Raw genomic sequence first — 72,089 nt, forward strand, 5'->3', positions numbered from 1 at the left:
TAAAACAGACAAATCTTACTGTTCATTTTCTCCAGTTCGGCTTTAGCCAAAATCAAAAAGCTTCTTGGCCAGTGTACTGCCTCATTTGAAAGCTAAGATCTGCAAAACTGAACGTAATATTTTTTTTAACACATCACTGCATTTGTATCCGATTTTTGTGTGCGCAAATTTTTTTTTTGCTTTTGTGGCCTTTTCATTACTTTTTTCCAATGCTTTTGTGACGCTTTTTGTCATGTTTCCTTCAGTTTTATCAACTTTTTGTCACATTTTTTATCTTTTATGTTGCTTTTGCATTACTCTTTCATCGTTTTTTTGTCTTTGGCTTTTTTGTCACTTTTTTGACACATTTTCAATCTTGTTTTTGTCACTATTTTGATGTTTTTTTCCAAGAAGTTTTCAGATTTGGGAAGAAGAAGAAACAGAAGAAGAAGAGGAAGAAAGTGTGCTCGGTTTAGATGGAAATTAAGAGGTTAAAAAGAAACAGAAACCAACTCAAAATTTGCTCTTTGCTCTTCAGTACAGACACAATGAGTGACAGTAACATGACACTAAATATAGTGAGCCTTTTTACTGACAACAAAAATCCGTGTACCTTTCGATCATTAGTTATTCCGTTTCAAAATAAAATCAGAAAAACTAATTATGTGGTTGTTTTATTGTATTTCCATTTTCTAAATTAAATTGGAAAGGCAAAAAATTCTAAATAAAATATTGACCCATTTCTTTGCTCTGTAGTGGAAACAAACTCTGCTAAAACAACTTCCGTTATTTTGTTACTTCTGCTTCGGTTTGATTTGCTACTGGAAATGATGAGTAACTTTTTCTCTGCCTCTCTCTCCCTCGCGCAAGAGGGAAACAAAAACAAACTTAAGCAAAAGAGGTCGAGCTTCAACGCGATCTCCTCTGTAACCGTTGTTTATTATGTCATTAGGACTTTTATTTCTCAAACTCGTTGCTGCTCACTTTGAGCTCCTCGTGGAGCAGCAGCAGCAGGTGAGGTGACCGGGGCGGAGGAGGAGGCAGTGGGCGGTGATGTCGCTTCGGAGGCTGCCAAGAGCGGAGCTGAGCAAACAGGTGCAGATGTGAGTGTCGGGGCTCGTGTATCCGCCTCACTCACGGACTCCACGCGCCTTTTTCTCTCCCATGGCCCGGGAGAGCTGGTGCCGGGAGCGTTCGGGAGCTCTCTCTCTCTGTTTCCCCAGAGCCGCGCTCTAAAGCCCTCTCCCGTCGTGCATTCACAAACTGTCCCTCTGCCACTCCTCTCTCCGTCCCCCACTTCAGCAGTGACTTTTGTTTTGCAAAGTAATCATGCACAACTAAAGTGACGAAGAGGAATACAAATATATATATAATAACGCGCATACCCGTCGCTATGGGCGGGCCAGATGCTTGTGCCCCCCAGACACAGATGTGGTGTCGTCTACGTGATACGCAGGTATACGCCGTATAACCACGAGAAGCCACTACAAACTGGGAAAAGATAGGCTACGTATCACTGTTACTTTTGCGCTTTCTGCCTGATTAGAGACCAGCCCAAACTCCACAACAAGTAACTATTTCCTCCCCTGACACCGAGGCATTTCATCCCTCTCTCTCTTTCTCTGGCACGGTTCCCTCTAAGCTGCGCTCGTGCGCAATTGCGCACGGCTCCCGTATTGTCTGGGCACAAAATAAAATATAGCTGATATGATAGAGGGGCATTAACGATCATCCTCCGCTCTGAGAGTCCACGATGTCGGCCTCTATGCTCATTTCCCGTCCCGGCTCGTGAGAGGCTCTTAAAGGCAGTGACAGGAGCTCGCGTGTGTTTTACTACAAAGCGCTGAAGCCGAAAAGAGCCCGCGTTCGAAGTGTGCGTTTTACACTCAGACACTGGAGCTTTAGTGAAGGCTGAGAGAGACTGAAAAGTGGACGCGGCCACAGCACTGACCGAGCCATATTCATGGTCCAAAACGGTGGCGCGAGTGTGGGGGGAGTGTGGGGGTGCAGGCGCTCGTTCTACAGCCTCAGAGTCCGGTCGTTTTCCACACTCAGAAACGTGTTTTCGTTGCATCGGTGCAGTATTCTGCACAGACGCGAGGCCCAGCTCATTCAGCTGCTTTTGGAAAGGACCTCACTCTCATGAATTCAAGTTTGAGTTGAAGGATGTGTTGATGAGGAGGTTCAACTCGGAGAAACGCACCTGCAACTGTACTGACGTTTCCGCCACGAGGACTCATGTTGCAGCTGTAGTTGGTCTGGTCATATTTGCTGTTGATTATGTTTAATATGATCAGTGTGCGCCAGGGCTACATGAATACCATATAAAAAATATGTATTTAATAGTAAATGTGCCGTGGATTTCATATGCCCCCCTTAAGACTGACGTCTGGCGACGGGACTGATAACGCGTGTGTCCTGTGTCCTCTCCTCCTGGCGCCTGCAGCTGCATTTCCCCGTGTTCGCGCTGCTTTCCGCCGGCTTCAGTGTCGCTGCCACAGGGCCAGGACAGCATGACTCGCAAAAAATATCAAACATGTTTGATAACCTTGCGACCGTGCGATTTTCACTCGTACGTTCGTCGTGAGCAGCTCGTGGCTCGTAGCCCCCTGTGCACTGCATCACAGAGACGCACAGTGTCTGCCCAGCTTTTAAGGTTGTTTCCCAAGCAGAATCTCCTCACGGATATTTCTGAGCAACCCTTCCCTCCGTGGTAATATAAAGCATCTCTGATCTCTGCATGTGTTGCCCAATTTTTGAAAAGTATCTGCATAAAACTTTCCAAACAAGTGTAGGAGCGGCTCTGAGCTGACGTCTCTCCTCACTTCCGGTGTCGCAAACAATAATAAAACGAAATAATAGTAACGTCATAATTTTGGAGGGAATTTAAAACAACTAGAACCAAAACAAACACATTGACATTGACAATCCGTGTACCTTTCGATCATTAGTTATTCCGTTTCAAAATAAAATCAGAAAAACAACATTTCCATTTGTTTTTTTGTTTTTTTCCCTTTCTAAACTTGAATTAGAAAAAGAAATCTTGTATACGTCAATGTCAGTGTGTTTGTTTTGGTTCTAGTTGTTTTTAATTCCCTCCAAAATTATGACGTTACTATTATTTCGTTTTATTATTGTTTTCGACACCGGAAGTGAGGAGAGACCTCAGCTCAGAGCCGCTCCTACACTTGTTTGGAAAGTTTTATGCATATACTTTTTAAAAATTGGGCAAGACATGCAGAGATCAGAGATGCTTTATATTACCACAGAGGGAATGGTTGCTCAGAAATATCCGTGAGGAGATTCTGCTTGGAAAACAACCTTAAAAAGCTGGGCAGACACTGTGCGTCTCTGTCAGTGTACAGCATTGACAGTATATTTAGAATCCACTGTCAATGGTGTACAGGGGCTACGAGCCACGAAGAGCTGCTCACGACGAACGTACGAGTGAAAATCGCACGGTCACAAGGTTTTCAAACATGTTTGATATTTTTTGCGAGTCGTGCGGTCCTGGCCCTGTGGCAGCGACACTGAAGCCGGCGGAAAGCAGCGCGAACACTGGGAAATGCAGCTGCAGGCGCCGGGAGGAGAGGACACACGCGTTATCAACTGCTAACTAATTTTATGTTGATGTTTTTATTGATTCTATTTGTTTTCAACTGTGAAGCACTTTGAATTGCCTTGTGTATGAATTGTGCTCTACAAATAAACTTGCCTTGCCTTGCCTTGCCTTATCAGTCCCGTCGCCAGACGTCAGTCTTAAGGGGGGCATATGAAATCCACGGGGGGGCACATTTACTATTAAATACATATTTTTCATATGGTATTCACGTAGCCCTGGCGCACATTGATCATTACATTAAACATAATCAACAGCAAATATGACCAGACCAACTACAGCCTGTAACATATGAGTCCTCGTGGAGGAAACGTCAGTATGTTGCAGGTGCGTTTCTCCGAGTTGAACCTCATCAACACATCCTTCAACTCAAACTTGAATTCATGAGAGTGAGGTCCTTTTCAAAAGCAGCTGAATGAGCTGGGCTTGCGTCTGTGCTGAATACTGCACCGATGCAACGAAAACACTGTAGAACGAGCGCCTGTACCCCCACACTCCCCCCCACACCTCCACCCCACCGTTTTTGGACCATGAATATGGCTCGGTCAGTGCTGTGGCCGCGTCCACTTTTCAGTCTCTCTCAGCCTTCACTAAAGCTCCAGTGTCTGAGTGTAAAACGCACACTTGGAACGCGGGGTCTTTTCGGCGGACTTCAGCGCTTTGTAGTAAAACACACACGAGCACCTGTCACTGCCTTTGCCTCTCAAGAGCCGGGACGGGAAATGAGCATAAAGAGGCCGACATCGTGGACTCTCAGAGCGGAGGATGATCGTTTATACTCATATCATATCAGCTATATTTTATTTTGTGCCCAGACAATACGGGAGCCGTGCGCAATTACGCACGAGCTCAGCTTAGAGGGAACCGTGCCAGAGAAAGAGAGAGAGAGGGATGAAATGCCTCGGTGTCAGGGGAGGAAATAGTTACTTGTTGTGGAGTTTGGGCTGGTCTAATCAGGCAGAAAGCGCAAAAGTAACACTGCGCAAATGAGTGACACGTAGCCTATCTTTGCCCAATTTGTAGTGGCTTCTCGTGGTTATACGGCGTATACCTGCGTATCACTTAGACGACACCACATCTGTGTCTGGGGGGCACAAGCATCTTGGGGGACGGGCACGGCCCCCTATGGCCCGCCCATAGCGACGCCTATGCGCGTCATTATATATATTTTTTTATTCCTCTTCGTCACTTTAGTTGTGCATGATTACTTTGCAAAACAAAAGTCACTGCTGAAGTGGGGGACGGAGAGAGGAGTGGCAGAGGGACAGTTTGGGAATGCACGACGGGAAAGGGTTTTAGAGCGCGGCTCCGGGGAAACAGAGAGAGAGAGCTCCCGAACGCTCCCAGCACCAGCTCTCCCGGGCCATGGGTTAGACAAAGGCGTGTGGAGTCCGTGTGAGGCGGGTGCAGGAGCCCCGACACTCACATCTTCCACCTGTTCGCTCAGCTCCGCTCTTGGCCGCCTCCGAAGCGACATCACCGCCCACTGCCTCCTCCTCCGCCCCGGTCACCTCACCTGCTGCTGCTGCTCCACGAGGAGCTCAAAGTGAGCAGCAACGAGTTTGAGAAATAAAAGTCCTAATGACATAATAAACAACAGTTACAGAGGAGATCGCGTTGAAGCTCGACCTCTTTTGCTTAAGTTTGTTTTTGTTTCCCTCTTGCGCGAGGGAGAGAGAGGCAGAGAAAAAGTTACTCATCATTTCCAGTAGCAAATCAAACCGAAGCAGTAGTGAACAAAATAACGGAAGTTGTTTTAGCAGAGTTTGTTTCCACTGCAGAGCAAAGAAATGGGTCAATATTTTATTTAGAATTTTTTGCCTTTCCAATTTAATTTAGAAAATGGAAATACAATAAAACAACCACATAATTAGTTTTTCTGATTTTATTTTGAAACGGAATAACTAATGATCGAAAGGTACACGGATTATTGACGTATACAAGATTTCTTTTTCTAGTTCAAGTTTAGACAGGGAAAAAAACAAAAAAACAAATGGAAATGTTGTTTTTCTGATTTTATTTTGAAACGGAATAACTAATGATCGAAAGGTACACGGATTAACAAAGAGCAGAGGCCTCATTGTGCCTCAGTCTGTCACAGACCAACATGTGAAGAAGGAAGTCATGGAGATTCTACATTAGAACTAACTTCGAGTCCATCATTGCTGAACTTGAATGAATGAGCTTGATCACTGAGATCTGCATCATAACAGATGGCGCAGTCAGTACGTCCTATAGATAAAGTCATCAGAAGTCGCGGTCAGTGGCAGTCAGTGTTTGGAGATTGCTTTCAAATATTTAGTCAGAGCATAAATGTCCTTGCCTGGCCTTAGCCATCTGAAAACTCCGGTCAAATATAATTTCCCTACATGTACGTCTGGGTCTGATCTCAGTGGCTGCGTTACATTGGTTGACTTTCCATCTGCCAATTTGCTGGTTGTAGTTTGGCAATGGCGGCGGATACGAATGTAATGTAAGCTCTTCAATCCATTCCGGCTCAGCTCCCAAATATCCAGAAATTAAAACTGAAGCCTTGGAATGTGCAAGGAATGTCCCCAAGAGTTATGATGGAGTCATGATAGAGTTATGATAGAGTTATGATAGAGTTATGATAGAGTTATGATAGAGTTATGATAGAGTCATGATACAGTTATGATAGAGTTGTGATAGAGTCGTGATGGAGTCATGATAGAGTCATGATAGAGTTATGATAGAGTTGTGATAGAGTCATGATAGAGTCATGATAGAGTTATGATAGAGCTATGATAGAGTCATGATACAGTTATGATAGAGTTGTGATAGAGTCGTGATGGAGTCATGATAGAGTCATGATAGAGTTATGATAGAGTTGTGATAGAGTCATGATAGAGTTATGATAGAGTTATGATAGAGTGATGATAGAGTTATGATAGAGTCATGATAGAGTTATGATAGATTCATGATAGAGTTATGATAGAGTCATGATAGAGTTATGATAGATTCATGATAGAGTTATGATAGAGTCATGATAGAGTTATGATAGAGTCATGATAGAGTCATGATAGAGTTATGATAGAGTCATGATAGAGTCATGATAGAGTCATGATAGAGTCATGATAGAGTCATGATAGAGTTATGATAGAGTCATGATAGTCATGATAGAGTTATGATAGAGTCATGATAGAGTTATGATAGAGTCATGATAGAGTTATGATAGAGTCATGATAGAGTTATGATAGAGTCATGATAGAGTTATGATAGAGTCATGATAGAGTTATGATAGAGTCATGATAGTCATGATAGAGTTATGATAGATTCATGATAGAGTTATGATAGATTCATGATAGAGTTATGATAGAGTCATGATAGAGTCATGATAGAGTTATGATAGAGTTATGATAGAGTCATGATAGATTCATGATAGAGTTATGATAGAGTTATGATAGAGTCATGATAGAGTTATGATAGTCATGATAGAGTTATGATAGAGTCATGATAGAGTTATGATAGAGTCATGATAGAGTTATGATAGAGTTATGATAGAGTTATGATAGAGTGATGATAGAGTGATGATAGAGTTATGATAGAGTCATGATAGAGTCATGATAGAGTTATGATAGAGTTATGATAGAGTCATGATAGATTCATGATAGAGTTATGATAGAGTTATGATAGAGTTATGATAGAGTCATGATAGAGTCATGATAGAGTCATGATAGAGTCATGATAGTCATGATAGAGTTATGATAGAGTCATGATAGAGCTATGATAGAGTCATGATAGAGTTATGATAGAGTTATGATAGAGTTGTGATAGAGTCATGATAGAGTTATCATAGAGTTATCATAGAGTGATGATAGAGATTTCAAAGGAGTTCACCTTCCACCTGATAACGGAGCTCAACTGAGGAGAAGGGGATAGCTGCAGACCCGGAGCCGAGACACAAATACCATGAAGCAAATCCCCCGTGATAGTGCACCCTCTCCTGGTAAAGACGGATATACGACGGTATTAGCTCTTGGGAAGATTGATTTTGATCAACTCAACGAACGTGAGACTTTAACCGAGTTATTTCATTTTTTGATTTCTTGTGAACCAATTTTGAAATCGTAGATGCTAGTTGTAAATTAGTAATAAATAAATAATCCCAATTACATGCTTCCCAAAAAATGCAATTGCAGGCTGTAAAGTAAATATAGAATGTATTCATAATCATGTATTACGGGTACCTTTTACTTTCTGTGGCAAATTATTGCATATTTTAATTTTAAAGAATCTTGGCCTGGACACTCTTGAGATTTTTAATCTCAACCAGTTTTATCCTGGATAAATAAAGGACAAATATAATTAAAATTAGTGGCACCTTGTTGCATGTATGTCATTTCAGACTAGTTTTGACCGTAGTATTATTATTATCATCATTAGCCCAGAATTACAACATTTGATTTTTACACATTATTGACATCAGTGTTAATCTTTTGTTTTGTGAAGTTGAGGAATTCAACAGAAAGATGCTGCTGAATTTAGGAAACAGGGAAGGCCCTGAATGTACAAATTGTATTTTTTTTACTTTGTTATTGCATCTGCAAGCTAACATTATTAACCCAATGATTTCTCTCCTTTCTTTACTGATTACACCAATGGCCTGTTACCACAATAAACATTTTATTTTGTTCCAAAATATTGTCTCTGTCCCTTATTGAACAAATGAAGGCACTGTCCTACAAAATACAATGAAATACTGGAGTAAAACATACGGTTATAATTTCATAAAATAACCCAAATAATAGTACATGTAAACTAAATTACATGTCAACACTAAATTACACAAAATAATCCCAACAATACAACCGCAAAACACGAGCTAAATACCGTTGTATATCCGTCTTTACCAGCAGAGGGCGCACTATCACTGGGGATTCGCTTTTCATGGTAGATCTGTCTCGGCTCCGGCTCTGCAGCTTTCCATTATTGCAATTGAGAAGTTCCAGACCCTTGTACAAAACGAAGTAAGTACGAGGGTCTGGTCAAACCAGGCTATAAATGTCCCAATGGCCACTGTCTAAAATTAGGACACTGAGTTCTCGAGTGACGCGGTAAAAGTTGATCAAAAGTAAAGGTCAAACCTTACGTGTTTAGAGGCAGAGATGCGGTGGCTGCTCCCAGATGTGTCTGATGGACTCTGACACGGACTGAAGGGAAAAGAGGAGGGACTCACAGCTGCTGATCTGCCTTAAACAGAAGTGAAACTATTTCTCTTTTCCTGGAGACTGCTGCGGACTGAGGCCTTGACAGTGACAGGACTGAACCAGGACAATGACAAAACCTGAAACACCCAACACCCAAACTATGATTTATACTCTGACATAGAAATACAGTGGGAGGAAAAAGTGAGTACACCCTTTGGAATTTCTTATATTTCTGCCTAAATTGGTCATAATCTTGGTCTGATCTTTATTAGAATCAGAAGAAAGAGTAAACTGTGTCTGCTTAAATTAATCCCACCCAAACAATTACATGTTTTCTTATTTTTACATGAAACCTCTACAGGACAGTGTGGAATAAGTAAGTACACCACCTGGCTGAGGATCCTCCAACAGCTAATAACACACGTTAATGCAGACATTTAGAGTCAGGTTTGAGCCAACCATGACAGATGTGGACAGGACTGTGGTAGATCTACTTTTACTTTGGAGAAACTATAGTAACTCTTGAAGAAATGTGTGTGTGTGTCAACAAGTAGTTTTTGTTTTTTCTCTGGACGCAAAACCCGTATGATGTGTCAGTACAAAAGACACAGCTGTGGCACACCTGCAACCCAAAACATAATCAGTCCGTGAGAAGTCGACCATACGCACACACACACACACACACACACGCACACGCACACGCACACGCACACACACACACACACACACACACACACAGACACACACACACACATTGTTTTTCTCCCCTCCCCTCCATCCTTGCTGCTGCTGCCACTGCTGGTGCCGCCGCCCAGTGAAAAGGCCGCCTGTCCCACACACTCGCATCAGTGGAGTTGACTGTAGGACGAAGATGCTGAGAAACAAAGTTGCTATGTCTCGACAGAGCGACGACCGTTACCACTACCCGGGGTCATCAACGAGACCGCACCACCGGACAACATCACGAGCACCATCACGAGCACCACCAGCAGCAGCGGTGGCGGCCCTTAGATCGTATGCCGCTCCGCCTAGGCGCTCGTGGCATACCGACGGCTCGAGTATGAGATACATTTGTGCCTCCGCTGCTGCTGCCGCCGCCGCTGCCAGAAGGGCGGGGGGGACACAAGGTGGGCGCTTGTCATTCACAATTTGGACGCCAACGTCTCTACGACAGACATACGCGACCTGTTTGTTGCTATTGAGGAATGTCACAGGCCACCGGTGAAGACGCAAACATGTCAATGCACCGGCGGCGAGACACATGCCACACTTTCAATCGAAGACCTGGACACCAAGTTGGACGCCTATAACACCCAATTTCCCTTGCACACCATGTGAAACAACCAAGCACCAACCAACCTCGTTGTTCCTGGACATTTATAATCATGTGGTGGTGTTGCTGCTGTTGTTGTTGCTGCTGTTGTTGTAATAATAAGACATTTTATTCGTACAGTGCTTTTCTACACACTCAAATGCCTTGTACTCGTGTCTCTCTCTCGCCTCATTCCCCCGAAGTCAAATAAAAAACCCCAAAACTCATATTTTCGCCCACGGCTTCCTCGTGTCGCCCCCCGAGTTTGTGTACTGCTTGACAGTGGGTGACGAGGGTGAGTGTTTTCTTTGCTTTTCGGTCAATGGATTGAATAGACAAACAGGCACATGCACATGATCTGACACAATACATTTGATATGTAGACATGATCCAAATTTTACCCTTTTATTTTCAGTGATATGGAAAAACACGCTCGAAGACTCTGGATATTATTGGTGTGTCTTATCAACATTTGACCAAGACAATGGTCTCTCTCAAACTCTCCACTCACGAGGCTCATTGACACTGTTTGTCACAGGTGAATTACTGCATGCATGAATTTGATCCCCCCTAACGAAAACACTGTTTCAATTCATGCTGTGCGTGCTCTGTCAGATCCACTGGACAGTGACAGCTCTACTACATCGGGACAAGATCGCTCTTACAACCAGCCCACATCCACATTTGACCAAAACAGTGATCCAACTCAAACTCTGTACTCACGAGGCTCATTGAAACTGGTAGTTACAGGTGAATTACTGTACACTCTCAGTGCATCTCTTGTTGTTATCTACGGAAGGACTGTTTCAAATCATATTGCATCTGCTCTGACAGATCCACAGGAGGGCGAGAGCTCTACTGCACCAGGACGAATTCGAACTCAAATCCAGCCGACCGAAACCACAAAGTACACCACCGATAACATGGACGATTCTGTAGTCGCTACACCTCTCACAAAAAACCTAACCCTACATAGTCTAGCTGCACTCCAGAGGCTCATGGAACTGATTGCTCCAGGGGAGAAAAAAAAACTCTAAGAATTTTTTTTTTTTTACTTTTACACCCTAAACAAATGATGTTCTCTGTCAGATTAAAAGCAACTGCATGTCGACAACTCTACTACACCAGGACATGCTCAGTCTTACTACTGGCAACTCCTAACTCTGAGGTTCTCACTCAATAACATGGACAAATCTGTGGTTGCTTCACCGTGGATTCAAAAGGTATAAATGTTTGTGTTCACGTTCATTTACTGTAAAGACCATTTACCCATGTATGACAATGTACTGATTGTGTTCTGTTTCAAATATAGACGAAGCATTCTTCTGCCAAGAGTGACACAAGGCGCAACACTGTTCTCCACATGTTTCACGACACGCCCTCGGAGATGGGTAAAGGGGATGCGATGACTGTGGAAATTTTTTAAGAAAGGAACTAGTGTATTAAGAGATGAAACCTCTCCTTACTTCCGCATTGTGATAACTGTGCTGAATAACTGAGTTGAATAAAAAAATACAGGCTTTGAATAAAGTCATGTGTGACATGGTCAGGTGTCATGAAAAAAACAGCTTCAGCTCCGATTTCTGTTGTCCTGTGTGATTATGTAGACCATTGATATTATTTCACTGTCCCATTATGTCATAATATGTAATACAGTGTCATTATCTGTAGTAAGTAAGGGCACATTTGTACACTTACACACCGGTGTTTTACTATTAAGACAGTCTCACTCTGTTAGAGAAGAATTCCTCTTAAACGCGGCCAACTGACCATCAGATCTTAAGAACAAGACATGAACCACTCGGCCATCCTAGCGCATGCTATGGGCCCTTACTGTCGGTTTGGTTGGGAAACAACTACGGGCTCTTTTTCGGGTCCTGGCGACCCAACACTATAACCAGGAAAAACGCCCGGGCTCTTTGTTGGGTCCTGGCGAACCAACGCAATCACCAGGAAACACCTCCGGATCCCCCTTTGGGTCCTGGCGACACAAAGCCAGCGACTGTGTGGTTGGGAAACACGCAATCAAGTAATAGTGAATAGACGTATTACTTGATATATCCTGTGGGTTGTATTCCAGTAAGTCTCGCGATTTTAATGGGGAGGAAGTTGAGGGTTTTTTGGATAGGAATGGATTAATTTGTATGAATGATGGCAGGCCCACAAGGTTTGATGTTAGAACGGGAGGGCTTTCATGTATTGATTTGGCTCTGGCCTCTAGTGAGTTGGCTATTTTAAGAGAGTGGGACAATCTGGATAGTTACTCAATAGGGAGTGATCACTTTCCTATATTACTGAGGTTTGGGAAATCTTTATTAACAGATGAACTGGTCAGGCCTAAAGCTTTAAATCTTAGTTGAGCGAAGTGGAAAGAGTTTGTTGAAGGGTGCACTAGGGATTTGGGTAAGGTTAGGGATGGCTCGCTGGAGTAGTATGGAGGCAGGCGGTAGTGGTGCCAATCCTAAGGCCAGGAAAGGAAGCGAAGAATCCAGGGTCGTATAGGCCGATTGCGTTAACAGCGGTGATATGCAAGATTATGGAGAGGATGGTTACTGATAGGTTGGTGTACAAGTTAGAGAAAGAGGGATGGTTAGCATACAAAATGGAAGAGGCACAATGGATTATGTTCTGTTGTCGGAGTCAGATGTTCAAAAAGCAATAGCTAACAAGGAGGCAGTTGTGGCTGTGTTCCGAGACATAGAAAAGGCCTGTGGAGAGAGGGGCGTATCATTAAATTGTACGATGCGGGGATTCGAGGGCGGATGTTGAATTGGATCAAAGCTTTCTTGCAGAATCGGAAAATTCAGGACAGAGTTGGAGGTGAGTTTTCTGATGTGTTGGGAATTGATAACGGTACGCCGCAAGTCGTGTAATAAGGTCGTGTAATAAGTCCTGTCCTTTTTAATGTAATGATTAATGATATTTTTTGTAATGTTGGAGGGGGCTTTGGCCTGTCCTTATTTGCAGATGATGGGGCAGTATGGAAAAGGGGGCGAAATATTGATTTTATAATGAGGAAAATGCAAGCGTCACTGGACAAGTTTACTGAGTGGGCAGGAAGGTGGGGTTTCAAAAATTCTGTGGATAAATGTAAGTATCTTATATTCGGCAATAAACGTAAAGTAGGGCAAGGGAGTCTGAGTTTATATGGTAGAGTGCTTGAAAGGATCAAAGTGTTTAAATTCCTAGGTGTGCATTTCGATGAAAGGTTGACATGGAGACACCGTATTGATAAAATTGTTGTTAAATGTGATAAAATTGTTAATATATTGCGGTGTGTTGCAGGTAGTAGCTGGGGTGCAGATAAGGGAACTCAGCTGATGATTTACAGGGCAATGGTTCGATCGAGCATTGACTATGGGTGTGCAGTGTATGGGTGTGCAGCCAAGACGAACCTCTCAAGGCTGGATGTTGTGCAGGCTAAAGCGCTGAGGGTGTGTTGTGGGGCATTTGGGATGACATCTATTCCCGCTCTATTAGTGGACTGTGGTGAGATGCCCCTTAGGCTGAGGCGCATTAAGTTAGCCCTTCAGTATATTGGGAGGGTACAGAACCAAGAGGGAGGAAATCCCATGAAGGAATTGCTGGAGGAGAGCCGGCAGCCAGCCAGGAAGGTAAGAGGGAGGGTGAGCTTTGTGAGGAGTGAGTTTCCTGAGTTGGGCGACGACATGTCTGGCCGGATGGTCCACCGTGGTTGCGCCCAGATCTAGACATAGATTGGACTGTGACGGATAAGTTTAACTTGTTAAGGACCACCTATTTTGATGTACTCTCCTGGCTAAATAAACAGTAACCTCTCCATATTAAAATTACTGTTAAAACAATTTTGTCCAAATTGCTCATGTGAACCATCATAGGAATCAGGACAAGAAGTAGCTTCTTTGTACATTTAGAAGGACATTGTGACAAAAACATGTAAAAAGGTTCTTTAGTTATACAATTAATAAAAATATAGCTTTTTTTATATAGCGAAAAAATTACACATACACTGAAATATCTTTCCTGAAAATATACTTCATAGCATACACTCCAAATTGAGTACAGTTGTAACCTTACTGGTACTCAGCATGTGTGCAAAATTTCAGAGGTCTAGGTCCAAGTACTGTATGTTGGATTTGTAAATGTTTCAATTTTTTTGGTGTTATATCTCATTAGCATTGTGCACAAACCTCTCCAAAGTGCCAAATGTTATAAAAGCTAAAATATTTTCACCAATTTGTCCAAAAAAAAGTCCAGCAGTAACAACAAACCTCCCAAAAATGGACTAAATCAAAGCAAAATGAAGTGGGTAATTTCTTTTCCATATTTATCTCAGTGCACAAAGGTGCATCAGTCACACCTTCCCCCGAAAACAAAATGGCCACCTTGTTTACTCAGAAAAGAGCTTTTACACGTCTTCATTCACTGTTGATATGGACTATGGCAGATTGTTGAACAGAGACAATGGACGTCTACTCAGATGTACCACTGTCACCTGGGAAATCAATGGCCCTGTGGACATTTTAGACACGTTTGGGCCTAATGCTAATGTGGCTAACATGTGGCTAACATGTGCTTCTGGCACCCACTGAGCACTGCCAGCTCAAATATCAATGGATTTCTTTGGGAAATGGGAAATTTTCCAAAAAGAGTATTTTGTTGAAATTTTTGTTGAATTATATTTTACTTGAGTATTTTGGACCAAAAAAATCCAGTCAACCTATGATTGGACCACAAATAATTTAGTATGGATAAGAAATGCTTAATTTTAATGCTCGATTTTCATTTATTTTTTATTTTACTGTCCTTAATTAATGTTTTGATTTATGTGATGACTGGAATAGATGTTTTGGGGAGAAGTGCCTGTTTAAAAATCTGTGCCACGTGTCTATATTGGTCGAAATATAATTTGCCTAAATACTGTATGCAAGTAAATGGACCTGGAGTCAGTCCCTGATCAGGGACGGCGGTCCTGAACAGGTTTAAACAGAGGGTTAAGAGTAATCCAGTCGGGGTGGTCAATGAGAACTAGGGAGGTTTTATGCAGTTTTATACTGATGGGTCTGTTGACCCTATCAGTAAAAGGGCAGCGTTTGCTGTCCACGTTCCTGAGGTTGGTTTAAGTCAGGGTCATCAGCTCCCAGATGGGGTGTCAGTCTTTACCACGGAAACAATAGCTATTCTGGGTGCATTGGAGTGGGTAGGAAAGATCTGGCCCCAGCAATCGTTAATATGTACGGATTCAGCTGCTGCGTTGATGGCGGGAGTGTCCCAGGCTGGACAGGATATAATCGCTGAAATTCTAGTGATGTTACATAGAGCTGAGGCGGCAGGGTTATCAGTGGGTCCCGGCCCATGTGGGAGTTGCTGGTAATGAGAGCGCAAACTCTATAGCGAAAAACGCTCTAAAGCTGGAGAATATTACAGTGAGAACAACTTTAGGGTACCATGAGCTTTGCATCATTATAAGGCAGGAGCTTCTGTGTAGATGGCAGAGGGTGTGGGATGGAGAGAAAAGAGGAGGCATTTTCATTCAATCCAGAGTAGTGTTAAGGACCACCTGAGGGAAAAGTAGAAGGGAACAAGTCGTATACACTTAAGACTGGGCCACTGTGGATTTGCCCCAGACCTTGCACTCATGGGGAAGAGACCGGATGGATTATGTTTGTGTGGCAGGAAAGCAAAGACGGTCCTTCATGTACTAATGTTTGTCATAAGGAGGAGCGGAGTCGATTGTTTAAAGCTGTGCTGGGAACAGGAGTGGACAGGATATCACTGAGGACACTTTTGGACCCACGGATAAGTCAGGGGATGTGATTGATAATGAAGTTTGTTTACTCAACTAATCTGCATGTGAGGATCTGCCCGTGATGCAGTTCTGCTAGGAGACTGTGGAAGGCAGCAATACACCTGGCGGCGTCTAGCCTGCCGGAAACGAACAAGAAGAAGATGGTTAGGGTTTGTTTTTTTAGGATGAGAGTAATTAATCTAACATTTTAGTTATATACAGGATATTCCCATTTTGCTATGCTAATAATAATTTTCCATATATTTTATTTTACTACATGTTTGAGTTTCAGAATATGATATAACTCTTATGTCCAGCAGAAGTCTGCAGTTCTGTCTAAAGCAGAAGCTCCATGACTTCCCTCTTCACTTCTCGGTCTGTGACTGAAGAGCAATGAGGCTTCAGCCTTTTAACTGGAAACAAAGAGCTCACTGTATTTAGCGTCATGTTACCGTCACTCATGGTGTCTGACCTAAAGTCTAACTCTGAAGAAAGTCAACTCACATTTACAAGGTTGGAAGGGCGCCCCCTTGTCCAAATGCCTGGACCAAAACTAGCACCCTGAAGAGGTTGAACAATAAATTGTGTGAAAGCAAAAAGGCAAATGCAACCACTTAACTCAATTTTCCATCCATCGATTTTCTTCCGCTTTATCCGGGGCCGGGTCGCGGGGGCAGCAGTCTCAGCAGTCTCAGCAGAGATGCCCAAACTTCCCGATCCACACACACCTCCTCCAGCTGTTCTGGGGGGACCCCGAGGCGACACCAGGCCAGCTCGGAGACATAGTCCCACCACCGTGTCCTGGGTCTTCCACGAGGCCTTGTCCCACTAGGACATGCCTGGAACCAGGAGGTATCCGGAACAGATGCCCGAGCCACCTCAGCTGGCTCCTTTCAACGTGAAGGAGCAGCGACTCTACTCTGAGCTCCTCACCCAGTCTCGAAGGGTGCGCCCAGCCACCCTGCGAAGGAAACTCATTTCGGCCGCTTGTATTCGCGATCTTGTCCTTTCGGTCATGACCCAAATCTCATGACCATAGGTGAGGGAACGTAGATCGATCGGTAAATCGAGAGCTTTGCCCCGACTCAGCTCCCTCTTCACCACGACAGACCGATACAGCGACCGCATCACTGCTGACGCCGCACTGATCCGTCTGTCGATCTCACGCTCCATCCGCCCCTCACTGAGAACAAGACCCCGAGATACTTGAACTCCTCCACTTGAGGTAAGGACTCCCCACCGACCTGTAGAGGGGAAGGAGAACCATGGCCTCAGATTTGGAGGTGCTGATCCTCATCCCGGCCGCTACACACTCGGCTGCAAACCGCCCCAGAGCGCTCAGCACAGAACTCAATTTTATTGCTTTTATTCAAGGAAACACTTATGCTCCTTTATAACCTTCACAATCACTTACAATTTACTCACACACAACAGTTGTGTAATTTTGTCTCTTTTTAAAATAATTATTCATATTCACCATCAAGTCAGGTAAAGATGTGATTCATTGCATTGTGGAATTAAGTTCACGTAATGGTTGGTGTGCCTCTCTATACTCACTTCAAGTTACTCATGTGACACCATTAAATAAAATGTATTGCCCATCCCTGTGTCAATGTTATGATACAACAAATAATAACCGAGTAAAAATAATGACACATTCATGTCTTTGATCAGAGCTTTATTGGCACAAACTAAAATCTACAGCTGCATCATCACAGGTTTATTAAAGCCACACATATCAGGAGTCAAACAGTCAATGTTAGTACAATGTGTTAGTACAATGCAAGTAAAGTAACTTTTTATTTTGAATACTTGAACACACCTCTGCACTGAGCTCATGGTGGATAAAGAAAAGTCTGCTTCTGTAAGTGTGGACTGTAGTACATTAATTCAGTCACTAGAGGGAGGACTGTGTCCACTTAAGGAAGGGATTCGAGCTGCACTTAAAGCCACACTGTGTAGAATTTTAACCAATTAATACAAATCTTATTTAAACATTTGTTATTTTCATCATTGAAAAATACTTCATAAAAGTACAAACAAAGTGCTTTGCTGTGAGCGGCTCACCTGTCCTAAGGTCTGAGTGTAACTTTACTGGGAGTGGATGCGTCTCCATTGAGATGTTGAGCAAAGTCAGCAGAATGTGAGATTGCCTTGAAAGGCTCTACGTCTGATTTTAATTTGTTTTTCTATGATGGAACACAATTATAAAACATGGTAACACTCATATGAAGAAGTGCTCTTTAGGCTTGTTATGAATGTATTAATAAGCATTAGTGATTAATAGGCCATTAATATTATGTTTGCAAAGATATAAATAAGCTTTTCATTACAGTATTATCAACGATCATGCTAATAAGTCATGAATAATACCATGGCCCAATCCGTAGCCCTGACCCTGACCTTAAAGCATGGGTAGGCAATGTCAGGCCCGGGGGCCAAATCCGGCCCTCTGGCATAGAACCATTGGCCCTCAAGACGATTTTGAGAAATAACTTTACACAAATCAGAAGTACTTTAACCAGTAGAGTTTAACCCCTTTACCCCTGCCAAGACCAAGCACATTTTCTCCAGTTTGGCTCTACCCAAATCTAAAAAGCCTCTCGATAGGAGCTTACAGCCTATAGTAGTAACGGCTCATCTGAAAGCTAAGACTGTCAAAACTGATCTACGATTTTCCCTCACGTTGTCGCCGCGTTGTCTTCACTATTTTGTTGCGTTTGTCACTTTTTTTTATGCATGTTTGTTGCATTCTGTTGCTTTTTCAGCACGTTTTTGTTGTCCGTTTTTGTCAATCTTTTGATGCTTTTTTTCCCCCAAGAAGCTTTTTAGATTTGGGAAAGGTCAAACTGGAGAAAATGTGTTCGCTTAAGGGGTTAAGTAGAGAGGGATATTGCCTGACATATGGCAGTATAGCTACACCACCTTGTCATTTTTCCACATCAAGACTTTCCCTCAAGTCACTCTGCTGTTCTTTTTTGTGGCAGTGAAGGTGGATGACATCAAGTTGATTGAGGCCAAGACATGTGTTCAGTTCAACAAAGAAACAGGTGGAGTGAACAGTGCTCGCCTGCAGTGTACATGTACGTGCTCTGCGCGAGAGAGCTCGGCCGCTCAGGGCGCTCGGCTCTGAAAGGCGCGTGCAGTGTATCACTGGCGTAACATCCTGGCCTTTCCGAAACCGCTCCCTCTTCCCTCACCCGACCCCCTAACACTTCATTTGCGCATGCCCGCGAAGTGGAGTTCTCAACTTTATCTTCATATAGACATTTATGAATGAAAAAGAAGGCAACAGTGAGACTTAATATGATTTTATTGGGAGAGAAAAGTTCTCACTTGTGAGTTTGAAGAAGCTAAATTATATCATGTAAATATGACATGTTTGAATCTGAATTACTTTGGCAACTCATAAGAGCACCTTAGATTTATTTAAAATGAATAAATCTTTTTATTTATTTGCGATTTTTGCCACATTATGGGCTGTGCAGTTTGTGAGGTAGAGGGAGAGAGCGTCTGAAAGTCACAGCTCGAATTTCTCTGTTGAGTGAACCTCTGGAGGTGCCCTCACTGAGGCCTGAGTGGAAGGGTGTAGGGGGAGGGAGGAGGGAATGGTTTCGGAAAGGCCCCAGTATTTGAAGCCTCTTCAGACCTCCGTTACCTTATGTGGTATCTACATTGGCTCTTGATTTTTTGTGACCAATATATTTGAAAGTATTTGCGGCCTACCTGTTAATACTTACCTTTTTCTGTGCAGTTCTCCGTCTGGCTCCAGATTCACCTCCACTCACCTCTACCGCCCTGTGCCTGGAATTCCAGTCCTGTGTTCTATGTTTGCCTGTTTTTTGGAATAAATCTGTGAAACATTTTTTGGAGTCTGTCCTGAGGGTCGTTCTGGTTTAGTCGTTACAACAAAATGCAAATAACTGTGGAGACATGACACATATGAACTATTATCAGCCGCTATTTCAAGTGTTTCAGTTTCACACAGATGCATGTGTTTCATGGTAATGATAAGCATCACTGCTCCTCTCACTTCTGTTAATGTTGCATATTATAAAACAACTTTTTTGCAATATTTTCTATTAAACAGTATTTTATTCCCTTTTGGTTGCACAATGAATGAATCAAATGATTTTTTTTAAAATGACTTTTAAATTAATACATTCCATCCATCCTTTATCCGGGGCCGGGTCGCGGGGGCAGCAGTCTCAGCTGAGATGCCCAAACTTCCCGATCCACACACACCTCCTCCAGCTGTTCTGGGGGGACCCCGAGGCGACACCAGGCCAGCTCGGAGACATAGTCCCACCACCGTGTCCTGGGCCTTCCACGAGGCCTTGTCCCACTAGGACATGCCTGGAACACCTCCCCCGGGAGGCGACCAGGAGGCATCCGGAACAGAAGCCCTAGCCACCTCAGCAGGCTCCTTTCGACGTGAAGGAGCAGCGACTCTACTCCGAGCTCCTCTCGGGTAACTGAGCTCCTCACCCGATCTCGAAGGGTGCGCCCAGCCACCCTGCGGTGGAGAATCATGGCCTCAGATTTGGAGGTGCTGATCCTCATCCCGGCCGCTACACACTCGGCTGCAAACCGCCCCAGAGCAGCTGAAGGTCCTGGTTTGTTGAAGCCAACAGAACAGCATCATCTGCAAACAGCCTCCGGCCCCTGGCGGCGTCTAGAAATTCTATCCATAAAGGTAATGAACAGAACCGGTGACAAAGGGCAGCCCTGGCGGAGACCAACACGCACCGGGAACAGGTCTGACTTACTGCCGGCAATGCGAACCAAGCTCCTGCTGCGGTCATACAGGGAACGGACAGCCCTTAGCAGAGGGCCCCGGACCCCATACTCCCGGAGATACATTTCAAAAAATGTAATATGTAAAAAACTAAATATATTGGTGCTGAATTATCTTCATTTAAATTCCTAATAATCTATAAAAACACGGATAGTGTTGTCAACAGTGATTCCACTGCTTCAGCTGCAGGTTTATTTCCATAGAGAGGAGGGTCACATGGTCAGCTGATCCTTCCCTGAGTTTTATAGAGAGCTGAAGACTGCAGGACTCACATGTGTCAGTGAACGCACCATGGCTCTGGGCTGCACCATCCTCCTCTGGACACTGGCCTGCTGCTGCTTCACAGGTTCAAACCAGTGACATTGAACACAACACGCCGCCTTTTCTCTCTGTGTTTCTTCTGATAAATGTGTTTGTTTTTTACAGAATGCAGTGGTCAGGTCACAGTCACTCAGCCTCCAGTCCAGACGGTCACTCCTGGATCTACAGTCACTCTCACATGTAAAGCTAACAGAGATGTTTATAGCAATAATAACCTGTACTGGTATCAGCAGAAACCTGGTCAGTCTCTAAAGCCCTTGATAAAATATGCGACTACACGTCTGTCAGAAACTCCATCTCGGTTCAGTGGCAGTGGGAGCCACAGGGACTTCTCTTTGACCATCACTGGAGCTCAGGCTGAAGATGCTGCAGTTTATTATTGTCAGAGTCATCATAGCGGTTATGTGTTCACACAGTGATTTGTGCTGGTACAAAAACCTCCCTCAGTGAGTCCTTCAGAGTGAGACCAGAGCAGGAAACAACTGCAGCTGCTCAAGAGGAACAGACGCCTCATGAAAACTGAGAGAAGCCACAGTGGAGATGTCAGAGCAGGTCCATACTTACAGACTGAACTGAGACACTCATTCATGTAGTTTACAAATGCGTATTTTTCATCATTTCATTCTCTTTCAGCCTCAGAAAGGCTTTAAATATTGTGTCTGTACAAATATCTATGACAGCAGTTACACCAAGCACATCTGTACAGTGGTCTACACACAGCTTTGTCGAGCTGGTCATGCTCCTAATGACCAGCTCGACACAGAAATGTCTGTCTTTGCAGTGGACAATCAAAGAACGGGTTTAGACGAGGACCTGACCTATTTACATCTCATATGTGACTGCCTTCAGTCACATCTCCATGGAAACGAGATGGAGACGTCCCGCTCCAGTAAAGTTACAGTCAGGTCTGAGGAGAGTTGAGCTGCTCAGAGCAAACGCAGAAGTTTGTTTATTTTGTAGGTATTTTACAATGATAAAATATCTGTATTTAAATAAATGCGTGTAATTTATTCTTTTTATTGAGTGAAATGTTACACGGTGTGGCTTTAAATCAGTGCCAAACTTTAATTGTGTTTATGTTGTGTGGAAATCTCTCCCCGCTGATCTTTATGAAGGTTAAATGTCATTACAGTCATTTTCCTGCTCCAGGTCTTGTCACTATGTAGCATTTCTCACTCATCCCCGTGTTCAATTGTTCTGGTGATCAGTGAACATAACACTTCAAACACTTTCAAAGAGCCATGGTGCGCCTCGCTATGTGGAGACGTGCAAATATGCCTCGGTACGTGACGTGTGACTCCCCCTCCATGGACCCCATCCCCAATTTCAATGTCGCGTGGTCGCCCTGAGTCACAGTTACAGGTTTATATGTTGACACTAAACCAACAGTGCAGATGAGAAGAGGCCACACAAACTTTAAACTATAGATTTTGTTTTCACACTGATGACACATTGAACAAATAATCCCGTGGCTGTGTCTTAGTTTTAAAACATTTTGTCTAGAATAAGTTTGATTTTTCTGCAAAGGTGCCCTTGTGCAAGACACTTCACTCTGTGCGGCGTGCACAATTGAAGTGAGTGTTAGCTTGGAAATATTTGTATTACTTTATACCACAAATAATGACCAAGTAAAAATAATGACACATTCATGTCTTTGATCAGAGCTTTATTGGCACAAACTAAAATCTACAGCTGCATCATCACAGGTTTATTAAAGCCACACATATCAGGAGTCAAACAGGGAGTGTCCCTGTGGAGCAGGTGAAGTGTGTCCTCATGTGGGACATGTCTCTACTCGGGGCAGAGTGTCTCCAGCCTCTGAGTGACTGGACTCTGTCCGCTCCGACTGGCCTCACAGATCACTGCTGTGTGGGGCCATCGCTCTGTGGACAGTCTCAGGACACTGGTACTGCTGTAGAGGCCGTCCCCCCTCAGGACCCCGGGACTCTGGGACCCTACTCTGGTGGCCCCGCCCACTCTCCAGCCCAGCGTCCAATCAGAGGGGAAGCCCCCGCTGGCCACACACAGCAGCGTGGCACTGCCGCTCTGCAGCTCCTCTCTGGACGGGGGCAGGACGGTCAGGGTGGGCCGCTGCACTCCCACTGCACACAGACAGGGGGCAGCAGAGGCACTGAGTGTTAGAGCCACATCCCAAAACTGGGACTGGACTAAATGATGAACATTAGAGACAGTTGAGACATTTTCATCTGTGTCTTTCACTTCCTGTTCACCACAAGTCTGACCAATGAACCGAGAACAACTGTTTTTACTGATAAAAAGAAAATATAAAGTTATCATTCACAATTATATAACAAGATTTCAATGTTTTTTTCCTGTATTTTACGTCTGAAAATATATTTGGGGTTGTGAAATACATTTACACTACTTTACGCTTTCACATTTGTTTCTTTTTTAATGTAGATACACATTTCTGTTTTTCATCTCAATGTCAAACACTCACAATTATAAATATTTGTCAAAGCCGTTAATATTTTCATTAGATCAATATAATCTGTTGGTCTAAGGAGCACCATGTTTTGCTTTAATAATGTGAAATACACCTACAATGGTTTACTCTTTAATCAGCACTAAGTATAATCACATTTAACACTGATTTATTATTATTATTTGGGCAATTATTACTAAGAGACAGTAGAGTTTCTTCAGCTTTTCATCTAAACATCAGTCTCTAAACTAAACAAACCAAAATAATAAATCAATCTACAAACATGATGAAATCCTGCTAAATGAGCAGATTTGAAGTAGTCTTGTTTGAGTATGTAGTAAAAAGTGCAGTACTCACAGTCCACGATGAGTTGTGTTCCTCCTCCGAACGTGAACCACAGTGATACAAAGTCATGAAGCCGTCGTACAAAAACCTCCTCTGTTTTCAACACACGCTGCTCTCACTTCACTCATTATCACCCAAACTTGATCTTTTCCACAAGAACAGGGTCGACATCACAGTTACATGTTTATTATGACACACTTTTCTATGTTTTACTACTTTTGATTTCCGTATAATATTTTCTTCAGGTTTTCTGTTTAAACCTCCTTGTGAATAATCTGTAAATATAAACTAAAGCGTGAATAAATATGAATAAGGAAGTGAAATAGATCATAACTCACTGTATAAGAAACCACACAATAGAAAATGAGCCTGATTTCTCTCTTTTTATATCATGTTGTAACAGGGCTGACATTTCAAGCTGGGAATGTTGAACTCAGAGAAAGTACTTTTAGATACAAATGTAACAGCGAAGTACGGAGCCCTGGACGTGACATCAGACAAAAAAATTTGGGGAATGAAAAAAAGTTAAATAATGTTTTTTTTGAAGAAATATAAAAATGTGTTTTTTTACACCACAAATTTTCTCGGGGGAACGAGAAAATTATCTCGATGGAATGTCTTCATTATCTCGGGGCAATGAGAAAATTATGTCAGGGGAACTAGTAAAGAAGAATTAGATTTTTTTGAAGAAATATACAAAAAATCTTACATAAACAAATAAAAAAAGTTTTTTTAATAAAAAAAACTTGAGATACTTATTTCGTTCCCCCGAGATAATTTGTGGCGTAAAAAATATTTAAAAAATTATGTGTTTTTCTATATTTCTTCAAAAGAAAAAAAAAAGAAAACATTTTCAAATTGTCTTTTTACCCCGAGAAAATAATCTCTTTCCCGCGACATAATTTGTGGAAAAAAACCTATAGTTGTGTATATTATATATATATATATATATATATATATATATATATATATATATATTTATATATATATATGATTTTTATATTTCTTAAAAAGTAGTTTTGTTTTTCTTTCATCCCCCAAATTTGATGTCACTTTCAAGGGCTCCGTAGAATTGACATATAATGAAAAAATTACACTAAAGTTTAACTATATTATAACTATATTAAAGTAAATTAAACTATATTAAGTAACTATATTAAAACATTCCATCTGAAATCTATGAATCAGTGCAGCAGATATTGGCGTCTGCTCCAGCTCAGAGTTGAGAGTATTTCCATAGAGAGGAGGGTCACATGGTCAGCTGATCCTTCCCTGAGTTTTATAGAGAGCTGAAGACTGCAGGACTCACATGTGTCAGTGAACGCACCATGGCTCTGGGCTGCACCATCCTCCTCTGGACACTGGCCTGCTGCTGCTTCACAGGTTCAAACCAGTGACATTGAACACAACACGCCGCCTTTTCTCTCTGTGTTTCTTCTGATCAATGTGTTTGTTTTTTACAGGATGCAGTGGTCAGGTCACAGTCACTCAGCCTCCAGTCCAGACGGTCACTCCTGGATCTACAGTCACTCTCACATGTAAAGCTAACACAAATGTTTTTGGAAAGAATTACATGTTCTGGTATCAGCAGAAACCTGGTCAGTCTCCAAAGCCCTTGATAAAATATGCAACACAGCGTCTGTCAGAAACTCCATCTCGGTTCAGTGGCAGTGGGAGCCACAGGGACTTCTCTTTGACCATCACTGGAGCTCAGGCTGAAGATGCTGCAGTTTATTATTGTCAGAGTGTTCACTACATTAGTAGTGCATATGTGTTCACACAGTGATTTGTGCTGGTACAAAAACCTCCCTCAGTGAGTCCTTCAGAGTGAGACCAGAGCAGGAAACAACTGCAGCTGCTCAAGAGGAACAGACGCCTCATGAAAACTGAGAGAAGCCACAGTGGAGATGTCAGAGCAGGTCCATACTTACAGACTGAACTGAGACACTCATTCATGTAGTTTACAAATGCTTATTCTTCATCATTTCATTCTCTTTCAGCCTCAGAAAGGGTTTAAATATTGTGTCTGTACAAATGTCTATGACAGCAGTTACACCAAGCACATCTGTACAGTGGTCTACACACAGTGAAACATAAAACTGTACAGTTTGTCTTTTGGGGCTTATTGAAACTTCAGGCCTGAGAGAAAAGGTCTGGAAAAGAGTCACTTTATAAACGATGGGTAATAACTGTTCATATTGTTTTCATCCTGGAGAAATACTGTCAATGTCAAGGTCAGGTTTATTTATAAAAGACTTTCACAAAACAGTCATCACTGCCCCAAAGTGTCTGGACACGAAATACTGGCTTTCACTAAACAAGACCAGAAAATACTGTGTACTTTTGAGATGTGGTCAGTCGATGAACACTGAAAGGAAAACAGGACAAAAGTAACACATTTCATAACTGCAAAAGATAGAAATGAATAAATAACGTTATTAACAGAAAATAAAAACCATTTGGAGGAAGCAGGTTCACAGTAAAAGTGATTTACAGTTTATAACCTATGGACAAAGAAGAGAACATTACTTTAACATATTAATGATGTTAGAGTGAATGCTTATTTCTCTTTAAAGACACACTGTGTAACATTTTGGATCAAACTAATACAAAACATGCTCCTAATGACCAGCTCGACACAGAAATGTCTGTCTTTGCAGTGGACAATCAAAGAACGGGTTTAGACGAGGACCTGACCTATTTACATCTCATATGTGACTGCCTTTAGTCACATCTCCATGGAAACGAGATGGAGACGTCCCGCTCCAGTACAGTTACAGTCAGGTCTGAGGAGAGTTGAGCTGCTTGTGTGGAAATCTCTCCCCGCTGATCTTTATGAAGGTTAAATGTCATTACAGTCATTTTCCTGCTCCAGGTCTTGTCACTATGTAGCATTTCTCACTCATCCCCGTGTTCAATTGTTCTGGTGATCAGTGAACATAACACTTCAAACACTTTCAAAGAGCCATGGTGCGCCTCGCTATGTGGAGACGTGCAAATATGCCTCGGTACGTGACGTGTGACTCCCCCTCCATGGACCCCATCCCCAATTTCAATGTCGCGTGGTCGCCCTGAGTCACAGTTACAGGTTTATATGTTGACACTAAACCAACAGTGCAGATGAGAAGAGGCCACACAAACTTTAAACTATAGATTTTGTTTTCACACTGATGACACATTGAACAAATAATCCCGTGGCTGTGTCTTAGTTTTAAAACATTTTATTTATTTAACCTTTATTTAACCAGGTAAAAAACTCATTGAGATTCATAATCTCTTTTACAAGAGTGACCTGGCTGAGAGGCAGCAACACATCATAAAACAGTTTACATCAAATATAAATACAAAATATAAAATACATCTTAGGTAAAACAACAGCAACCATCACGGCTTTGTACACATTTATTCAGTTTAGATTTAAAAGAGTTCAGAGAGACCAGCTCACGAAAACTCAGCTCATTTTGCAGCTGATTCCAGTCAGAAGGAGGACAATATTTAAAAGCCTTTTTCCCCATGTCAGTCCTTACATTAGGAACTGAAAGGAGGATTGGATCCTGTGAACGAAGGCTGTAACCGGTGTTTGGTTTGAGAGTGACGTGTGACTGTAAATAAGAGGGAAGTAAACCAAGTAATGTTTTGTAAATGAACAAGTGCCAGTGAATAAAACGTGTTGAGGAGAGAGACGGCCGACCTACATGGGAGTAAAGGAGACAGTGGTGAGTGAGAGATTTGAGATTGGAAATGAATCTAAGTGCTCCATGGTAAACTGTATCCAGCGACCGCAGCCATTTCAAACATGCATGTCTGTAAATAATGTCCCCATAATCCAAGACTGGGAGGAAAGTTGCAGAAACAAGTTGTTTTTTGGCCCTAAAAGATAAACAAGATTTGATTCTAAAATAGAAACCAAGTCTGACTTTTAGCTTCTTGATCAGACTTTCAATATGAGGAGTGAAAGTAAGAGAACCGTCAATAATAAAACCAAGATATTTATACTGTGTTACTGTGTTTAAAGTGGTCACAGGAGGCAACATTTGCATGTTTTTGGATTTTACATTTGAAAAGGTCATTACTTTTGTTTTTGTAGAATTTAAAACCAAACGAAGATCTAAAAAATGATGTTGGAGATTTGTAAAAGCCGACTGCAATAAGGAAAGTGATTTTTGAAGAGTCGGTGCAGAGCAGTATAACACAGTGTCATCTGCATAGAAGTGCAGTGCTGCATTGTTAATATTATGGTCTAGATTGTTCATGTAAATTATAAAAAGCAAAGGGCCCAGGACTGAGCCCTGTGGTACCCCTGCTGGACAGTAAGTGGAACAGAGGACAAACCATCCATCTGCTCACACTGAGTCCGGTTTGATCAGTAATTTGAAAACCAATTGACTGCTTGCACAGACAAGCCAAGTGACAGAAGTGTGTGTTTTAAAAGTGAATGATCCACAGTGTCAAAAGCCTTGGACAGATCTACAAACAGTGCAGCACAATGACACTTGTTGTCCAAGGCCCGACAATGTCGCTCAGCACTTTAGTCGCTGCAGTTGTGGTGCTGTGACATTTCCTGAAACCAAATTGAAAGTTATTAAGAATCTTATTTGAAATTAAAAAGTCCTTGATCTATTGGCTAATGTGACTTTCTAGGATCTTTGCTAACACAGAGAGTTTGGAGACAGGTCTATAATTATCGGGAACTGTAGGATCCCCACCTTTGAGTAGGGGGAGAACAAATGCTGATTTCCAAATTTCAGGTATTTCATTCGTGGCCAATGAAAGATTGAAAATGTGAGTCAGACGGTGGCATATTGATTCGGCGGCTTTTTTAAGGAAGAATGTTTCCAATTTGTAAGGACCAGGTCTTTTAGAAGAATCTAAATTTTGAAGAGACTTTGCTACCTCAGAGGGTAAGAGTGGTTGGAAGGTAAACAGTGGATGAGACACTGAAGAGCATCAATAGTTAAAGAGGAAATAGAATTTCCTGATGTCTTAACTCCTTTGAACAAAGATCCAGAGTCAATACAGTGTTTATTAAGGCAATTTAGAATGTCTGTCTTATCTGTGATTTTACTGTTATTCTTCAAAATGCATGCTGGAAAAGTAGAGCTATTACTCGGAAGAGTCAGGGTTTTGATGGTTTTCCAGAATTTAGCGGGATTATTGAGGTTATTCAAAGTCTCATGTAGAAAATATCTTGCTTTAGAGTTCCGGATCTTTAGTGTAAATTGATTTCGCAGTTGTTTGAATTCAAGCCAGTCGCACGGAAGCTTTGTTTTTCTTGCTGTAGCCCATGCTCTGTTAAGTTCATGGAGGAGATCTGATAAGTCGGGTAAAAAACATTTATTGTTTCTTCCTTTGACCCTACATTTTTTAATTGGGACATGCTTGTTTATTACAGAAAGTATTGTGAAAAAATGCCCAGGCAGACTCAACATCGGCCATTTTATACACTGCGTCCCAAACAACATTTAATACATTTTATTTAAAACATTTTGTCCAGAAAAAGTTTGATTTTTCTGCAAAGGTGCCCTTGTGCAAGACACTTCACTCTGTGCGGCGTGCACAATTGAAGTGAGTGTGAGCTTGGAAATATTTGTATTACTTTATACCACAAATAATAACCAAGTAAAATAATGACACATTCACGTCTTTGATCAGAGCTTTATTGGCACAAACTAAAATCTACAGCTGCATCATCACAGGTTTATTAAAGCCACACATATCAGGAGTCAAACAGGGAGTGTCCCTGTGGAGCAGGTGAAGTGTGTCCTCATGTGGGACATGTCTCTACTCGGGGCAGAGTGTCTCCAGCCTCTGAGTGACTGGACTCTGTCCGCTCCGACTGGCCTCACAGATCACTGCTGTGTGGGGCCATCGCTCTGTGGACAGTCTCAGGACACTGGTACTGCTGTAGAGGCCGTCCCCCCTCAGGACCCCGGGACTCTGGGACCCTACTCTGGTGGCCCCGCCCACTCTCCAGCCCAGCGTCCAATCAGAGGGGAAGCCCCCGCTGGCCACACACAGCAGCGTGGCACTGCCGCTCTGCAGCTCCTCTCTGGACGGGGGCAGGACGGTCAGGGTGGGCCGCTGCACTCCCACTGCACACAGACAGGGGGCAGCAGAGGCACTGAGTGTTAGAGCCACATCCCAAAACTGGGACTGGACTAAATGATGAACATTAGAGACAGTTGAGACATTTTCATCTGTGTCTTTCACTTCCTGTTCACGACAAGTCTGACCAATGAACCGAGAACAACTGTTTTTACTGATAAAAAGAAAATATAAAGTTATCATTCACAATTATATAACAAGATTTCAATGTTTTTTTCCTGTATTTTACGTCTGAAAATATATTTGGGGTTGTGAAATACATTTACACTACTTTACGCTTTCACATTTGTTTCTTTTTTAATGTAGATACACATTTCTGTTTTTCATCTCAATGTCAAATACTCACAATTATAAATATTTGTCAAAGCCGTTAATATTTTCATTAGATCAATATAATTTGTTGGTCTAAGGAGCACCATGTTTTGCTTTAATAATGTGAAATACACCTACAATGGTTTACTCTTTAATCAGCACTAAGTATAATCACATTTAACACTGATTTATTATTATTATTTGGTCAATTATTACTAAGAGACAGTAGAGTTTCTTCAGCTTTTCACCAAAACATCAGTCTCTAAACTAAACAAACAAAAATAATAAATCAATCTACAAACATGATGAAATCCTGCTAAATGAGCAGATTTGAAGTAGTCTTGTTTGAGTATGTAGTAAAAAGTGCAGTACTCACAGTCCACGATGAGTTGTGTTCCTCCTCCGAACGTGAACCACAGTGATACAAAGTCATGAAGCCGTCGTACAAAAACCTCCTCTGTTTTCAACACACGCTGCTCTCACTTCACTCATTATCACCCAAACTTGATCTTTTCCACAAGAACAGGGTCGACATCACAGTTACATGTTTATTATGACACACTTTTCTATGTTTTACTACTTTTGATTTCCGTATAATATTTTCTTCAGGTTTTCTGTTTAAACCTCCTTGTGAATCATCTGTAAATATAAACTAAAGCGTGAATAAATATGAATAAGGAAGTGAAATAGATCATAACTCACTGTATAAGAAACCACACAATAGAAAATGAGCCTGATTTCTCTCTTTTTATATCATGTTGTAACAGGGCTGACATTTCAAGCTGGGAATGTTGAACTCAGAGAAAGTACATGACAATACAATACAAATGTAACAGCGAAGTACGGAGCCCTGGAAGTGACATCAGACAAAAAAATTTGGGGAATGAAAAAAAGTTAAATAATGTTTTTTTTTTTTAAGAAATATAAAAATTTGTTTTTTTTACACCACAAATTTTCTCGGGGGAACGAGAAAATTATCTCGATGGAATGTCTTCATTATCTCGGAGCAATGAGAAAATTATGTCGGGGAACTAGTAAAGAAGAATTAGATTTTTTTGAAGAAATATACAAAAAATCTTAAATAAACAAATAAAAAAAGTTTTATTTAATAAAAAAAAAAAAAAAACTCGAGATACTTATTTTGTTCCCCCGAGATAATAATCAAATTCCCCTGAGATAATTTGTGGTGTAAAAAATATTTTAAAAATTATGTATTTTTTAATATTTCTTCAAAAAAATAATAATAATACATTTTCAAGTTTTCTTTTTACCCCGAGAAAATTTTTTTGTTTGTCTGATGTCACTTTCAGGGGCTCCGTAGAATTGACATATAATGAAAGAATTCCACTAAAGTATAACTATGTTATAACTATATTAAAGTAAATTAAAGTATATTAAGTAACTATATTAAAACATTCCATCTTAAATCTATGAATCAGTGCAGCAGATATTGGCGTCTGCTCCAGCTCAGAGTTGAGAGTATTTCCATAGAGAGGAGGGTCACATGGTCAGCTGATCCTTCCCTGAGTTTTATAGAGAGCTGAAGACTGCAGGACTCACATGTGTCAGTGAACGCACCATGGCTCTGGGCTGCACCATCCTCCTCTGGACACTGGCCTGCTGCTGCTTCACAGGTTCAAACCAGTGACATTGAACACAACACGCCGCCTTTTCTCTCTGTGTTTCTTCTGATCAATGTGTTTGTTTTTTACAGGATGCAGTGGTCAGGTCACAGTCACTCAGCCTCCAGTCCAGATGTTTACTACTGGATCTACAGTCACTCTCACATGTAAAGCTAACACAAATGTTAATAACAATAATTACATGTTCTGGTATCAGCAGAAACCTGGTCAGTCTCCAAAGCCCTTGATAGACCGTGCGACTACACGTCTGTCAGAAACTCCATCTCGGTTCAGTGGCAGTGGGAGCCACAGGGACTTCTCTTTGACCATCACTGGAGCCCAGGCTGAAGATGCTGCAGTTTATTATTGTAAGAGTGCTCACTACATTAGTAGTGCATGGGTGTTCACACAGTGATTTGTGCTCGTACAAAAACCTCCCTCAGTGAGTCCTTCAGAGTGAGACCAGAGCAGGAAACAACTGCAGCTGCTCAAGAGGAACAGACGCCTCATGAAAACTGAGAGAAGCCACAGTGGAGATGTCAGAGCAGGTCCATACTTACAGACTGAACTGAGACACTCATTCATGTAGTTTACAAATGCTTATTCTTCATCATTTCATTCTCTTTCAGCCTCAGAAAGGGTTTAAATATTGTGTCTGTACAAATATCTATGACAGCAGTTACACCAAGCACATCTGTACAGTGGTCTACACACAGTGAAACATAAAACTGTACAGTTTGTCTTTTGGGGCTTATTGAAACTTCAGGCCTGAGAGAAAAGGTCTGGAAAAGAGTCACTTTATAAACGATGGGTAATAACTGTTCATATTGTTTTCATCATGGAGAAATACTGTCAATGTCAAGGTCAGGTTTATTTATAAAAGACTTTTACAAAACAGTCATCACTGCCCCAAAGTGTCTGGACACGAAATACTGGCTTTCACTAAACAAGAGCAGAAAATACTGTGTACTTTTGAGATGTGGTCAGTCGATGAACACTGAAAGGAAAACAGGACAAAAGTAACACATTTCATAACTGCAAAACATAGAAATGATTAAATAACGTTATTAACAGAAAATAAAAACCATTTGGAGGAAGCAGGTTCACAGTAAAAGTGATTTACAGGTTATAACCTATGGGCAAAGGAGAGAACATTACTTTAACATATTAATGATGTTAGAGTGAATGCTTATTTCTCTTTAAAGGCACACTGTGTAACATTTTGGATCAAACTAATACAAAACATGCTCCTAATGACCAGCTCGACACAGAAATGTCTGTCCTTGCAGTGGACAATCAAAGAACGGGTTTAGACGAGGACCTGACCTATTTACATCTCATATGTGACTGCCTTTAGTCACATCTCCATGGAAACGAGATGGAGACGTCCCGCTCCAGTAGAGTTACAGTCAGGTCTGAGGAGAGTTGAGCTGCTCAGAATAAACACAGATGTTTGTTTATTTTGTAAGTATTTTTCAATGACAAAACATCTGTATTAAAATAAATATGTGTAATTTATTCTTTTTATTGAGTGAAATGTTACACAGTGTGGCTTTAAATCAGAGCAAAACTTTGAATTGTGTTTATGTTGTGTGGAAATCTCTCCCCGCTGATCTTTATGAAGATTAACACATTGAACAAATAATCCTGTGGCTGTGTCTTAGTTTTAATTTATTTTATTTATTTAACCTTTATTTAACCAGGTAAAAAACTCATTGAGATTCATAATCTCTTTTACAAGAGTGACCTGGCTGAGAGGCAGCAACACATCATAAAACAGTTTACAGCAAATATAAATACAAAATATAAAATACATCTTAGGTAAAACAACAGCAACCATCACGGCTTTGTACACATTTCTTCAGTTTAGATTTAAAAGAGTTAAGAGAGACCAGCTCACGAAAACTCAGCTCATTTTGCAGCTGATTCCAATCAGAAGGAGCACAATATTTAAAAGCCTTTTTCCCCATGTCAGTCCTTGCATTAGGAACTGAAAGGAGGATTGGATCGTGTGAACGAAGGCTGTAACCGCTGTTTGGTTTGAGAGTGACGTGTGACTGTAAATAAGAGGGAAGTAAACCAAGTAATGTTTTGTAAATGAACAAGTGCCAGTGAATAAAACGTGTTGAGGAGAGAGACAGCCGACCTACATGGGAGTAAAGGAGACAGTGGTGAGTGAGAGATTTGAGATTGGAAATGAATCTAAGTGCTCCATGGTAAACTGTATCCAGCGACCGCAGCCATTTCAAACATGCATGTCTGTAAATAATGTCCCCATAATCCAAGACTGGGAGGAAAGTTGCAGCAACAAGTTGTTTTTTGGCCCTAAAAGATAAACAAGATTTGATTCTAAAATAGAAACCAAGTCTGACTTTTAGCGTCTTGATCCGACTTTGAATATGAGGAGTGAAAGTAAGAGAACTGTCAATAATAAAACCGAGATATTTATACTGTGTTACTGTGTTTAAAGTGGTCACAGGAGGCAACATTTGCATGTTTTGGGATTTTACATTTGAAAAGGTCATTACTTTTGTTTTTGTAGAATTTAAAACCAAACGAAGATCTAAAAAATGATGTTGGAGATTTGTAAAAGCCGACTGCAATAAGGAAAGTGATTTTTGAAGAGTCGGTGCAGAGCAGAATAACACAGTGTCATCTGCATAGAAGTGCAGTGCTGCATTGTTAATATTATGGTCTAGATTGTTCATAAAAAGCAAAGGGCCCAGGACTGAGCCCTGTGGTACCCCTGCTGGACAGTAAGTGGAACAGAGGACAAACCATCCATCTGCTCACACTGAGTCCGGTTTGATCAGTAATTTGAAAACCAATTGACGGCTTGCACAGACAAGCCAAGTGACAAAAGTTTGTGTTTTAAAAGTGAATGATCCACAGTGTCAAAAGCCTTGGACAGATCTACAAACAGTGCAGCACAATGACACTTGTTGTCCAAGGCCCGACAATGTCGCTCAGCACTTTAGTCGCTGCAGTTGTGGTGCTGTGACATTTCCTGAAACCAGATTGAAAGTTATTAAGAATCTTATTTGAAATTAAAAGTCCTTGATCTGTTGGCTAATGTGACTTTCTAGGATCTTTGCTAACACAGAGAGTTTGGAGACAGGTCTATAATTATCGGGTACTGTAGGATCCCCACCTTTGAGTAGGGGGAGAACAAATGCTGATTTCTAAATTTCAGGAAAAGTAGAGCTATTACTAGGATGAGTCAGGGTTTTGATGGTTTTCCAGAATGTAGCGGGATTATTGAGGTTATTCGAAGTCTCATGTAGAAAATATCTTGCTTTAGAGTTCCGGATCTTTAGTGTGAATTGATTTCGCAGTTGTTTGAATTCAAGCCAGTCGCACGGAAGCTTCGTTTTTCTTGATGTAGCCAATGCTCTGTTACGTTCATGGAGGAGATCTGATAAGTCGGGTAAAAAACATTTATTGTTTCTTCCTTTGACCCTACATTTTTTAATTGGGACATGCTTGTTTATTACCACAAAGAAAGTATTGTGAAAAAATGCCCAGGCAGACTCAACATCGGCCATTTTATACATTGCGTCCAAAGCAACGTTTTATACATTTTATTTAAAACATTTTGTCCGGAAAAAGTTTGATTTTTCTGCAAAGGTGCCCTTGTGCAAGACACTTCACTCTGTGCGGCGTGCACAATTGAAGTGAGTGTGAGCTTGGAAATATTTGTATTACTTTATACCACAAATAATAACCAAGTAAAATAATGACACATTCATGTCTTTGATCAGAGCTTTATTGGCATAAACTAAAATCTACAGCTGCATCATCACAGGTTTATTAAAGCCACACATATCAGGAGTCAAACAGGGAGTGTCCCTGTGGAGCAGGTGAAGTGTGTCCTCATGTGGGACATGTCTCTACTCGGGGCAGAGTGTCTCCAGCCTCTGAGTGACTGGACTCTGTCCGCTCCGACTGGCCTCACAGATCACTGCTGTGTGGGGCCATCGCTCTGTGGACAGTCTCAGGACACTGGTACTGCTGTAGAGGCCGTCCCCCCTCAGGACCCCGGGACTCTGGGACCCTACTCTGGTGGCCCCGCCCACTCTCCAGCCCAGCGTCCAATCAGAGGGGAAGCCCCCGCTGGCCACACACAGCAGCGTGGCACTGCCGCTCTGCAGCTCCTCTCTGCACTCCCACTGCACACAGACAGGGGGCAGCAGAGGCACTGAGTGTTAGAGCCACATCCCAAAACTGGGACTGGACTAAATGATGAACATTAGAGACAGTTGAGACATTTTCATCTGTGTCTTTCACTTCCTGTTCACGACACGTCTGACCAATGAACCGAGAACAACTGTTTTTACTGATAAAAGTAAAATATAAAGTTATTATTCACAATTATATAACAAGATTTCAAAGTTTTATGGCTGTATTTTACGTCTGAAAATATATTTGGGGTTGTGAAATACATTTATCATGTTATCATTAGATCAATATAATTTGTTGGTCTAAGGAGCACCATGTTTTGCTTTAATAATGTGAAATACACCTACAATGGTTTACTCTTTAATCAGCACTAAGTATAATCACATTTAACACTGATTTATTATTATTATTTGGTCAATTATTACTAAGAGACAGTAGAGTTTCTTCAGCTTTTCACCTAAACATCAGTCTCTAAACTAAACTTAAACCAAAATAATAAATTAGATTTGAAGTAGTCTTGTTTGAGTATGTAGTAAAAAGTGCAGTACTCACAGTCCACGATGAGTTGTGTTCCTCCTCCGAACGTGAACCACCACCAAAGTACATGACAATACAATACAAATGTAACAGCGAAGTACGGAGCCCTGGAAGTGACATCAGACAAAAAAATTTGGGGAATGAAAAAAAGTTGAATAATGTTTTTTTTGAAGAAATATAAAAATGTGTTTTATTTACACCACAAATTTTCTCGGGGCAATGAGAAAATTATGTCAGGGGAACTAGTAAAGAAGAATTAGATTTTTTTGAAGAAATATAAAAAAATCCTAAATAAACAAATAAAATAAAATAAAAAATTAATAAAAAAAAACCCAAAAAACAACTCGAGATACTTATTTTGTTCTCCCGAGATAATAATCAAATTCCCCTGAGTTAATTTGTGGTGTAAAAAATATTTTAAAAATGATGTATTTTTAAAATACAATATTTCTTCAAAAAAAAAATAATAATACATTTTCAAGTTGTCTTTTTACCCCGAGAATTTTTTGTTGTTGTCTGATGTCACTTTCAGGGGCTCCGTAGAATTTATATATAATGAAAGAAAGTATAATGAAAGTATAACTATGTTATAGCTATATTAAAGTAAATTAAACTATATTAAGTAACTATATTAAAACATTCCATCTGAAATCTATGAATCAGTGCAGCAGATATTGGCGTCTGCTCCAGCTCAGAGTTGAGAGTATTTCCATAGAGAGGAGGGTCACATGGTCAGCTGATCCTTCCCTGAGTTTTATAGAGAGCTGAAGACTGCAGGACTCACATGTGTCAGTGAACGCACCATGGCTCTGGGCTGCACCATCCTCCTCTGGACACTGGCCTGCTGCTGCTTCACAGGTTCAAACCAGTGACATTGAACACAACACGCCGCCTTTTCTCTCTGTGTTTCTTCTGATAAATGTGTTTGTTTTTTACAGGATGCAGTGGTCAGGTCACAGTCACTCAGCCTCCAGTCCAGACGGTCACTCCTGGATCTACAGTCACTCTCACATGTACAACTAACACAGATGTTGTAAAAGGTTCTTCTTACGGTTGGTCAATGCACTGGTATCAGCAGAAACCTGGTCAGTCTCCCAAACTCCTTGTTGAGTGGGCCATTAAACTTTGGGCACAAACTCCATCTCGGTTCAGTGGCAGTGGGAGCCACAGGGACTTCTCTTTGACCATCACTAGAGCTCAGGCTGAAGATGCTGCAGTTTATTATTGTAAGAGTTATCATAGCGGCCCAGTGTTCACACAGTGATTTGTGCTGGTACAAAAACCTCCCTCAGTGAGTCCTTCAGAGTGAGACCAGAGCAGGAAACAACTGCAGCTGCTCAAGAGGAACAGACGCCTCATGAAAACTGAGAGAAGCAACAGTGGAGATGTCAGAGCAGGTCCATACTTACAGACTGAACTGAGACACTCATTCATGTAGTTTACAAATGCTTATTCTTCATCATTTCATTCTCTTTCAGCCTCAGAAAGGGTTTAAATATTGTGTCTGTACAAATATCTATGACAGCAGTTACACCAAGCACATCTGTACAGTGGTCTACACACAGTGAAACATAAAACTGTACAGTTTGTCTTTTGGGGCTTATTGAAACTTCAGGCCTGAGAGAAAAGGTCTGGAAAAGAGTCACTTTATAAACGATGGGTAATAACTGTTCATATTGTTTTCATCCTGGAGAAATACTGTCAATGTCAAGGTCAGGTTTATTTATAAAAGACTTTTACAAAACAGTCATCACTGCCCCAAAGTGTCTGGACACGAAATACTGGCTTTCACTAAACAAGACCAGAAAATACTGTGTACTTTTGAGATGTGGTCAGTCGATGAACACTGAAAGGAAAACAGGACAAAAGTAACACATTTCATAACTCCATCCATCCATTTTCTTCAATTGTCCGTTGCCGGATCATGGGAGCAGCTGTTGGAGCCCAAATCACATTGCACCAGCCCCTATGGCTCCTCCTGCAGGTGGTGGGTCCACAGAAGGACGGCCTCATGGTTCTAACCGGGCCTGTTGGTCTCTCATAAGGGGCTTCTGAACCGCTCTTTGTCTGACCCGTCACTATGGACCCGTTTGCAATGGGAGACCCTACCATGGGCACGAAGCCTCCGACAGCAGAGCTCCAGGATCATTCAGGTGCTCAAACCCCTCCACCACGTTAAGGTGGTGGTTCCAGGAGGGGACATTTCATAACTGCAAAACATAGAAATGAATGAATAAATAAATAACGTCACAAACAGAAAATAAAAACCATTTGGCAGTGGCGTGGGGTTTCAGTCAGGGCCTTCAGACATGAGTCAACTCTAGTCTTAGTATAGTGCGAACAATGTGCACCACAACCAAACAATGAGCCACATCGAAAACAAAGCCCCAGTGCCAAACGCAACACCCAATAACTAAATAACAATACTTGAAGTAGAGAAAGACTAACACTCATTGCACTGATTCACAATTTGCCAAAATACACTGCTCACAAAAACTTAGGGCACACTCAAAAAACACAATGTAACTCCAAGTCAGTCAAATTTCTGGGATATCAGACTGTCCAGTTATGAAGCCACGCTTATTGTGAATCAGTTTCACTTGGTGTTGTGGAAATTAAACAGACACAGGTGGAAACGAGAGGCAATTAACAAGATCACTGCAAAAGAGGAATGGTTTTGCAGGTGGTGACCACAGACCATTTCCCTGTCTTCATCCTTTGTACCGTATTTTTGGAACACTTTTGCATTCGTCCAGTGTTCTCACCACTAGAGGTATCATGAGGAGCATCTACAACCCACAGAAGTCACTCAGGGAGTGATGCTCATCCAAAATGGCAAGTCCATTCGTGCTGTGGCAAGAAGGTTTGCTGTGTCTCCCAGCGCAGAGTCCAGAGCATGGAGGAGATACCAGGAGACCGGCCAGTACACCAGGAGACCTGGGGGGGGCCGACTGAGGTCAACAACCCAGCAGCAGGACCGCTATCTGCTCATTTGTGCACGGAGAAACAGGAGAAGCACTGCCTGAGCCCTACAGAATGACCTCCAGAGGGCCACAAATGTGCATGTTGGTCCTCAAACGGTCAGAAACCGACTCCATGAGGGTGGTATGAGGGCGTTGGGCCGGTGCTTACTGCCCAACACCGTGCAGCCCGATTGGCATTTGCCCGAGAACACAGCGATTGGCAGATTGGCCAATGGTGCCCTGTGCTCTTCACGGATGAGAGCAGGTTCACCCTGAGCACATGTGACAGACGTGACAGAGTCTGGAGACGCCCTGGAGAACGTTCTGCTGCTGCAACATCATCCAGCATGACCGGTTTGGTGGTGGGTCAGTGATGGTCTGGGGAGGCATTTCATTGGAGGGCCGCACAGCCCTCCATGTGCGAGCCAGAGGTTCCCTGACTGGCATTGGGGACCGGGATGAGATCCTCAGACCTATTGTAAGACCATATGCTGGTGCTGTGGGTTCCTTCTGATGCCTGATAATGCTAATGTGTGTCAGCAGGTCCTGCATGATGAAGGTATTGATGTTATGGACTGGCCTGCCCGTTCCCCAGACTTAAATCCAATAGAGCACATCTGGGACATCATGTCTCGGTCCATCCATCAACGCCACGTCGCACCACAGACTGTCCAGGAGCTGATGCTCTAATCCAGGTCTGGGAGGAGATCCCTCAGGAGGACATCCGTGGTCTCATCAGGAGCATGCCCAGGCGTTGTAGGGAGTGCATTCAGGCACGTGGAGGCCACACACACTACTGAGGATGATACAGACTCGTTTGGAGGAATTTCTACAGAATATGGATCAACCAGTGACCTGATTTGTCACTTTGATTTTGACTATAATTTTGGATCCAGACCTCCAGGGGCTGAGAATTTGATTTCCATTTATCATTCTTATGTTATTTTGTTCTCAACACATTGCCCTACACTATGAATAAAGATTTTCATCCGAAAAATCGAATTGATTGACATAGGATGTGTTTTTTGAGTGTGCCCTAAGTTTTTGTGAGCAGTGTACATTATTCAACAGTCATAAATGCAACAAAACCTCCATACACCTCGGTTACACAAAATTCAACACTGTAACAATGCATATAAATTGTAATGGCACATTATAGAGGTCAATATAATAGAAGAAGAGCAACACTCACCCATTACTTGTCAATAAAATCCATGCGTTCAATGACGACGTTGTGCAGGTGTCCCTTCTGCTTCAGTTGGTTGAGTAGTTCCTTCTCGATTGACAGACACCAAAGAGGAGAGTCTTACTTGTCCAGTTGTGTTCCTTGCATACGTTTTCATCCGTTTGAAGGCTGAGAACGAGTGCTCCACAGACACAGCAGAGACGGGAATGATCAGGATCAGACATGCAAGTGCAGTTCTGTCATAGTGTCCGAAAGGCCCGTCCTCTTCAGAAAAGCCAGGAGATCGCTGATATTTCTGCCATGAAAGTTTGACATGTTGTACATGACTTTGAGCTCAGCCTTCAGCCTATACAGATCAAAATGAGGGCCATAGCTCTCGGTTAAAGGGATATTTCAGGATTTTTCACTTAGGGCCTCATTTCCTAGTTATTCAGAGTGTTGCTGATTTCTGGAGATATTTTTTTGGTAATTCATGCAGTTCTTATGTTTGAAGAGTTTCGTGGCGCTAGGCTAGTGCAAGGCTAGCGCATTACAGCCTGCATTAAAAACAGTGTGACCCGCTCCACAGTGCACCTGAGACAAATCACTTATAACACCAGACTAACCATATAAATGTCTGTGTCCATAGAATCATTTTTGGAATATAACTGACCTGCATCACATGAATGATCGCATTTTGAGGGACTATTTTCTAGCAGATCACTCCGCCGCTGCGTAGCTTAAACAACCACGAAGCTGATGCTGCTCAAATATAAGGTGTTTTAAATGCAAAATGGTTAAAATGATTCTATCGACACAAACATTTATATGGTTAGTCTGGTGTTATAAGTGATTTGCCTCAGGTGCTCTGTGGAGCGGGTCAGACTTTTTTTAATGCAGGCTAGCTGATACCATAGAAATGTGCTAGCCTTGCATTAGCCTAGCGCCACGAATATCTTCAAATATAAGAACTGCATGAACAACAACAAAAAATATCTCCAGAAATCAGCAACACTCTGGATAACTAGGAAATGAGGCCCTATGTCAAAAATCCTGAAATATCCCTTTAAACTTTGGAGCTCTGCCTCAGGAAAAGTCTGCTTGAATGTGTTAAACCACTCTGAATCCAAAAGTCCGACAAATCTCATTTCATAGTGATCTTCAAATCTGTTTCTGATTTACGTGAGCATGTTGTCGATCACTGCTCTCACTCTTTATAGTGTGCCCACACGTCAGGCTTCCCACGGGCCCTCGCTGCACCTATATGTGTGGTCTTCTCAAAATGTCACTGAATTTCGCTCTTTCTCTCCACGCTGTAGCAAAAATCATCAATTGTGGCCAAACAGCACGTCAGAGATGTCAAAAATACCAATAACGGTGAAGAGAAAAAGTTTTCAACTGTGCCAAGTGTCCTGACGCACCGTGAACTGTTTCTCGATCATAATCTCCAGCATGATCGAGGATGTGCTGGAAAACATCAACAAGCTCCGCTCTTTGATCGTGGACAGTGCACACCAGCCTGCTATTAAAGTTCCACCTCACCTGTGCCACGCGAGGCAGCCGTCTTTGACAACACTCATCCAGTGGTTTGGTGCGTTTTGGAGACCGTGAAAAAGAACGCGGACATTCCACCGAGATTTGAAAAGAACATCTTGCATTCTCTGATCTTCGATGCTCCCTGGGACATGACTCGGTTGAAGGTGTGCGTGTAGTAATGAACGAACAGGGCCTGGGGAAGCACGTCTTTTACACGTGCCTGTCCTCCATTCAGCCCCGATGCCGTCACAGCCGCTCCACCAGAACATTGAGCCACTAACTTAGCTTTACAATCGCAGTTGTCCAGTTGTCCTGCTAGACCCTGTGCTCGTTCTTCTTGGTAACGTCCTAAAATTTGGGAAATCTTTCTTTCCCTCCTGTTTCAGTCACATACCTGAGAAGATCAGAGAGCTGCACCACATTACTGAAATCAGTCGTTTCATCAACCATCACCACAACAAACTTTGTCTGTTTAAAGTCCTCTGCGATGTGATCGTTTAACACCTCGGCCACTGCATTAATAAGGTCATTCTGAATTCTCCCCGATGTCCCTGTAAACACCGTGGCTGTGTCAAGATGCTGCTGCCAAAAGTGTCAATAGTTCCAAATAATTTCCACGATTTACAGAATCTCGGGATTCATCATGTCCCCGAAAGACAATTCTTGTTGTCCCAAAAAGACCACACAGTCATTGAGACGTTTCAAGATGTTCTTCTTGACCTTCTCGTTGTGAAAGCTCATGTCCTGTTTTCTTTGCTCATCCAGCTGCAAATCCACTCGATATTCACCAAATGTTTTCAACTGCACCACACACGTCACATGACTTTGTGAAGCTGTTCAAACTGCTAAGACCAGTGAATTCCACGTCCCTCTGTTCAGGTTGAAAAGTAAACACGGGCAGCAGTGCTAGCTGTTAGCCACTCATAGCGCTCATAGTTACTGTCTTTAAAATGCCTTACACAACCTTTACTGGTCTGTGACAGCAAATCCAGGTTTGGTGTGGGTTTTCCATTCCTAATAATGTCCTTTTTTTCTGTGAAAGAGCGCCTTGAAAAAGTTGATCTTAAAAGATCTGCGACGAGGTCTGCCAGAGCTGCTTCAGCCGCAGCTGTTGCCACAGAGCGGTCATTGTATGTCAAATTTTGATCTGCTGATAATTCTTTTATTAAGTCAGTCATGCTAGCGATCAATCATCTGTGTGGCTTTATAACACAGGGCCAGCTGATTTTCTGTAGAAAGCCCAAAGGAGGAGCCGCTCGCCACGAGTGTTTGAGGCACTTTTTAAGTAGGAAACTACAGTTTAAACTCGACAATATCCCCAATATAAGCAACTGTATTGTAAGTGTACATTAGAAGCAACATAGATATTTTAAACTTTTATTCCCTCCATTTTGCCCTGCTGGCCCTGACGGCCACACCGCTGCCATTAGAAGGTAACAGGCTCACAGTGAAAGTGATTTACAGCTTATAACCTATGGGCAAAGGGAGAGAACATTACTTATAGATGTTAATGATGTTAGAGTGAATGCTTATTTCTCTTTAAACATCTAACATTTTGGATCATACTAATACAAAACATGCTCCTAATGACCAGCTTGACACACAAATGTTCATCTTTGCAGTGGGAAATCAAAGAACGGGTTTAGACGAGGACCTGACCTATTTTAATCTCATACTTGGGTGTCAGGTCTGAGGAGAGTTGAGCTGCTCAGAGCAAACACAGATGTTTGTGGATTATTAGGTATTTTTCAATGAAAAATATCTGTAATGAAATAAATGTGTGGTATTGATTCTTTTTATTGAGTGAAATGTTACACAGTGTGGCTTTAAATCAGTGCAAAACTTTGAATTGTGTTTATGTTGTGTGGAAATCTCTCCCCGCTGATCTTTATGAAGATTAAATGTCATTACAGTCATTTTCCTGCTCCAGGTCTTGTCACTATGTAGCATTTCTCCCTCATCCCCGTGTTCAATTGTTCTGGTGATCAGTGAACATAACACTTCAAACACTTTCAAAGAGCCATGGTGCGCCTCGCTATGTGGAGACGTGCAAATATGCCTCGGTACGTGACGTGTGACTCCCCCTCCATGGACCCCATCCCCAATTTCAATGTCGCGTGGTCGCCCTGAGTCACAGTTACAGGTTTATATGTTGACACTAAACCAACAGTGCAGATGAGAAGAGGCCACACAAACTTTAAACTATAGATTTTGTTTTCACACTGATGACACATTGAACAAATAATCCCGTGGCTGTGTCTTAGTTTTAAAACATTTTGTCCAGAATAAGTTTGATTTTTCTGCAAATGTGTCCTTGTGCAAGACACTTCACTCTGTGCGGCGTGCACAATTGAAGTGAGTGTTAGCTTGGAAATATTTGTATTACTTTATACCACAAATAATAACCAAGTAAAAATACACATGACACATTCATGTCTTTGATCAGAGCTTTATTGGCACAAACTAAAATCTACAGGTTTATTAAAGCCACACATATCAGGAGTCAAACAGGGAGTGTCCCTGTGGAGCAGGTGAAGTGTGTCCTCATGTGGGACATGTCTCTACTCGGGGCAGAGTGTCTCCAGCCTCTGAGTGACTGGACTCTGTCCGCTCCGACTGGCCTCACAGATCACTGCTGTGTGGGGCCATCGCTCTGTGGACAGTCTCAGGACACTGGTACTGCTGTAGAGGCCGTCCCCCCTCAGGACCCCGGGACTCTGGGACCCTACTCTGGTGGCCCCGCCCACTCTCCAGACCAGCGTCCAATCGGAGGGGAAGCCCCCGCTGGCCACACACAGCAGCGTGGCACTGCCGCTCTGCAGCTCCTCTCTGGACGGGGGCAGGACGGTCAGGGTGGGCCGCTGCACTCCCACTGCACACAGACAGGGGGCAGCAGAGGCACTGAGTGTTAGAGCCACATCCCAAAACTGGGACTGGACTAAATGATGAACATTAGAGACAGTTGAGACATTTTCATCTGTGTCTTTCACTTCCTGTTCACCACAAGTCTGACCAATGAACCGAGAACAACTGTTTTTACTGATAAAAAGAAAATATAAAGTTATCATTCACAATTATATAACAAGATTTCAATGTTGTTTTCCTGTATTTTACGTCTGAAAATATATTTGGGGTTGTGAAATACATTTACACTACTTTACGCTTTCACATTTGTTTCTTTTTTAATGTAGATACACATTTCTGTTTTTCATCTCAATGTCAAACACTCACAATTATAAATATTTGTCAAAGCCGTTAATATTTTCATCAGATCAATATAATTTGTTGGTCTAAGGAGCACCATGTTTTGCTTTAATAATGTGAAATACACCTACAATGGTTTACTCTTTAATCAGCACTAAGTATAATCACATTTAACACTGATTTATTATTATTATTTGGTCAATTATTACTAAGAGACAGTAGAGTTTCTTCAGCTTTTCACCTGAACATCAGTCTCTAAACTAAACAAACCAAAATAATAAATCAATCTACAAACATGATGAAATCCTGCTAAATGAGCAGATTTGAAGTAGTCTTGTTTGAGTATGTAGTAAAAAGTGCAGTACTCACAGTCCACGATGAGTTGTGTTCCTCCTCCGAACGTGTACCACAGTGATACAAAGTCATGAAGCCGTCGTACAAAAACCTCCTCTGTTTTCAACACACGCTGCTCTCACTTCACTCATTATCACCCAAACTTGATCTTTTCCACAAGAACAGGGTCGACATCACAGTTACATGTTTATTATGACACACTTTTCTATGTTTTACTACTTTGGATTTCCGTATAATATTTTCTTCAGGTTTTCTGTTTAAACCTCCTTGTGAATCATCTGTAAATATAAACTAAAGCGTGAATAAATATGAATAAGGAAGTGAAATAGATCATAACTCACTGTATAAGAAACCACACAATAGAAAATGAGCCTGATTTCTCTCTTTTTATATCATGTTGTAACAGGGCTGACATTTCAAGCTGGGAATGTTGAACTCAGAGAAAGTACATGACAATACAATACAAATGAAACAGCGAAGTACGGAGCCCTGGAAGTGACATCAGACAAAAAAATTTGGGGAATGAAAAAAAGTTAAATAATGTTTTTTTTTTGAAGAAATATAAAAATGTGTTTTTTTTACACCACAAATTTTCTCGGGGGAACGAGAAAATTATCTCGATGGAATGTCTTCATTATCTCGGGGCAATTGTATATTTCTTTTTTGAAGAAATATACAAAAAATCTTAAATAAACAAATTTTAAAAAAAAATTTAATAAAAAAAAAAAACAACTCGAGATACTTATTTTGTTCCCCCGAGATAATTTGTGGTGTAAAAAATATTTTAAAAATTATGTATTTTTTAATATTTCTTGAAAAAAATAATAATAATACATTTTCAAGTTGTCTTTTTACCCCGAGAAATTTTTTTTGTTTGTCTGATGTCACTTTCAGGGGCTCCGTAGAATTGACATATAATGAAAGAATTCCACTAAAGTATAACTATGTTAAAACTATATTAAAGTAAATTAAACTATATTAAGTAACTATATTAAAACATTCCATCTGAAATCTATGAATCAGTGCAGCAGATATTGGCGTCTGCTCCAGCTCAGAGTTGAGAGTATTTCCATAGAGAGGAGGGTCACATGGTCAGCTGATCCTTCCCTGAGTTTTATAGAGAGCTGAAGACTGCAGGACTCACATGTGTCAGTGAACGCACCATGGCTCTGGGCTGCACCATCCTCCTCTGGACACTGGCCTGCTGCTGCTTCACAGGTTCAAACCAGTGACATTGAACACAACACGCCGCCTTTTCTCTCTGTGTTTCTTCTGATAAATGTGTTTGTTTACAGGATGCAGTGGTCAGGTCACAGTCACTCAGCCTCCAGTCCAGACGGTCACTCCTGGATCTACAGTCACTCTCACATGTAAAACTAACACAGATGTTTATAACAATAATTACATGTTCTGGTATCAGCAGAAACCTGGTCAGTCTCCAAAGCTCTGGATAAAATATGCAACACAACGTCTGTCAGAAACTCCATCTCGGTTCAGTGGCAGTGGGAGCTACAGGGACTTCTCTTTGACCATCACTGGAGCTCAGGCTGAAGATGCTGCAGTTTATTATTGTCAGAGTGCTCACGTCATTAGTAGTGCATGGGTGTTCACACAGTGATTTGTGCTGGTACAAAAACCTCCCTCAGTGAGTCCTTCAGAGTGAGACCAGAGCAGGAAACAACTGCAGCTGCTCAAGAGGAACAGACGCCTCATGAAAACTGAGAGAAGCCACAGTGGAGATGTCAGAGCAGGTCCATACTTACAGACTGAACTGAGACACTCATTCATGTAGTTTACAAATGCTTATTCTTCATCATTTCATTCTCTTTCAGCCTCAGAAAGGGTTTAAATATTGTGTCTGTACAAATATCTATGACAGCAGTTACACCAAGCACATCTGTACAGTGGTCTACACACAGTGTTATATTTATAGACGGGACGGGGATGCACCCCAATCTACAATATTTATAAGTTTTATCGTGAGTGTAGACTCAAATATTTCCAGTCTGTCTCAGTCTACTTTGTCAAGAATAAAAATTATAATCAGAATGTCTTTCAGCTCAGTAAGATCACACTATGAGCTGTACTTATACCCTAAACCAGTGGTTCTCAACTAGTGGGTCGGGACCCAAAAGTGGGTCACAGAAGCCTCATCAGTGGATTGGCAGCTTTTCCCAGGGAGCATTTCTATTTTCTATCATTTTCATCTTTAAAAGCTTTTCTAATGCTTATTCACAAATAATATGTGAGAAAATAACAGTATTTTGCAATATATATATCAAATATAATTGGTGTTCTGGTCGTGGCTTGTTAAACTAAAGTCCCGAAGTCAAACCAGATGAGAACCACTGCCCGAAAAAATTATTATTACTATTTTTACTTCTTACTAAAAAACTGATGACGTTTGGATGATCTGGTGCTCGAGCTGAGCCTTTAAACATGTTGTACAGTATATACACTATATACACAGTATATACAGTATATACACAGTATATACACTATATACACAGTATATACACTGTGTGAAGTGAGTGTTTCCCCCAAACTATTTTGATGAATTTATTACAAACATGAACCAAGTAAAAATAATGACACATTCATGTCTTTGATCAGAGCTTTATTGGCACAAACTAAAATCTACAGCTGCATCATCACAGGTTTATTAAAGCCACACATATCAGGAGTCAAACAGGGAGTGTCCCTGTGGAGCAGGTGAAGTGTGTCCTCATGTGGGACATGTCTCTACTCGGGGCAGAGTGTCTCCAGCCTCTGAGTGACTGGACTCTGTCCGCTCCGACTGGCCTCACAGATCACTGCTGTGTGGGGCCATCGCTCTGTGGACAGTCTCAGGACACTGGTACTGCTGTAGAGGCCGTCCCCCCTCAGGACCCCGGGACTCTGGGACCCTACTCTGGTGGCCCCGCCCACTCTCCAGACCAGCGTCCAATCAGAGGGGAAGCCCCCGCTGGCCACACACAGCAGCGTGGCACTGCCGCTCTGCAGCTCCTCTCTGGACGGGGGCAGGACGGTCAGGGTGGGCCGCTGCACTCCCACTGCACACAGACAGGGGGCAGCAGAGGCACTGAGTGTTAGAGCCACATCCCAAAACTGGGACTGGACTAAATGATGAACATTAGAGACAGTTGAGACATTTTCATCTGTGTCTTTCACTTCCTGTTCACCACAAGTCTGACCAATGAACCGAGAACAACTGTTTTTACTGATAAAAAGAAAATATAAAGTTATCATTCACAATTATACAACAAGATTTCAATGTTTTTTTCCTGTATTTTACGTCTGAAAATATATTTGGGGTTGTGAAATACATTTACACTACTTTACGCTTTCACATTTGTTTCTTTTTTAATGTAGATACACATTTCTGTTTTTCATCTCAATGTCAAATACTCACAATTATAAATATTTGTCAAAGCCGTTAATATTTTCATTAGATCAATATAATTTGTTGGTCTAAGGAGCACCGTGTTTTGCTTTAATAATGTGAAATACACCTACAATGGTTTACTCTTTAATCAGCACTAAGTATAATCACATTTAACACTGATTTATTATTATTATTTGGTCAATTATTACTAAGAGACAGTAGAGTTTCTTCTGCTTTTCACCTAAACATCAGTCTCTAAACTAAACAAACAAAAATAATAAATCAATCTACAAACATGATGAAATCCTGCTAAATGAGCAGATTTGAAGTAGTCTTGTTTGAGTATGTAGTAAAAAGTGCAGTACTCACAGTCCACGATGAGTTGTGTTCCTCCTCCGAACGTGAACCACAGTGATACAAAGTCATGAAGCCGTCGTACAAAAACCTCCTCTGTTTTCAACACACGCTGCTCTCACTTCACTCATTATCACCCAAACTTGATCTTTTCCACAAGAACAGGGTCGACATCACAGTTACATGTTTATTATGACACACTTTTCTGTTTTACTACTTTTGATTTCCGTATCATATTTTCTTCAGGTTTTCTGTTTAAACCTCCTTGTGAATCATCTGTAAATATAAACTAAAGCGTGAATAAATATGAATAAGGAAGTGAAATCGATCATAACTCACTGTATAAGAAACCACACAATAGAAAATGAGCCTGATTTCTCTCTTTTTATATCATGTTGTAACAGGGCTGACATTTCAAGCTGGGAATGTTGAACTCAGAGAAAGTACTTTTAGATACAAATGTAACAGCATTGACATATAATGACAGAACTCCACTAAAGTCTATATTCAAATCTGAAATCTATGAATCAGTGCAGCAGATATTGGCGTCTGCTCCAGCTCAGAGTTGAGAGTATTTTCATAGAGAGGAGGGTCACATGGTCAGCTGATCCTTCCCTGAGTTTTATAGAGAGCTGAAGACTGCAGGACTCACATGTGTCAGTGAACGCACCATGGCTCTGGGCTGCACCATCCTCCTCTGGACACTGGCCTGCTGCTGCTTCACAGGTTCAAACCAGTGACATTGAACACAACACGCCGCCTTTTCTCTCTGTGTTTCTTCTGATAAATGTGTTTGTTTTTTACAGGATGCAGTGGTCAGGTCACAGTCACTCAGCCTCCAGTCCAGACGGTCACTCCTGGATCTACAGTCACTCTCACATGTAAAGCTAACACAGATGTTTATAGCAATAATTGTATGTTCTGGTATCAGCAGAAACCTGGTCAGTCTCCAAAGCCCTTGATAAAATATGCAACACAGCGTCTGTCAGAAACTCCATCTCGGTTCAGTGGCAGTGGGAGCCACAGGGACTTCTCTTTGACCATCACTGGAGCTCAGGCTGAAGATGCTGCAGTTTATTATTGTAAAAGTCTTCATAGCGGTAGTGCAGCTTTCACACAGTGATTTGTGCTGGTACAAAAACCTCCCTCAGTGAGTCCTTCAGAGTGAGACCAGAGCAGGAAACAACTGCAGCTGCTCAAGAGGAACAGACGCCTCATGAAAACTGAGAGAAGCCACAGTGGAGATGTCAGAGCAGGTCCATACTTACAGACTGAACTGAGACACTCATTCATGTCGTTTACAAATGCTTATTCTTCATCATTTCATTCTCTTTCAGCCTCAGAAAGGGTTTAAATATTGTGTCTGTACAAATATCTATGACAGCAGTTACACCAAGCACATCTGTACAGTGGTCTACACACAGTGAAACATAAAACTGTACAGTTTGTCTTTTGGGGCTTATTGAAACTTCAGGCCTGAGAGAAAAGGTCTGGAAAAGAGTCACTTTATAAACGATGGGTAATAACTGTTCATATTGTTTTCATCATGGAGAAATACTGTCAATGTCAAGGTCAGGTTTATTGTCACTGGTCAGTGGATTTTACATTTGGTCATTTTGTGTCTTATTGTGAGCTTCTAAAATAGTCTCTTTTTCAATCCACTGTTTGTCAGGAAAATATAATTGTAGTCAGTGATCTCAGTGCAGAATGTCTTTGTCTTTGATTTCTTGTCACTAAACAATAACCTCCTTCTTCCAAATAATTCATTGACAAACCAATCAGGCGGCTGCAAGTTATTTAATGTCCAATGTACGTCTGATTCCTCTTGTCCTCAGGTTCTACTGTGAGAATGACCGACTCGTGATGTGAGCTTCAAAGTGGTCATTATGGTCATGGTAAATGGTCTCAAATGATCATTACCCGGGACTCTGAGACCCCTCTGTGGAGGCCCCGCCCACTTGAGTAAATATTTGGGCCACTACTTTTTACTTGCACTTGATTAAATATTTTGGCGACTCTACACACCTCTCTGCACTGAGCTCATGGTGGATGAAGAAAATTCCCGTCAGTGCAGACTGTAGTGACTCAATTCAGTCACTAGAGGGAGAACTGTGTCCATTAAAGGAAGGGATTCAAGCTGCAATTAAAGCCACACTGTGGAATTTTATCCAATGAAAAAATAGGAAATACAAACATTTATATTTTATGACAAATATTTTCATCATTGAAAATCTTCATAAATGTACAAACAAAGTTCTTTTGCTGTGAGCGGCTCACCTGTCCTACGACATGACTGTAACTTTACTGGGAGTGGATACGTCTCCGCCTTGTCTCCATGGAGATGTTGAGCAACGTCAGCAGAATTCGAGATTGCCTTGAAAGGCTCTATGTCTGATTTTAATTTGTTTTTCTATGATGGAACAAAATTATAAAACATGGTAACACTTACATGAAGGGGTTCTTATTAAGCTCTCTATTAAAGATATTAATAAGTAGTAATTAATAGAGCCCCTCATGGAGCCGCCACCTTAACGTGGTGAGGGGTTTGAGCGCCCGAATGATCCTGGAGCTCTGCTGTCGGGGGCTTCGTGCCCCTGGTAGGGTCTCCCATGGCAAACAGGTCCTCAGTGACGGGTCAGACAAAGAGCGGTTCAGAAGCCCCTTATGAGAGACCAACAGGCCCGGTTAGAACCATGAGGCCGTCCTTCTGTGGACCCACCACCTGCAGGAGGAGCCATAAGGGGCTGGTGTGATGTGATTTGGGCTCCAACAGCTGCCCCCACGACCCGGCAATGAACAAGTGGAAGAAAATGGATGGATGGATAATTTAGTAGAGCATTGATAATATGATTGTGAAGATATAAATAAGCTTCTCATTACAGTATAATCAATTATCATGTTAATAAGTTGTTCATTATTTGCTTATTCATGGCCCATAGTAAATAATCCTGAGCCTGACCTTAACCCTAATCCTCCTTCCTTGTGTTAATAATACTTTATTAACAAGAACCCCTTATATTAAAATCTAATGCTTTAGGCGTCGATTCATTTCAATATATTATATAATATAAAGCGATACTAAAGCATTTGTATCAATTTCGTGAACTTGCAGACTAGTTTTCTCTGACAGTGACCCTGCACTGGTGAAACATGTTTATAAACTCATCCCTGTTCAAAACTGTGATGATAAAAATGTGTTAAACTTGAGGATGTGTTTGGACCACAACTAATGATTGAATTCTCTCTCTCTCGGGCCTGTAAGCATTAGCTCATATGAACAGTTCAAGTCAAATGCAAATAACTATGGAGAGATGACACATATGAACTGTCAGAGCCGCTATTTCAAGTGTTTCAGTTTCACACAGATGCATTCATGTGTTTTATGGTAATGATAAGCATCACTGCTCCTCTCACTTCTGTTAATGTTGCATATTTCAAAGACACTTTTTACAATATTTTCCATAAAACAGTATTTTATTCCTTTTAGGTTGCACGATGAATGAATCAAATTAATGTTTTTAAAATGAGTTTAAAATTAAGACATTTCACAAAACTAAATTTGTAAAAACTAAATATATTGGTGTTGAATTAACTTTATTTAAATTCCTAATAATCTATAAATATACGAGGCCTGGATAGTGTTGTCAAAGGTGATTCCACTGCTTCAGCTGCAGGTTTATTTCCATAGATATTATTTCCAAACATAAAACACAGTAGTAAAAGAGTCACTTTATAAACGATGGGTAATAACTGTTCATATTGTTTTCATCCTGGAGAAATACTGTCAATGTCAAGGTCAGGTTTATTTATAAAACACTTTTACAAAACAGTCATAACTGTCCCAAAGTGTCTGGACACGAAATACTGGCTTTCACTAAACAAGAGCAGAAAATACTGTGTACTTTTGAGATGTGGTCAGTCGATGAACACTGAAAGGAAAACAGGACAAAAGTAACACATTTCATAACTGCAAAACAGAGAAATTAATAAATAACGTTATTAACAGAAAATAAAAAACATTTGGAGGAAGCAGGTTCACAGTAAAAGTGATTTACAGCTTATAACCTATGGGCAAAGGAGAGAACATTACTTTAACATATTAATGATGTTAGAGTGAATGCTTATTTCTCTTTAAAGGCACACTGTGTAACATTTTGGATCAAACTAATACAAAACATGCTCCTAATGACCAGCTCGACACAGAAATGTCTGTCTTTGCAGTGGACAATCAAAGAACGGGTTTAGACGAGGACCTGACCTATTTACATCTCATATGTGACTGCCTTTAGTCACATCTCCATGGAAACGAGATGGAGACGTCCCGCTCCAGTAAAGTTACAGTCAGGTCTGAGGAGAGTTGAGCTGCTCAGAATAAACACAGATGTTTGTGGATGTATTAGGTATTTTACAATGATAAAATATCTGTATTAAATACATGTATTGGGTGAAATGTTACACCGTGTGGCTTTAAATATGTCCAAAAAATTGTCATTGTGTTTATGTTGTGTGGAAATCTCCCCCTGGTGATCTGATTCTGTGCTCATGAGCCTGACAGTTGAACTCCTAGTTGTCGATGTGTGTGCTCACTACATAACTGTGTGAATGACTGCGTCTCAGTCCAAATAAAGCAACAACACTAATGAAACATGTCTTTGATCAGAACTTTATTGGCACCAAACACACTGACATTAAAGTGATCCACCTGCATTCACCACACGGCTCAAAACAAAAGCTTTATGGGACTCCCTTGGTTCTTAAAGCACACACTCCTCCAGTTTGCAGTGGTGGGTGTTTTCCATGTGGCGAGTCCAGCTCTAGCACTGGCTCCTCTGCAGAGACTGGAGCTGAGTGCGTCCGTGGTGGAGCACTCTGCAGGAGAACAGCTGCTCCTCCCGCCCGCCGCAGGCACTCAGGCTCAGGACGCTGCTGCGACTGAACAGGCCGCTCTTCTCCTGCTCCACGGACGTCACCACCGCATCTAAGGACGGACAGGGGTTTAGGCAGGGGCACTCCGTCTGCTGTCGACTGTTATCAATATGTAGACTGACTTTGAAGATCACAATGTTCAACCATGTGTTGTTCAAGTCTAATAATGAAGAGAAGAGCAGGTCACAAGACTATGATCCAATTTGCCTTTAACCCCTCACCTCCCACCTGAACCGAGTACATTTTCTCCAGTTTGGCTTTACCCCAGTCCAAAAGCTTCTAGAAAAAAGCTGTGAAAATAGTGACAAAACTGAGACGAAAACAATGATGGAAATGTGACAAAAAGGCGAGAAAACCTTGACAAAAAAGTGACGAAAAATGGATGAAAAATTGGAAAAAATGTCCAAAAAATGTCACAAAAATGCCACAAAAAAATGACAAAAATTCGACAAAAATGTGATAAAAATTTGACAAAAATGTGATAAAAATTTGACAAAAAATGACAAAAATCTGCCAAATTTGATAAAAAATTGACAAAAAATTACAAAAGTTTGACAAAAAAATTACAAAAATCGGACAAAAATGTGATAAAAAACTGACAAAAATCTGACAAAAAATCTGACAAAAAATCTGACAAAAAAATGACAAAAATTTGACAAAAATTGACAAAAACATGAGAAAAATTTGCCAAAATGTGACAAAAAAATAAAAAAAAATTGACAAAAATTGGATACAAATTTGACGAAAAACAATTACAAAAAAAATTACACAATTTGATAAAAAATGAAAAAAAAATGGACAAAAATTTGACAAAAATGTGATAAGAATTTGACAAAAAAAATTTCAAGAGTTTGACAAAAAAAAAAAAATGACAAAAATCAGACAAAAATGTGATTAAAAATTACAAAAATGTGACGAAAAAATGACAAAAAAGTGACAAAAATTAGTTGAATAGCCAACAAAAAACTGATGGAAAAAAAATCTGATGACGTGAGGAAAAAGATCCTCTCGGTTCAGGCGGGAGTTAAGAGGTTAAATTGTGTCAAAGGGTGAATTTGAAAAGGTTTGTCTTCTCTCCTGTAAACTCTGCCATATAAATGAGAGCCGTGTTGTTTTAGTTCTCAGTCATTCCATGTTGTTTTTCTGTGACAAACATTTGAATCAAGTGTGGTTTGATGGAATCCGTCTCCCGCGTGAGTGATTCTCTCTGTACCCACCTGTGTCAGTGAGCGTCTGTCCGTCCACCTCCCAGCTCACCTGGGCGCCCTGTGGAGAGTAGGCGCTGAGCAGGCAGAGCAGAGAGAGGCGGCTCCCAGAGCGCTGCTGCGGGGACGGGGCGAGCAGCGACACAGAGGGGGCGTGGACCGGACCGCCTGGACACAACGGAGAAACAGGCACGAGGTTTACAGGCGATTCATTTGAGATTCAAGATGAAGTCCACTTTTCAATGACTCGAGCAAACACTTTAAAAAGTCTATTTTGAAATGTCTATGACTTTATAAAGCAGCGGAAATATAGGCTATACTTTTGTTTAGAGTCCTTGTGCACATCGGTCTATTTTAATTCATTTTGTTTTTTTACATATTAACAATAAAAACTGAAAGTAGAAAAAGAAAAGTAATTGCTGTTTTAAAGATATTATTTCACACAAGATAAAAATCTATTTCAGTAAAACCAGAAAAGCCGTGAACAGCTGCGTGTTTCACTTCCTTCAAATTGGTTTAAGAATTAAAAATGTTGCCGTTTTCTTTGGTGAAATGTTCATGTTTTAAACAAAGTAAATGAACTCAATAAAGGGAAACTTATTGTTTGTTGTTTCTTTTGAATGAACTCTTTCCATTCTTCATACATCAGTTTTTACGCTGGTACAAACCCAGTGAGGGATGTTTTCAGACATATCCATTAAATCCACTCATTTCTAAATAAACTCAAACCAATATTTGACTTGGTTTGATTTGACGAGATTGAACTCATTATTTCTGCTGTTGTTTTGTCGTTAAAGCTTTAAATAAAGTTTAGAAAAGAGGACTTACTGTGAACGATGAGTTGTGTCCCTCCTCCGAACGTGAACCACAGTGATACAAAGTCATGAAGCCGTCGTACAAAAACCTCCTCTGTTTTCAACACACGCTGCTCTCACTTCACTCATTATCACCCAAACTTGATCTTTTCCACAAGAACAGGGTCGACATCACAGTTACATGTTTATTATGACACACTTTTCTATGTTTTACTACTTTTGATTTCCGTATCATATTTTCTTCAGGTTTTCTGTTTAAACCTCCTTGTGAATCATCTGTAAATATAAACTAAAGCGTGAATAAATATGAATAAGGAAGTGAAATAGATCATAACTCACTGTATAAGAAACCACACAATAGAAAATGAGCCTGATTTCTCTCTTTTTACATCATGTTGTAACAGGGCTGACATTTCAAGCTGGGAATGTTGAACTCAGAGAAAGTACTTTTAGATACAAATGTAACAGCATTGACATATAATGACAGAACTCCACTAAAGTCTATATTCAAATCTGAAATCTATGAATCAGTGCAGCAGATATTGGCGTCTGCTCCAGCTCAGAGTTGAGAGTATTTCCATAGAGAGGAGGGTCACATGGTCAGCTGATCCTTCCCTGAGTTTTATAGAGAGCTGAAGACTGCAGGACTCACATGTGTCAGTGAACGCACCATGGCTCTGGGCTGCACCATCCTCCTCTGGACACTGGCCTGCTGCTGCTTCACAGGTTCTAACCAGTGACATTGAACACAACACGCCGCCTTTTCTCTCTGTGTTTCTTCTGATAAATGTGTTTGTTTTTTACAGGATGCAGTGGTCAGGTCACAGTCACTCAGCCTCCAGTCCAGACAGTCACTCCTGGATCTACAGTCACTCTCACATGTAAAGCTAACACAGATGTTCATAGCAATAATCACATGTTCTGGTATCAGCAGAAACCTGGTCAGTCTCCAAAGCCCTTGATAAAATATGCAACACAGCGTCTGTCAGAAACTCCATCTCGGTTCAGTGGCAGTGGGAGCCACAGGGACTTCTCTTTGACCATCACTGGAGCTCAGGCTGAAGATGCTGCAGTTTATTATTGTCAGAGTTATCATAGCAGTAATGTGTTCACACAGTGATTTGTACTGGTACAAAAACCTCCCTCAGTGAGTCCTTCAGAGTGAGACCAGAGCAGGAAACAACTGCAGCTGCTCAAGAGGAACAGACGCCTCATGAAAACTGAGAGAAGCCACAGTGGAGATGTCAGAGCAGGTCCATACTTACAGACTGAACTGAGACACTCATTCATGTAGTTTACAAATGCTTCTTCTTCATCATTTCATTCTCTTTCAGCCTCAGAAAGGGTTTAAATATTGTGTCTGTACAAATATCTATGACAGCAGTTACACCAAGCACATCTGTACAGTGGTCTACACACAGTGAAACATAAAACTGTACAGTTTGTCTTTTGGGGCTTATTGAAACTTCAGGCCTGAGAGAAAAGGTCTGGAAAAGAGTCACTTTATAAACGATGGGTAATAACTGTTCATATTGTTTTCATCATGGAGAAATACTGTCAATGTCAAGGTCAGGTTTATTGTCACTGGTCAGTGGATTTTACTTTTGGTCATTTTGTGTCTTATTGTGAGCTTCTAAAATAGTCTCTTTTTCAATCCACTGTTTGTCAGGAAAATATAATTGTAACCAGTGATCTCAGTGCAGAATGTCTTTGTCTTTGATTTCTTGTCACTAAACAATAACCTCCTTCTTCCAAATAATTCATTGACAAACCAATCAGGCGGCTGCAAGTTATTTAATGTCCAATGTACGTCTGATTCCTCTTGTCCTCAGGTTCTACTGTGAGAATGACCGACTCGTGATGTGAGCTTCAAAGTGGTCATTATGGTCATGGTAAATGGTCTCAAATGATCATTACCCGGGACTCTGAGCCCCCTCTGTGGAGGCCCCGCCCACTTGAGTAAATATTTGGGCCACTACTTTTTACTTGTACTTGAGTAAATATTTTGGCGACTCTACACACCTCTGCACTGAGCTCATGGTGGATAAAGAAAATTCCCGTCAGTGCAGACTGTAGTGACTCAATTCAGTCACTAGAGGGAGGACTGTGTCCACTTAAAGAGGGGGTATTATGCTTTTTTCAGCCACATAGCCAGGCTCATTGTGTGATCATCGTAAAGGCTGCTTCGAGTAGTTGCTGCTTTATTGACGTTATTTGTGCATAATATGCTGCCTGTTTTCAATGAATGTTGTGAAGGTGAAGGTTGTTAGCTTGTCGCGGCTAATAGTGCCTTAGCTCCGGAGAAAACCACTCGACTACGACTCACTGTAGATGAAATGTGAGCAATAAACTACAAAATCAACAAGCCAGGCTCCGTGTGTGATCATCATAAAGGCTGCTTCAAGCAGTTGCCTGTTTTAGTGACGTTTTCAATGCATAATATGCTGCTTGTATTCAGTGAATTTTCCCGTTAGTTTGTCGCGGCTAGCTTGTTAGCTCCGGGAGAAAACCACTTGGCTATGACCCATTGTAGATGAAATGTGAGCAATAAACTTCCAAATCAACAAGCCTGGCTCCGTGTGTGATCATTGTTAAACGGTTCTTTATGTGTGTGGTGGTTTTATTGACTTTATTTGTGCATATTTCTCGTTTTCAGGTGATGACTCGAGGTTTAGCTTAGCATTAGCTTTCTCCGGAGGCTCTGTGCATCATCAAGGCTCAGCGCAGAACCAGACACTGAAATAAGTGTTCTTGTCACCGGTTTTAATCCTGGGTGTTTAGGTAACAGAAACACTGATGTCTGTCTTTGTAAAAGTCTGCTGTGGCTCCGGTTCACAACACATGAAGCTAATCCTCCATGATGACTCTGTTTACATCTTAGGGCTGGACACTGCGGGGAGGGGGTTCTGCTGAGGAGCAGTGGTTGGTTACTCGGCTGTTGACGAAAGGTCGGAGGCGTATCCTGGAGGTCGAGGGCGTTTCCTGAAGGAATCTGGCGTTTTATCCCTAAAATGGCCGCCATCAGAGTTTTTACAGACTACTCGAAAATACGTGAATGTGCTAAGGCAACACTTCAGGCATGTTTTTAATGAGGGAATGACTTAATAACATGATGTAAAGCTTGAAAAAGTCCATTTTGCATAAAACCCCCCCTTTAAGAAAGGGATTTGAGCCACACTTAAAGCCACACTGTGGAATTTTATCCAATGAATAAAATTGAAATACAGTTATTTTCATAAATGAAAAATACTTCATAAATGTTCAACGAACTTCTCGTTAGGCTCGTTTGAAGGTATTAATATGTAGTAATTAATAGGCCATTGAAAATATGTTTGTGAAGATATAAATCAGCTTCTCATTACAGTTTTATCAACGATCATGCTAATAAGTCATGAATCATATGCTTATTCATGGCTTATAATAAATCATCCTGAGCCTGACCTTAACTAGCCTGGCCTTAACCCCGTAAACTCCGGTCAATAATCATTTCCCTACATGTACGTCTGGGTCTGATCTCACTGGCCGCTTTACATCGGTTGACTTTCTACCAACCATTCAGAGAGCGGGGGAGGCGGGGCTTGTAGGTGACGTCAAGCATTTGCGCCGATTTACGGGTTGTAGTTTGGCAATGGCGGCGGATACGAAAGTAATGGACGCTTTTCAATCCGTCCTGGCTCAGCTCCAAAATATCCAGAAATTAAAACTGAAGCCTTGGAATGTGCAAGGAATGTCCCCAAGAGCAAAGCTGAGCTGCTTCACTCACTCGAGCGCATCAAGTACGTCACGACCAAACAGTGAAAATCAGATCCAACGGTTTCAAAAGAGTTCACCTCCCACCTGATAACGGAGCTCAACTGTGAAGATCCAGACCCTTGTACGAAACGCAGTAAGTACGTGAGTATGGTCAAACCAGGCTAGACCTTCACCCTAAATACTTTATTAACAAGAACCCCTTATATTAAAATTCCATGCTTTAGGTGTCGATTCATTTTAATATAGTATATAATATAAAGCGATACTAAAGCATTTGTATCAATTTCGTGAACTTGCAGACTAGTTTTCTCTGACAGTGACCCTGCACTGGTGAAACATGATTATAAACTCATCCCTGTTCAAAACTGTGATGATAAAAATGTGTTAAACTTGAGAATGTGTTTGGACCACAGCTAATGATTGAATTCTCTCTCTCTCGGGCCTGTAAGCATTAGCTCATATGAACAGTTCAAGTCAAATGCAAATAACTGTGGAGAGATGACACATATGAACTGTCAGAGCCGCTATTTCAAGTGTTTCAGTTTCACACAGATGCATTCATGTGTTTTATGGTAATGATAAGCATCACTGCTCCTCTCACTTCTGTTAATGTTGCATATTTCAAAGCAACTTTTTTTGTAATATTTTCCATTAAACAGTATTTTATTCCTTTTAGGTTGCACGATGAATGAATCAAATTAATGTTTTTAAAATGAGTTTAAAACTAAGACATTTCACTAAATTTGTAAAAACTAAATATATTGGTGCTGAATTATCTTTATTTAAATTCCTAATAATCTACAAAAACACGAGGCCTGGATAGTGTTGTCAACAGTGATTCCACTGCTTCAGCTGCAGGTTTATTTCCATAGAGAGGAGGGTCACATGGTCAGCTGATCCTTCCCTGAGTTTTATAGAGAGCTGAAGACTGCAGGACTCACATGTGTCAGTGAACGCACCATGGCTCTGGGCTGCACCATCCTCCTCTGGACACTGGCCTGCTGCTGCTTCACAGGTTCAAACCAGTGACATTGAACACAACACGCCGCCTTTTCTCTCTGTGTTTCTTCTGATAAATGTGTTTGTTTTTTACAGGATGCAGTGGTCAGGTCACAGTCACTCAGCCTCCAGTCCAGACGGTCACTCCTGGATCTACAGTCACTCTCACATGTAAAGCAAACACAGATGTTTATAACAATAATTACATGTTCTGGTATCAGCAGAAACCTGGTCAGTCTCCAAAGCCCTTGATAGACCGTGCGACTACACGTCTGTCAGAAACTCCATCTCGGTTCAGTGGCAGTGGGAGCCACAGGGACTTCTCTTTGACCATCACTGGAGCTCAGGCTGAAGATGCTGCAGTTTATTATTGTCAGAGTGGTCACCTCATTAGTAGTGCAGATGTGTTCACACAGTGATTTGTGCTGGTACAAAAACCTCCCTCAGTGAGTCCTTCAGAGTGAGACCAGAGCAGGAAACAACTGCAGCTGCTCAAGAGGAACAGACGCCTCATGAAAACTGAGAGAAGCCACAGTGGAGATGTCAGAGCAGGTCCATACTTACAGACTGAACTGAGACACTCATTCATGTAGTTTACAAATGCTTATTCTTCATCATTTCATTCTCTTTCAGCCTCAGAAAGGCTTTAAATATTGTGTCTGTACAAATATCTATGACAGCAGTTACACCAAGCACATCTGTACAGTGGTCTACACACAGTGAAACATAAAACTGTACAGTTTGTCTTTTGGGGCTTTTTGAAACTTCAGGCCTGAGAGAAAAGGTCTGGAAAAGAGTCACTTTATAAACGATGGGTAATAACTGTTCATATTGTTTTCATCATGGAGAAATACTGTCAATGTCAAGGTCAGGTTTATTTATAAAACACTTTTACAAAACAGTCATCACTGCCCCAAAGTGTCTGGACACGAAATACTGGCTTTCACTAAACAAGACCAGAAAATACTGTGTACTTTTGAGATGTGGTCAGTCGATGAACACTGAAAGGAAAACAGGACAAAAGTAACACATTTCATAACTCCATCCATCCATTTATCTTCTTCCACTTGTTCGTTGCCGGGTCATGGGGGCAGCTGTTGGAGCCCAAATCACATTGCACCAGCCCCTTATGGCTCCTCCTGCAGGTGGTGGGTCCACAGAAGGACGGCCTCATGGTTCTAACCGGGCCTGTTGGTCTCTCATAAGGGGCTTCTGAACCGCTCTTTGTCCGACCCGTTTGCCATGGGAGACCCGACCAGGGGCATGAAGCCTCCGACAGCAGAGCTCCAGGATCATTCAGGCGCTCAAACTCCTCCACCACGTTAAGGTGGAGGGGTTGAATGAATAAATAAATAACGTCACGAACAGAAAATGAAAACCATTTGGCAGTGGCGTGGGGTTTCAGTCAGGGCCTTCAGACATGAGTCAACTCTAGTCTTCGTATAGTGCGAACAATGTGCACCACAACCAAACAATGAGCCACATCGAAAACAAAGCCGCAGTGCCAAACGCATCACCCAATAGTTAAATAACAATACTTAAAGTAGAGAAAGACTAACACTCATTGCACTGAAGCGCAATTTGCCAAAATACATTATTCAACAGTCATAAATGCAACAAAACCTCCATACACCTCGGTTACACAAAATTCAACACTGTAACAATGCATATCAATTGTAAAGGCACATTATAGAGGTCAATAAAATAGAAGAAGAGCAACACTCACCCATTATTGTCAATAAAATCCATGCGTGTGTCCTTTTTGACGAAGCGCTCAATGACGACGTCGTGCAGGTGTCCCTTCTGCTTCAGTTGGTTGAGTAGTTCCTTCTCGATTGACAGACACCAAAGAGGAGAGTCTTACTTGTCCAGTTGTGTTCCTTGCATACGTTTTTATCCGTTTGAAGGCTGAGAACGAGTGCTCCACAGACACAGCAGAGACGGGAATGATCAGGATCAGACATGCAAGTGCAGACAGTTCTGTCATAGTGTCCGAAAGGCCCGTCCTCTTCAGAAAAGCCAGGAGATCGCTGATATTTCTGCCATGAAAGTTTGACTTTTTGTACATGACTTTGAGCTCAGCCTTCAGCGGGTCAGACTTTTTTTTAATACAGGCTAGCTGATACCATAGAAATGTGCTAGCCTTGCATTAGCCTAGCGCCACGAAACTCTTCAAATATAAGAACTGCATGAACTACAAAAAAAAAAATCTCCAGAAATCAGCAACACTCTGGATAACTAGGAAATGAGGCCCTATGTCAAAAATCCTGAAATATCCCTTTAAACTTTGGAGCTCTGCCTCAGGAAAAGTCTGCTTGAATGTGTTAAACCACTCTGAATCCAAAAGTCCGACAAATCTCATTTCATAGTGATCTTCAAATCTGTTTCTGATTTATGTGAGAATGTTGTCGATCACGGCTCTCACTCTTTATAGTGTGCCCACACGTCAGGCTTCCCACGGGCGCTCGCTGCACCTATATGTGTGGTCTTCTCAAAATGTCACTGAATTTCGCTCTTTCTCTCCACGCTGTAGCAAAAATCATCAATTGTGGCCAAACAGCACGTCAGAGATGTCAAAAATACCAATAACGGTGAAGAGAAAAACTTTTCGCCTGTGCCAAGTGTCCTGACGCACCGTGAACTGTTTCTCGATCAAAATCTCCAGCATGATCGAGGAAGAGCTGGAAAACATCAACAAGCTCCGCTCTTTGATCGTGGACAGTGCACACCAGCCTGCTATTAAAGTTCCACCTCACCTGTGCCACGCGAGGCAGCCGTCTTTGACAACACTCATCCAGTGGTTTGGTGCGTTTTGGAGACCGTGAAAAAGAACGCGGACATTCCACCGAGATTTGAAAAGAATATCTTGCATTCTCTGATCTTCGATGCTCCCTGGGACATGACTAGGTTGAAGGTGTGCGTGTAGTAATGAACGAACAGGGCCTGGGGAAGCACGTCTTTTACACGTGCCTGTTCTCCATTCAGCCCCGATGCCGTCACAGCCGCTCCACCAGAACATTGAGCCACTAACTTAGCTTTACAATCGCAGTTGTCCAGTTGTCCTGCTAGACCCTGTGCTCGTTCTTCTTGGTAACGTCCTCAAATTTGGGAAATCTTTCTTTCACTCCTGTTTCAGTCACATACCTGAGGAGATAGGAGAGCTGCACCACATTACTGACATCAGTTGTTTCATCAACCATAACCACAACAAACTTTGTCTGTTTAAAGTCCTCTGCGATGTGATCGTTTAACACCTCAAGATGCTGCTGCCAAAAGTGTCAATAGTTCTAAATAATTTCCACGATTTACAGAATCTCGGGATTCATCATGTCCCCGAAAGACAATTCTTGTTGTCTCAAAAAGACAACACAGTCATTGAGACGTTTCAAGATGTTCTTCTTGACCTTCTCGTTGTGAAAGCTCATGTCCTGTTTTCTTTGCTCATCCAGCTGCAAATCCACTCGATATTCACCAAATGTTTTCAACTGCACCACACACGTCACATGATTTTGTGAAGCTGTTCAAACTGCTAAAACCAGTGAATTCCACGTCCCTCTGTTCAGGTTGAAAAGTAAACACGGCCAGCAGTGCTAGCTGTTAGCCACTCATAGCACTCATAGTTACTGTCTTTAAAATGCCTTACACAACCTTTACTGGTGTGTGCAGAGCTGTCATTGTATGTCAAATTTTGATTGGCTGATAATTCTTTTATTAAGTCAGTCATGCTAGCGATCAATCATCTGTGTGGCTTTATAACACAGGGCCAGCTGATTTTCTGTAGAAAGCACAAAGGAGGAGCCGCTCACCACGAGTGTTTGAGGCACTTTTTAAGAGGAAACTACAGTTTAAACTCGACAATATCCCCAATATAAGCAACTGTATTGTAATTGTACATTAGAAGCAACATAGATATTTTAAACTTTTATTCCCTCCATTTTGCCCTGCTGGCCCTGACGGCCACACCGCTGCCATTAGAAGGTAACAGGCTCACAGTGAAAGTGATTTACAGCTTATAACCTATGGGCAAAGGGAGAGAACATTACTTATAGATGTTAATGATGTTAGAGTGAATGCTTATTTCTCTTTAAACATCTCACATTTTGGATCATACTAATACAAAACATGCTCCTAATGACCAGCTTGACACACAAATGTTCATCTTTGCAGTGGGAAATCATATGCCTCGGTACGTGACGTGTGACTCCCCCTCCATGGACCCCATCCCCAATTTCAATGTCGCGTGGTCACCCTGAGTCACAGTTACAGGTTTATATGTTGACACTAAACCAACAGTGCAGATGAGAAGAGGCCACACAAACTTTAAACTATAGATTTTGTTTTCACACTGATGACACATTGAACAAATAATCCCGTGGCTGTGTCTTAGTTTTAAAACATTTTGTCCAGAATAAGTTTGATTTTTCTGCAAAGGTGCCCTTGTGCAAGACACTTCACTCTGTGCGGCGTGCACAATTGAAGTGAGTGTTAGCTTGGAAATATTTGTATTACTTTATACCACAAATAATAACCAAGTAAAAATAATGACACATTCACGTCTTTGATCAGAGCTTTATTGGCACAAACTAAAATCTACAGCTGCATCATCACAGGTTTATTAAAGCCACACATATCAGGAGTCAAACAGGGAGTGTCCCTGTGGAGCAGGTGAAGTGTGTCCTCATGTGGGACATGTCTCTACTCGGGGCAGAGTGTCTCCAGCCTCTGAGTGACTGGACTCTGTCCGCTCCGACTGGCCTCACAGATCACTGCTGTGTGGGGCCATCGCTCTGTGGACAGTCTCAGGACACTGGTACTGCTGTAGAGGCCGTCCCCCCTCAGGACCCCGGGACTCTGGGACCCTACTCTGGTGGCCCCGCCCACTCTCCAGCCCAGCGTCCAATCAGAGGGGAAGCCCCCGCTGGCCACACACAGCAGCGTGGCACTGCCGCTCTGCAGCTCCTCTCTGGACGGGGGCAGGACGGTCAGGGTGGGCCGCTGCACTCCCACTGCACACAGACAGGGGGCAGCAGAGGCACTGAGTGTTAGAGCCACATCCCAAAACTGGGACTGGACTAAATGATGAACATTAGAGACAGTTGAGACATTTTCATCTGTGTCTTTCACTTCCTGTTCACCACAAGTCTGACCAATGAACCGAGAACAACTGTTTTTACTGATAAAAAGAAAATATAAAGTTATCATTCACAATTATATAACAAGATTTCAATGTTTTTTTCCTGTATTTTACGACTGAAAATATATTTGGGGTTGTGAAATACATTTACACTACTTTACGCTTTCACATTTGTTTCTTTTTTAATGTAGATACACATTTCTGTGTTTCATCTCAATGTCAAATACTCACAATTATAAATATTTGTCAAAGCCGTTAATATTTTCATTAGATCAATATAATTTGTTGGTCTAAGGAGCACCATGTTTTGCTTTAATAATGTGAAATACACCTACAATGGTTTACTCTTTAATCAGCACTAAGTATAATCACATTTAACACTGATTTATTATTATTATTTGGTCAATTATTACTAAGAGACAGTAGAGTTTCTTCAGCTTTTCACCTAAACATCAGTCTCTAAACTAAACTTAAACCAAAACAATAAATCAATCTACAAACATGATGAAATCCTGCTAAATGAGCAGATTTGAAGTAGTCTTGTTTGAGTATGTAGTAAAAAGTGCAGTACTCACAGTCCACGATGAGTTGTGTTCCTCCTCCGAACGTGAACCACAGTGATACAAAGTCATGAAGCCGTCGTACAAAAACCTCCTCTGTTTTCAACACACGCTGCTCTCACTTCACTCATTATCACCCAAACTTGATCTTTTCCACAAGAACAGGGTCGACATCACAGTTACATGTTTATTATGACACACTTTTCTATGTTTTACTACTTTTGATTTCCGTATCATATTTTCTTCAGGTTTTCTGTTTAAACCTCCTTGTGAATCATCTGTAAATATAAACTAAAGCGTGAATAAATATGAATAAGGAAGTGAAATCGATCATAACTCACTGTATAAGAAACCACACAATAGAAAATGAGCCTGATTTCTCTCTTTTTATATCATGTTGTAACAGGGCTGACATTTCAAGCTGGGAATGTTGAACTCAGAGAAAGTACATGACAATACAATACAAATGTAACAGTGAAGTACGGAGCCCTGGAAGTGACATCAGACAAAAAAATTTGGGGAATGAAAAAAAGTTAAATAATGTTTTTTTTGAAGAAATATAAAAATTTGTTTTTTTTACACCACAAATTTTCTCGGGGGAACGAGAGAATTATCTCGATGGAATGTCTTCATTATCTCGGGGCAATGAGAAAATTATGTCAGGGGAACTAGTAAAGAAGAATTAGATTTTTTTGAAGAAATATACTAAAAATCTTACATAAACAAATAAAAAAAGTTTTTTTCATAAAAAAAACTTGAGATACTTATTTCGTTCCCCCGAGATAATTTGTGGCGTAAAAAATATTTAAAAAATTATGTGTTTTTCTATATTTCTTCAAAAGAAAAAAAAAAGAAAACATTTTCAAATTGTCTTTTTACCCCGAGAAAATAATCTCTTTCCCGCGACATAATTTGTGGAAAAAAACCTATAGGTGTGTATATTATATATATATATATATATATATATATATATATATATATATATATATATATATATATATATATGATTTTTATATTTCTTAAAAACTAGGTTTTGTTTTTCTTTCATCCCCCAAATTTGATGTCACTTTCAGGGGCTCCGTAGAATTGACATATAATGAAAAAATTCCACTAAAGTATAACTATATTATAACTATTTTAAAGTAAATTAAACTATGTTAAGTAACTATATTAAAACATTCCATCTGAAATCTATGAATCAGTGCAGCAGATATTGGCGTCTGCTCCAGCTCAGAGTTGAGAGTATTTCCATAGAGAGGAGGGTCACATGGTCAGCTGATCCTTCCCTGAGTTTTATAGAGAGCTGAAGACTGCAGGACTCACATGTGTCAGTGAACGCACCATGGCTCTGGGCTGCACCATCCTCCTCTGGACACTGGCCTGCTGCTGCTTCACAGGTTCAAACCAGTGACATTGAACACAACACGCCGCCTTTTCTCTCTGTGTTTCTTCTGATAAATGTGTTTGTTTTTTACAGGATGCAGTGGTCAGGTCACAGTCACTCAGCCTCCAGTCCAGACGGTCACTCCTGGATCTACAGTCACTCTCACATGTAAAGCTGACACAAATGTTTTTGGAAAGAATTACATGTTCTGGTATCAGCAGAAACCTGGTCAGTCTCCAAAGCTCTGGATAACATATGCGACTACACGTCTGTCAGAAACTCCATCTCGGTTCAGTGGCAGTGGGAGCCACAGGGACTTCTCTTTGACCATCACTGGAGCTCAGGCTGAAGATGCTGCAGTTTATTATTGTCAGAGTGTTCACTACATTAGTCCTGCATATGTGTTCACACAGTGATTTGTGCTGGTACAAAAACCTCCCTCAGTGAGTCCTTCAGAGTGAGACCAGAGCAGGAAACAACTGCAGCTGCTCAAGAGGAACAGACGCCTCATGAAAACTGAGAGAAGCCACAGTGGAGATGTCAGAGCAGGTCCATACTTACAGACCGAACTGAGATACTCATTCATGTAGTTTACAAATGCTTATTCTTCATCATTTCATTCTCTTTCAGCCTCAGAAAGGCTTTAAATATTGTGTCTGTACAAATATCTATGACAGCAGTTACACCAAGCACATCTGTACAGTGGTCTACACACAGTATTATATTTATAGCCGGTCCTTTTTAAAAGGACAAGTTTTATTGTGAGTGTAGACTAAAATATTTCCAGTCTGTTTCAGTCTACTTTGTCAAGAATAAAAATTATAATCAGAATGACTCTTCACTAAATAAGATAACACTATGAGCTGTACTTATACCCTAAACCAGTGGTTCTCAACTGGTGGGTCGGGACCCAAAAGTGAGTCACAAAAGCTTCATCAGTGGATTTGCAGCTTTTCCCATGGAGCATTTCTGTTTTCTATCATTTTCATCTTTAAAAGCTTTTCTAATGCTTATTCACAAATAATATGTGAGAAAATAACAGTGTTTTGCAATATATTTATCAAATATAATTGGTGTTCTGGTCGTGGCTTGTTAAACTAAAGTCCCGAAGTCAAACCAGATGAGAACCACTGCCCTAAAAAATTATTATTACTATTTTTACTTCTTACTAAAAAACTGATGACGTTTGGATGATCTGGTGCTCGAGCTGAGCCTTTAAACATGTTGTACAGTATATGCACTATATACACAGTGTATACACTATATACACAGTATATACACAGTATATACACAGTATATACACAGTATATACACTATATACACAGTATGTACAGTATATACACAGTATATACACTATATACACAGTATATGCACTATATACACAATATATACACTGTGTGAAGTGAGTGTTTCCCCCAAACTATTCTAATGAATTTATTACAAATAATAACCAAGTAAAAATAATGACACATTCACGTCTTTGATCAGAGCTTTATTGGCACAAACTAAAATCTACAGCTGCATCATCACAGGTTTATTAAAGCCACACATATCAGGAGTCAAACAGGGAGTGTCCCTGTGGAGCAGGTGAAGTGTGTCCTCATGTGGGACATGTCTCTACTCGGGGCAGAGTGTCTCCAGCCTCTGAGTGACTGGACTCTGTCCGCTCCGACTGGCCTCACAGATCACTGCTGTGTGGGGCCATCGCTCTGTGGACAGTCTCAGGACACTGGTACTGCTGTAGAGGCCGTCCCCCCTCAGGACCCCGGGACTCTGGGACCCTACTCTGGTGGCCCCGCCCACTCTCCAGCCCAGCGTCCAATCAGAGGGGAAGCCCCCGCTGGCCACACACAGCAGCGTGGCACTGCCGCTCTGCAGCTCCTCTCTGGACGGGGGCAGGACGGTCAGGGTGGGCCGCTGCACTCCCACTGCACACAGACAGGGGGCAGCAGAGGCACTGAGTGTTAGAGCCACATCCCAAAACTGGGACTGCACTAAATGATGAACATTAGAGACAGTTGAGACATTTTCATCTGTGTCTTTCACTTCCTGTTCACGACAAGTCTGACCAATGAACCGAGAACAACTTTTTTTACTGATAAAAATAAAATATAAAGTTATCATTCACAATTATATAACAAGATTTCAATGTTTTTTTCCTGTATTTTACGTCTGAAAATATATTTGGGGTTGTGAAATACATTTACACTACTTTACGCTTTCACATTTGTTTCTTTTTTAATGTAGATACACATTTCTATTTTTCATCTCAATGTCAAATACTCACAATTATAAATATTTGTCAAAGCCGTTAATATTTTCATTAGATCAATATAATTTGTTGGTTTAAGGAGCACCATGTTTTGCTTTAATAATGTGAAATACACCTACAATGGTTTACTCTTTCATCAGCACTAAGTATAATCACATTTAACACTGATTTATTATTATTATTTGGTCAATTATTACTAAGAGACAGTAGAGTTTCTTCAGCTTTTCACCTAAACATCAGTCTCTAAACTAAACAAACCAAAATAATAAATCAATCCACAAACATGATGAAATCCTGCTAAATGAGCAGATTTGAAGTAGTCTTGTTTGAGTATTGTTATGTTGGTGGTGTAGAAGAAATAAGAAGCTTAGTAAGTTTTCATAACGTTTTACTGTGGAGATATCAGGAGCATGGTATCAGCATACCTTCCGTACATTTATTCTGTCTCCCTCTACACACTTGTACCACTCTCTCATGGTCCTAGCGCCCTCTATCGGTCAGGCGTGTAACTGGTTATTACAAAGCATATATGTAAACACAACATCTCCCCTACTCATAAAAGGCAACATCTCCTATTCTAGAACTAGTGTGAAAAAGTAAGTGTAATATTCTCCTTATGGAATATGTGAATTTAAGGTGGTTTTTTTACATAACCATCTTTAGTAATTAGCTGCTATACATTTCTCTTAACTAGATTATGTCACTCTTTGCATGAGTATAGATAAACTTAAAGTGAGCAGCTGAAATAACAATTTTACATCTCAAGTATTAATGAACAATATTTTCCACAATGTATATTCCTGTTTAAAGAACGTTTGAACTGTATTTCTTTCTTTTGAGTTATCTTAATCTTTGTTGTAATTTCATTACAAAGTCTTTAGTCCATGCTGGTGGTTTGTGTGCTCTTTGTGGGATGGCCCTGTTTGGAACAGCCTCTGACACAGCAGTGCTATTATTTTGTTCAGCAGTGCCAGACTGAGATGGTGGTTCCTCCGCTCTTCCAGGGCAAAGAGAAAGACGTGTTGCATTCCACCTTTTTCCGTCACTTAAGATGAAGGTGCTGTATCCGGTTTGTTGTTGAATGTTCACAGGATCAGTGTACTGTCTCTCTCCTTTCCCAACATGAAAAGGCTTCCGTATGCGCACCTTGTCTCCCACTGCGAGTTTAGGAGGTTTAGCACCTCGCTTTTTGTCAGTGTATTTCTTACTTTTGGCTTGTTGCAGAGCAACTCTGGATCTTACTTTGTCGTAACGTCCGTTGTCGTCACGTTGCGGCAGAATGTGGAGCTTTGTTCTCATAGGTCTTCCCCTGAGAAGCTGGAATGGAGACTCGTTAGTTGTAGCATGGGGAGTGGCTCTGTAGCTTTGGAGCTTACTGTTGGCTTCCATGGCTTTTGCACAGCCTGTGCTCCTTGGATACAGTCTTTGAGCTCTGTTGAACCTTTTAACACTCCCATTGGCTTGAGGATGGTACACGCTTGTTCGAATGTGCTTAATTCCTCTCTCTTTCAAGAAGTTTGCAAAATCACCAGATGTGAACTGTGGGCCGTTATCAGAAGTAATTGCACAC

The 72,089-nt window shown here is 41.3% G+C and overlaps 1 protein-coding gene across 1 annotated transcript; it reads right to left on the reverse strand.

Annotated features, from left to right (window-relative positions):
* Positions 1-29,406: 29,406 nt before the first annotated feature.
* On the reverse strand, positions 29,407-42,092 carry LOC306962326 (immunoglobulin lambda-like polypeptide 5; the record flags this gene model as incomplete). Its single annotated transcript, XM_079555446.1, has 4 exons — positions 29,407-29,847; positions 30,549-30,629; positions 35,741-35,963; positions 42,060-42,092. 4 exons carry the CDS (start codon positions 42,090-42,092, stop codon positions 29,537-29,539), a joined length of 648 nt encoding a protein of 215 aa, XP_079411572.1. The 3' UTR covers positions 29,407-29,536.
* Between the last annotated feature and the right edge of the window lie 29,997 nt (positions 42,093-72,089).

This window comes from Gobius niger (genome assembly GCF_951799975.1).
Source record: "Gobius niger genome assembly, chromosome: 4".
Classification (NCBI taxonomy): Eukaryota; Metazoa; Chordata; class Actinopteri; order Gobiiformes; family Gobiidae; genus Gobius; species Gobius niger.